Below are 72,089 nucleotides of genomic sequence, written 5' to 3'. Positions count from 1 at the left end.
TCACGACCCATATAATCATGATGATGTTATCACTCATCTAGAGCCAGACATCTTGGAATGTGAAGTCAAGTGGGCCTTAGAAAGCATCACTACATACGAATCTAGTGGAGGTGATGGAATTCCAGTTGAGCTGTTTAAAATCCTGAGAGATGACACTGTGAAGGTGCTGCACTCAATATGCCAGCAAATTTGGAAAACTCAGCAGTGGCCACAGGACTGGAAAAAGTCAGTTTTCATTCCAATTCCAAAGAAAGGAAATGCCAGTTTTCATTCCAATTCCAAAGAAAGGCAATGCCAAAGAATGCTCAAACTACCGCACAACTGCACTCATCTCACAAGCTAGTAAAGTAATGCTCAAAATTTTCCAAGCCAGGCTTCAGCAATACATGAACCTTGAACTCCCTGATATTCAAGCTGGTTTTAGAAAAGGCAGAGGAACTAGAGATCAAATTGCCAACATCTGCTGGATCATGGAAAAAGCAAGAGAGTTTCAGAAAAACATCTATTTCTGCTTCATTGACTATGCCAAAGCCTTTGATTGTGTATCATAATAAGCTGTGGAAAACTCTGAAAGAGATGGAAATACCAGACCACCTAACCTGCCTCTTGAGAAATCTGTATGCACGTCAGGAAGCAACAGTTAGAACTGGACATGGAACAACAGACCAGTTCCAAATAGGAAAAGGAGTACGTCAAGGCTGTATATTGTCACCCTGCGTATTTAACTTCTATGCAGAGTACATCATGAGAAACGCTGGACTGGAAGAAACACAAGCTGGAATCAAGATTGCCGGTAGAAATACCAATAAGCTCAGATATGCAGATGACACCACCCTTATGGCAGAAAGTGAAGAGGAGCTAAAAAGCCTCCTGATGAAAGTGAAAGAGAAGAGCAAAAAAGTTGGCCTAAAGCTCAACAATCAGAAAACAAAGATCATGGTATCTGGTCCCATCTCTTCATGGGAAATAGTTGGGGAAACAGTGGAAACAGTGTCAGATTTTATTTTGGGGGGGCTCCAAAATCACTGAGGATGGTGACTGCAGCCATAAAATTAAAAGACGCTTACTCCTTGGAAGAAAAGTTATGACCAACCTACATAGTATATTCAAAAGCAGAGACATTACTTTGCCAACTAAGGTCCATCTAGTCAAGGCTATGGTTTTTCTTGTGGTCATGTATGGATGTGAAAATTGGACTGTTGAAGAAGGCTGAGCGCCGAATAATTGATGCCTTTGAACTGTGGTGTTGGAGAAGACTCTTGAGAGTCCCTTGGACTGCAAGGAGATCCAACCAGTCCATTCTGAAGGATATCAACCCTGGGATTTCCTTGGAAAGAATGATGCTAAAGCTGAAGGTCTAGTTCTTAGGCCATCTCATGCAAAGGGTTGACTCATTGGAAAAGACTCTGACGCTGGGAGGGATTGGGGGCAGGAGGAGAAGGGGAAGATCGAGGATGAGATGGCTGGATGGCATCATGGACTCGATGGACGTGAGTCTGAGTGAACTCCGGGAGATGGTGATTGATATGGAGGCCTGGCATGCTGCGATTCATGGGGTCGCAAAGAGTCGGACATGACTGAGCGACTGAACTGAACTGAACTAGGCAAATTTTAAAGTATAGAGTGCTAATCATGGTGGGGGGAGGGGCTAATATGGATCTTTAGAGATACAAGAAGAAAAAGAACCAATATTTTTTCTATTATTTTAAGGGAAGGGGAAAAGTTATAGTCAAGACTTTCATGTAGAAGGGAAATTTTGTTTCCTTTTTAAAATCTCTCCAGGTACTCCTCATTCTGGAGAATTAGATAAAGGTCTATGTTTCAAAGTGTTTTCCTATTAAGACTCTTAGTACTTTTTCAGGGTTTTCATCAGTTGTACTTAAACATGCAGATCTATGTGCATATCTGCATGCTAAGTCACTTCAGTCCTGTCTTACTCTTTGCATCCCTGTTGACTATATAGCCTGCCAGACTCCTCTGTCCAGGGAATTTTCCAGGCAAGAATACTGGAAAGGGTTGCCATGCCCTCCTCCAGGATATAGATCTAGAGTTTTTAAACTGTCTTCCAGTAAGTGTATTGAGTAAAGTATTTTGAAATAGACATCGTAACTGTCACAAAATTGTCAGCAAACATTAACTCTAAAAAACAACTAGTAACTTTCAGTTCAGCTCAGTTCAGTCACTTAGTCGTGTCTGACTCCTTTCGACCCCGCAAATCGCATCACGCCAGGCCTCCCCATCCATCACCAATTCCCGGAGTTTACACAAACATATGTCCATTGAGTCTGTGATGCCATCCAGCCATCTCATCCTCTGTTGTCCCCTTCTCCTCCTGCGCCCAGTCGCTCTCAGCATCAGGGTCTTTTCCAATTAGTCAACTCTTCACATGAGGTGGCCAAAGTACTGAGTTTCAGCTTCAGCATCAGTCTTTCCAATGAACACCCAGCACTTGTCTCCTTTAGGACGGACTGGTTGGATCTCCTTGCAGTCCAAGGGACTCTCAAGAGTCTTCTCCAGCACCACAGTTCAAAAGCATCAATTCTTCGGTGTTCAGCTTTCTTCACAGTCCAACTCTCACATCCATACATGACCACAGGAAAAACCATAGCCTTGGCTAGATGGACCTTTGTTGGCAAAGTGATGTCTCTGCTTTTTAATATGTTACCTAGATTGGTCATAACTTTCCTTCCAAGGAGTAAGTGTCTTTGAAATTCATGGCTGCAGTCATCATCTACAGTAATTTTGGGGCCCAAAAAAATAAAGTCTGACACTGTTTCCACTGTTTCCCCATCTATTTGCCATGTAATGATGGGGACCAGATGCCATGATCTTAGTTTTCTGAATGTTGAGCTTTAAGCCAACTTTTTCATTCTCCTCTTTCACTTTCATCAAGAGGCTTTTTAGTTCCTCTTCACTTTCTTCTAGTAACTTTATAGCTCTCTTATGAAGGCTGCCTGCAATATTTTGGCATCAGGTGCTTTGAAGTTAAGGTTTTAAAGACTTTAGCATTTCATGATTTATAATAGAAGAATCCAAACAAGTTTAGCCATTTGTCTATGGTTTTTTTTTTTTTCCAAAATTTCCATTTGATTAAATGGGTATAATTGTCAGTCTAAAAGCCCTAGCTACCCAATGGCAGTGGTCAAATTAGAGAAAGTAAAAGTGAAAGTTCCTCAGTTGTGTCCTTCTCTTTGCGACCCCATATATTATATTGTCCATGGATTTCAACAAATTGCCTTTGCTTTTCAGACAACAAGTCCTTTTGATGCTCTCTGACTTTAAGTCATCCTCATCAAGGATGACTTACCCATAAATACTCTTTGAAAAAACATCACTTCCTAGCTTTGGAATGTGGATAGTAATATATATTATAATTTCCACCAAGAGACTGCTACCTGTACCTTTCATTCTTTCTTTATGTGTTACTGATTTTGATTCTTGGTACTAATCAAACAGCATTAGAAGATTGTAATTTGCAATGGGAAGGCAAATAGTCATTTCCCAGGGGAGATCAGTCATGGGAAAGTTCTAAAGACTCTTCACCTCCTACAGATCATCTGGAGCAGTGGAACCAGCTAGATGCCACATTCACCAATGGCTAGACTGTACATGTATGTAGTGCAGAAAATGTTTTATTAATGTCATTTACGTGACATTTTGTGCGAGTGTCAGGAACATAATCTGCATATTTCACATGGGAATGGAATTTGTCTTTACAAAAGAATGTGGATAACATATCCTCACTCATTTCTTTCTTTTCTATTACATTCTCATTTATTTTAATTTTTAGATATGCCAATTTATTTCAATAAAGACAGTATAATATAGTAAAGAATTATATAATCTGGCATCAGAAAGATTGGTGCAAAAGTTAGCTCCACCCCATGTTTAAGATGGGATCAAGTCTAATACGAAAAGAGTGAGGCATAAATGAGAATTCAGAGCAAGTGCTCAGTGTAGAACCTGGTAAGAAAAATGTTAGCTTTTACTATTAATTATATTTTAAATTGCATTCAAGTTGAGTTAACAAGGGCTGATGAATGGCATAGTCAGTATGAGTGAAACCTGTAGGACATACAGTCCCTTTATTCCTGATGACACAACACATTAACCCCATTGCTGCTCCCTGTGTCCCCTGTCCTGGTGTGCAGTGCGTGAGGAGGAACAGAAGATTTGGCAGTCAGAGGAAGCAGCAAGACAGAGGCATTCTTATCTGGTGAGAAGACCTAGGGGGGCCTGGTATTATACACTGAACTGGGTGGCAAGCTTTTCATGATTCCAGGGGTCCTTACCAATCTCATTATTTTGACTACAGCTATCTAATGATCATCTTTCCAGAGTTTGGCCTCAGTCCTCCATCAGAAATATTGTGATATCCTTGAAACTCAGCAGTGTGACTTCCATTCCTCAGCCTTCTACTCCCTGAGTCACCTCGGTTCTCTTGCTCCCTCCCATGGTGATGGATGTTGATGTCTGCCCTTTCTATTGGGCGGAGATTTGACTGGACTCCATCACAGCAAATAGCATGACAGTTCCTACATTTCCTCCAGCCCTCCTCTTCCAAATTGTTATCCCAGGGTATGGAAGTTACCAAGGGTAGAAACACCCAGAGCCTTGCTACTTAAGCAGAGAAAGAACTGACGTGAACCAAACCTAAAGAACTCAGCAGTACAAACATGAAATTAACAGAGAATTTCAGTAATAGTCTCAATTCTCTCACATGAGTAATAAGGCCTAGTATCATTTTCCTGTATGACCTTCAGAAAGTAATGAAATTGCTTTAAGCCCCACTTTCATTACCTGTCAGATAGCTTTATTACTTATTCATGGTCTTTTGAAAGATTACTATGAAATATTGAAAAATGAAAACATATAATAGATTCACAGAACTTGATTGCATGTCTTTTACATGTCATGCAGTAAGACAGTTTACACAAAGGGAGCCCATAAATTGGGAAAAAGAAAAAACGCACACACATAAATATTAGCTAGTACTTTTATCATTCATGCTTCTTTTATGAGTCAGTAGGATGTGGAAAAGTAGCATCTGTATGTTGAAATAGAATTTGAACTTAAATGCCAGGAAGACATATGGCCAAGTACAGGAGAAAATTCATCCACACCTACCAGTGTAGTCAGTGAGTTGGGCTGGCTGGATCGGGCCCACATGGATGCCTTATTGGATGCCACATAATTGTGGACACCTGCTTCCCTCTCTGCTGATACAGCCAGTTCTTGGTTCCAAGGAATTTCTAATGTTGTAAATTCCAGGGCACAAAACCCCTACAGTTTTCATAATGGGTTTCAGGCCTATTACTGGAAATAATTTTAAATTGTTTGAATTCATGGCAAAAGGGAGTTGCTTCTGTTTTTCATTAAGTTTCACTGAGCAGGTGCTGAGTCTTTAATGACTGCCAGCCTCTAAGTCATAGCTAAAAATAAAATGCTTGAATTCCTCCCAAACTTTAATAGTCACATTAATTAGAAGGTTAAAATGAGCACACATTTTATAATCTCTATCTTGCATCATTTAATTTAGATTTCAATGATAAAATTTTCCTATTCTGGTGGAATATTCAGTTTTCAGTTCAGCCACTCAGTGGTGTCTGACTCTTTGAGATCCCATGAATCACAGCATGCCAGGCCTCCCTGTCCATCACCAACTCCTGGAGTTCACTCAAACTCATGTCCATCGAGCCAGTGATGACATCCAGCCATCTCATCCTCTGTCGTCCCTTCCCCTCCTGCCCTCAATCCCTCCCAGCATCAGAGTCTTTTCCAATGAGTCAACTCTTCACATGAGGTGGCCAAAGTACTGGAGTTTCAGCTTTAGCATTAGTCCTTCCAGTGAACACCCAGGACTGATCTCCTTTAGAATGGACTGGTTGGATTTCCTTGCAGTCCAAGGGACTCTCAAGATCTTCTCCAGCACCACAGTTCAAAAGCATCGATTCTTCAGTGCTCAGCTTTCTTCACAGTCCAACTCTCAACATCCATACATGACTACTGGAAAAACCATAGCCTTGGGTAGACAGACCTTTGTTGGCAATGTCTCTGCTTTTGACTATGCCATTTAGGTTGGTCATAACTTTCCTTCCAAGGAGTAAGCATCTTTTAATTTCATGACTGCAATCACCATCTGCAGTGATTTTGGAGTCCAAAAAATAAAGTCTGGCACTGTTTCCACTGTTTCCCCATCTATTTCCCATGAAGTGATGGGACTAGTTGCCATGATCTTAGTTTTCTGAATGTTGAGCTTTAAACCAACTTTTGCACTCCTCTTTCACCTTCACCAAGAGCCTTTTTATTTCCTCTTCACTTGAGTAGACATAAAAGACTGGAAAAGAACCCAAATTTGTCTTTATTACATATGTGGTTGCAAAAAAAAAAAAAAACTGGGAACACAAGCTTTTTTTTTTTTTTTTTTTTTTAACTAAACCAAGATATGTTGAAAGGAAGACTGCTCTGCTGGGGAATGTTTGACACAGACACCTTTGTGCCTGGGAGATGGCAGGTAACTGGAAGACAAGTGACTTGCACTTCCAGATGATTCAAGGAGGGTAAAACTAAATGTTTCAAGCTGTTATTTGGTCTGTTTACTCATGTTTATATGAGGTTAACAACTCCCATAGCTGCCTTTCAGGCCCTCATTCCCAGGTGTCTTTTGTTGAACTGTTGGGCCCATTTGAATTACTTTATGAGGAATATTCAGGAAAAAGAGAGAGAATGGGATGATCAAGGGTGACTTGGGCTTCTCACAATCTGGGGGGAATTTTCTGTTGCCCTGTTCTTCCCTGCAGCTGTGGTGAAAAAAAGAAGAAAAAAATCTTATGATTTTTTAACTTGTGATGTCCATAATTTCTTCTAGGCTTGCTAGAAATTTTATGAGAATGAAGAACTTAGTCACTGAAAGATCTTCTTTGAGTTTGAAGGCTAGCAGGCTTATTTATTTACTTATTTTTAGAATTTTAGTGACACAACTATAAACTTCTCTAGACTAGGTGTACATATTTGAAGTGATGATGATGCTGGTGTTAGATAGATGAAAATGTCTCAGTTCTTAGGAAATCTCTGCTAAATCATGAAGATGTGAAGTGGAATGCTGTTCACGGCCTATTTTGAAATGTTTTAACAAAAATACAGTGATGTAATAAAGGAAAGGTGGCAAATTATTAAGATATTGTTGAACATAATTGTTTGGTAAATATGTTTTATATTTTGTTCTTATAATGTTTCTGTGTTTGTAAATTTTCATAATAAAATATTGAAAATAAAACCTTTTATGAAACAGCAACCCACTCCAGTATTCTTGCCTAGAGAATTCCATGGACAGAGGAGCCTTGGTGAGGCTACAGTCCATGGGGTCGCAAAGAGTTAGACATAATTGAGTGACTAACACTATATAACGGTAAGTTAAGACAATGGACAAACGAGAAATATTTGCTAAATGTATGTCATTTATAGGATTATTATCTTTAAAATATAAATCACTTATAAATCAATGGGGCTTCCCTGATAGCTCAGCAGGCAAAGAATTTGCCTGTAATGCAGAAGACACAGGAGACACAGGTTTGATCCCTGGGTCAGAAAGATTCTCTAGAGGAGGAAACGCAACCAACTTCAGTATTTTTGACTAAAAATTCCATGAACAGAGGAGCCTGGCAAGCTACACTCTAAAAGGTCACAAAAAGTCTACATAACACACACAAACCAGAGGATTGGTTTAATTAAACCAAGACTGGCTTAATCTTGTTGGGCTTCCCAGGTGGCACTATTGGTAAAGAATTTGCCTGCCAATAGAAATACTAGTTCGATCTTTGGGTTGGGTTGGGAAGATCCCCTGGAGGATAAAATGACAACCCACTTTAATATTCTTGCATGGAAAATCCCATAGACAGAGGAACCCAGTGGGCTACAGTCCTTGGGGATGCAAAAATCAGTCATGACTGAGCATGACCACAAATTACGAATATAATATTTACATATATATATGTTTCCTAAAATTCATCTGTACAAAATGTTCCCATGCAAGAGGAATGAGAATTTCCTTCCTGTTTTCCTTTTTCAAAATTATCTTTCTTCTATTTTCAAAGGAAAGGCATCTCTCTTTCCTTCTCAGGATCTTACTTTAATGTACTACCACTAAAAGGACAATAAGAATTGTCTTGTCAGTTTTAATGCATTAAGAGGTGCATTTCCAATAAATATTTTATTTTACTTTTAATAATTTTAATTAAAACTATAATACATTTTGTGTGATATTGTGATCTATAAGAAATACATATTTGATTATTCAGATGACCAAAATATATTTCTCATGCACATATTTAGCCTTTGTCTACTTTTCTTGTCTCACAGCTTCCAAAATCCTTGGCACTTCCTGAGCTATAAGAATAACAAAAATTTAATATTTGGTCTCTTGTCCTCAGCTCCCAGCATCACTTGAAAGTTATAAGATGAAATGGGCATCTTGTTATTTATAACAAGTCCCTTTCCATTACTACTGGATTTATGTTAATGAGGTGACTTTGAGAAAACACCTGAAGATGGTCACTGGTTGCCAGAGAAGCCAACCAAGAATAGAACGTTGAACCTTTCTGTCCCACCCTCTGACTTAGTAGGAGGGGAGAGCCACTGGAGGTTGAATCAGTTACCTATGGCCAATAATTTAATTTTTTCAGGGTTTGATTATTTTGCTGGAATAGCTCATAGAGTTCAGAGAAACATTTATTTACTAGATCATCATTTTGTGTGTGTGTGTGTGTTTTTTAACTCATTATTTATTTATTTATTTGGCTGCACTGGGTCTTAGCTGCAACACACAGGTTTTTGTGTGTGTGTGTGTGTGTGTTGTTTTTTTTTTCAGCATGTGGGAATCTGGTTCCCTGACCAGGGATCAAACCTGGGGCTCCTGCAGGGAACACAGTCTTAGTCACTGGACCACCAGGGAAGTCCCTATACCACTGTTTTATTTTAACTGGAAGTTTATAACTTAAGAATAGCCAAATAGAAGAGATGCGAAGGGCAACATATGAGGAAAGGACACTGAGTGTCCATGGTCTCTGGGTGCCCAGATTCCGACAAGCTGCAAATAAAGAACCCTTGTGTTGCAGCTAAGACCTAGTGAGGCAAATAAATAAATAAAAATGAATTTTAAAAAATGGTGATCTAGTAAATAAACGTTTCACTGAGTTCTATGAGCTACTCCAGCAAAATAATCAAACCTGAAGAATGGGGTCCCTGAAAACTGTAATTTATAGCTTTTCAGTCAGAAGCACAGGTGACAACCTGGACTTGTTCTGAGTCTAAAGAGGATGGAGGATGGGGGACATGCCAGGCTTTAGGACTGAACCCTTAACCTGTGTAATCTGATGCTCTCTCTGGGTAGAGGACATCTAAGAATTGCTTGATGGGGGCGGGGGGGAACTCCTTCACATGTAACTGTTGATAAAAATTCTTAGTTGGTTTTATCACTTGTGTATTATTAATACTGATTAGCAAACTCAGTGCAGAATAATATTTTTTAGATATTTATGAGCCTTATGACAAGAAAGCATTTTAAATATTAGTTGTTGCAGAAAATAATAGTGATTAATAAGAGTCAAAAATATATATTAAATTAGAATACCTTCTATATGGGGAAGGTAACTAGAAATATTATTTCAAGGAGGAAAATAATAATATAAATTATTATGTTCAAGAGGAGTCTTGTAATATATTCATAGACACAGAAAACAAGCTTATGGTTACCAAAGAGCAGAGGAGGAGGGGGGTAAATTGGAAGTTTGGGATTAATAGATACACACTACTGTATATGTGTATCCCACTGTGAAGCTCAGGGAACAATATTCAATATTTTGTAATAGCCTCTAATGGAACACATCTGTACACCAGAAACTAATACAACATTGTAGATAAACTATACTTCAATTTTTAAAAATATATATCTTGCAATATTTTTTAAATAGGTAATTCTGGATCAGATTTTTATGCTATTTTGATTTAAGAAATAAATATCCAAAGCCTTCAGGCTAAAGGATGATCACATGACTTTTCAAAGTCATATTGAAGCATTATCTAACAGGCTCACACATGAATCACCAAATCTTCTAAATCTGTGTACTTTTTTTGCTTTACTATTTACTGTTGATCACACTATTTTATTATTCTTTAGGGATATATGCTACATTGTAGAAAACTGATAACAATGCAAAGACTCTTGTCCAAGAGCATTGCAGATGAACTTTGTCCAGTAGAGGCATGAAAACTTTCTATTAAAAAGATAAGTCAAAGGTTACATTTGTATTGCCCTGTAGGATCTTAACCAGTTGTATAATTAATGTAACAATCTTATTTCATCATACTTTCTTTCAGAAACTATGAACTCTCTTTTTCCCCTATAACCATTTGAACCTGCTTTGCCATCCTTCTGGCTTCCTCATTAATCAGTTATATAAATCTTTGAAACATGCTCACTTTATATTTGTAAAAGGCATGGGAATTTTTAGTTAGTTTGTTTGTTTTAATTTAAGGTTTTTATAAATTTTAAAGGTCACTTTCCATTTACAGTTATTATTAAATATTGCCTATATTCCCCATGTTGTATAACATATTTTTGAGACTATCTTACACTCAATAGTTTGTGTCTCCTTCCTCACCCCTATATTACATGTCTGTCCCCATCACAGTAACCATGTTTGTTCTCTGTATCTGTGATCCTGCTTCTTTTCGTTATATCTGCGAATTCGTTGTACTTTTTAAGTTCCACATTTAAGAGATATCATCAGTACTTGTCTTTCTCTGTTTGGTTTATTTCACTTAGTATAATGCTTTCCAAGTCCATATATGTTTCTGCAAGTGGCAAAATTTCATTTTTTCTTATAGCTGAGTGATATTCCATTATATAAATATATATATACCCCACTTCTTTATACATTCATCAGTTGATGGACACCCAGGTTGCTTTCATATCATGGCAATGATAAGCAATAGTGTTATGGACAATGGGACAATACTTTAAAATTAGTTTTGTTTTTTTTTTTTTTTTCAGATGTATACCCAAGAGTGGAATTGCTGGATAATGTGGTAGTTCTTTTTTGTAAAAAAATTTTGAAGCCATCATAATGTTTTCCGTCACAGCCATATTAATTTACATTTCCATCAATACTATTGGAGGGTTCCCATTTCTCCACATCTTTACCAATATATGTAATTTTTGTCCTTTTTAATGACAGCCATTCTGCAAGATGTGAAGTGACAGCTCACTGTGGAGAGTCATATTTTTAATTTTTGTAAATTAAACTTGGACAGATTTCGATCTACCCTTTTAAGTTCAGTTCAGTTGCTCAGTTGTGTCCAACTCTTGCGACCCCATGGACTGCAGCATGCAAGTCTTCCTTGTCCATCACAAACTCCCAGAGCTTACTCAAACTCATAGCCATAGAGCCAGTGATGCCATCCGACTATCTCATCCAATGTCGCCTCTTTCTCCTCCTGCGTTGAATCTTTCCCAGCATCAGGGTCTTTGCCAATGAGTCAGTTGTTGGCATTAAATGGCCAGAGTATTGGACTTTCAGCTTCAGCATCAGTCCTTCCATGAATATTCAGGACTGATCTATTTTAGGATGGACTAGTTGGATCTCCTTGCAGTCCAAGGGACTCTACAGAGTTTTCTCCAATGCCACAGTTAGAAAGCATCAGTACTTCAGCGCTCAGCTTTCTTTATGGTCCCACTCTCACATCCATGCATGACTACTAGAAAAACCATAGCTTTCACCAGATGGACCATATTGGCAAAGTAATGTCTGCTTTTTAATATACTGTCAAGGATTGTCAGCTTTTCTTCCAAGGAACAAGAGTCTTTTAATTTCATGGCTGCAGTCAACAACTGCAGTGATTTTGAACACAAAAAATAAAGTCTCTCTGTCATCATTGTTTCCCAATCTATTTACCATGAAGTGATAGGACTGGATGCCATGATGTTAGCTTTCTCAATGTTGAGTTTTAAGCCAACTTTTTCACTCTCCTCTTTCACTTTCATCAAAAGACTCTTTAGTTCTTCTCTTTCTTCCATAATGGTCATGTCACCTGCTTATCTGAGGTTATTAGTATTTCTCCTGGCAATCTTGATTCCAGCTTGTGCTTTCATTCAGCCTGGCATTTCGCATGATGTGCTCTGCACAGAAGTTAAATAAGAGGGTGACAATACACAGCTTTGATGTACTCCTTTCCCAGTTTGGAACCAGTCTGTTTTTCCATGTCCAGTTCTAACTGTTGTTTCCTGATCTGCATACAGATTTCTCAGGAGGCAGGTATGATGGTCTGGTATTCCAATCTCTTTACGAATTTTACACGGTTTGTTGTGATCCACACAAAGGCTTTGGGTAGCCAATAAAGCAGACATAGATGTTTTTCTGGAACTCTCTTGTTATTTTAATGGTCCAGTGGATTCTGGCATTTGATCTATGGTTCCTCTGTTTTTTTTAAATCCAGCTTGAACATCTGGAAGTTCACAGTTCATGTAATGTTGAAGCCTGGCTTGGAGATTTTTGACCATCACTTTACTGGTGTGTGAGATGAGTACAATTTTGTGGTAGTTTAAACATTCTTTGTCAGTGCCTTTCTTTGGGACTGGAATGAAAACTGACCTTTTCCAGTTCTGTAGCTACTGCTGAGTTTTCCAAATTTGCTGGCATATTGAGAGCAGCACTTTCACAACATCATCTCTTAGGATTTGAAATAGCTCAACTGGAATTCCATCACCTCCACTAGCTTTGTTTGTAGTGATGCTTCCTAAAACCCACTAGACTTTGCATTCCAGGATGACTGGCTCTTGGTGAGTGATCACATCATTGTGTTTACCTGGGTCTTGCAGATCATTTTTGTATAGTTCTTCTGGATATTCTTGAAACCTCTTTCTTTTTTTTTCAATTTCTAGCTGTTTTATTTTTTTAATCAAGTTTTTGAAAGATAATTGCTTTACAAAATTTTGCTGTTTTCTCTCAAACCTCAACATAAATCAGCCACAGGTATAAATATATCCCCTCCCTTTTGAACCTCCCTCCCATCTCCCTCCCCATACCACCCCTTTAGGTTGAAACAGAGCCCCTGTTTGAGTTTCCTGAGCCAAACAGCAAATTTCCGTTGGTTATCTATTTTACATATGGTAATGCAAGTTTCCACGTTACTCTTTCCATACATTTCACTCTCTCCTCCCTTCTCCCCATGTCCATAAGTCTATTCTCTATGTCTGTTTCTACATTGTTGCCCTGTAAGTAAATTCTTCAGTACATTTTTCTAGATTCCGTACATATGTATTAGAATACAGTATTTATCTTTTTCTGACTCACTTCACTCTGTCTAGCCAAGGCTATGGTTTTTCCAGTGGTCATGTATGGATGTGAGAGTTGGACTGTGAAGAAAGCTGAGTGCCGAAGTATTGATGCTTTTGAACTGTAGTGATGGAGAAGACTCTTGAGAGTCCCTTGGACTGAAAGGAGATCCAATCAGTCCATTCTAAAGGAGATCAGCCATGGGATTTCTTTGGAAGGAATGATGCTAAAGTTGAAACTCCAGTACATTGGCCACCTCATGCAAAGAGTTGACGCATTGGAAAAGATTCTGATGCTGAGAGGGATTGGGGGCAGGAGGAGAAGGGGACGACAGAGGAAGAGATGGCTGGATGGCATCACTGCCTCGATGGACGTGGGTCTGAGTGAAGTCTGGGAGTTGGTAATGGACAGGGAGGCCTGGCATGCTGCGATTCATGGGGTCGCAAAGAGCCGGACACGACTGAGCGACTGAACTGAACTGAACTGAATATTGCATTGTGTATAGATACCACACTTGTTTATCCATTCATCTGTTGATGGGCATGTAGTTTGCTTCCATGTTTTAGCTATTGAAAATAGTGCTGCAGTGAACAGTGGGATACATGGGTCTCTTTCAATTTTGGTTTCCTCAGGGTATATGCCTAGGATGGGATTGCTGGGTCATGGTGGTTTTATTCCTAGTTTTTCGAGGAATCTCCATACCATCCTCCATAGTGGCTGTATCAATTTATATTCCCACCAACAGTGCAAGAGTGTTCCATTTTCTCCACAATCTTTCCAGCATTTATTGTGTGAGGACATTTTGACGAGGGCCATTTTGACTGGTGTGAGGTGATATCTCATTGTGGTTTCGATTTGCATTTCTCTAATAATGAACGATGTTGAGCATCTTTCATGTGTTTGTTAGCCATCTGTATGTCTCCTTTGGAGAAATGTCTGTTTAGGTCTTTTCCCCACTTTTTTTATTGGGTTGTTTGTTTTTCTGGTATTGAGTTGTATAAGCTGCTTGTATAATTTGGAAATCAATCCTTTGTCAGTTGTTTCATTTGCAATTATTTTCTCCCATTCTGAAGTTGTCTTTTCACCTTGCTTATAGTTTCCTTTGCTGTGCAACAGCTTGTAAGTTCAATCAGATCCTACTAGTTCACTTTTGTTTTTATTTCTATTACTCTAGGAGGTGGGTCAAAGAGGATCTTGCTTTGATTTATGTCATTGAGTGTTCTGCCTATATCTTCCTCTAAAAGTTTTATAGTTTCTGGTCTTACACTTAGGTCTTTAATCCATTTTGAATTTGTCTTTGTGTATGGTGTTAGGAAGTGTTCTAATTTCATTCTTTCACAAGTAGCTGTCCAGTTTTCCCAGCACCATTTACTCAAGAGGCTGTATTTGCCCCACTGCATATTCTGCCTCCTTTGTCAAAAATAAGGTACCCATAGGTGCATAGGTTTACTTCTCAGCTCTCTATCTTGTTCCAGCAGTCTATATTTCTGTTTTTGTGCCAGTACCATACTTTCTTGATGGCTGCAGCTTTGTAATATAACCTGAAGTCAGGAAGCTTGATTCCTCCAGCCCCATTCTTCTTTCTCAAGACTGATTTGGCTCTTCAGGTATTTTGTGTTTCCATATGAATTGTGAAATGTTTTGTTCTAGTTCTGTGAAAAATGCCATTGGTATTTTGATAGGGATTGCATTAAATCTGTAGATTGCATTTGGTAGTATAGTCATTTTCACAGTATTCCTTCTTTCTACCCAGGGACAAGGAATATCTCTCCATCCATATATGTCATCTTTGCTTTTCTTCATTAGTGCCTTATAATTTTCTGTGTACAGTTATTTTGTCTCCTTAGGTAAGTTTATTCCTAGATATTTAATTCTCTTTGCTGCAATGGTGAATGGGATTGGTTCCTTAATTGCTCTTTCTGATTTTTCATTTTTACTATATAGAAATTCAAGTGACTTCTGTGTATTGATATTGTATCCTGCAACTTTGCTAAATTCACTGATTCACTTCAGTTCAGTTCAGTTCAGTCGCTCAGTCGTGTCTAATTCTTTGCAACTCCATGAATCACAGCACGCCAGGCCGGCCTGTTCATCACCAGTAATTTGTTGATAATGTCTTCAAGGTTTTCTATGCACAGTATCATGTCATCTGCAAACAGTGAGAGCTTTACTCCTTCTTTTCTGACCTGGATTCCTTTCATTTCTTTTTCCTCTCTGATTGTTGTAGCTGGGACTTCCAGAACTATGCTGAATAATAGTGGTGAAAGTGGACACCCTTGTCTTGTTCCTGGTCTTAAGGGGAATTGCTTTCAGTTTTTCACCACTGAGAGTAATGTTTGTTGTAGGCTTATCATGTATGGCCTTTACTATGCTGAGGTAGGTTCCTTCTATGCTCATTTTTTGAAGAGTTTTAATCATAAATAGGTGCTGACTTTTGCCAAAGGCTTTTGCTACATCTATTGAGATGATCCTGTGGTTTTTATCTTTCAGTTTGTTAATATGGTGTATCACATCGATTGATTTTCATATATTGTAGAATCCTTGCATCCCTGGAATAAACCCAACTGGATCATGGTGTATGAGCTTTTAGAAATGTAGCTGAATCCTGTTTGCTAAAATTGTGTTTGGGATTTTTGAATCTATGTTCATCAGTGATATTGGCCTGCAGTTTTCTTTTTTGTGTGTTGTCTTTTCTGGTTTTGGTATCAGAGTGATGGTGGCCTCGTAGAATGAGTTTGGAAGTATTCCTTCCTCTGCAATTTTTGGAAAGAGTTTTAGAAGGATACACATTAGCTCTTCTCTAAATGTTTGACAGAATTCTCCTGTGAAGCCATCTCGTGCTGGGCTTTTGTTTCAGGGGAGTTGTTTCTTATCACCACTTCAATTTCAGTGCTTGTAATTGGGTTGTTCACAATTCCTATTTCTTCCTGTTTCAGTCTTGGAAAACTGAACTTTTCTACAAATCTGTCCATTTCGTCCAGGTTATCTATTGTATTGCCATATGGTTGTTTTTATAATCCTTTGTATTTCTGCATTGCCTGTTGTAACCTCTCCTTTTTCATTTCTAGTTTTGTTGATTTAATTCTTGTCTCTTTTTTTCTTGAGGAGTCTGGCTAGGTGTTTGTCAATTTTGTTTATCTTCTCAAAGAACCAGCTTTTCGTTTTATTAATCTTCCCTACTGCTTCTCCTTTCATTTCTTTTTCTTTTATTTCTGCTAGGCTATTTATGATTTCTTTCGTTCTACTAATTTTTTTTTTCTTCTTCTTTTTTAAGTTGCTTTAGGTACGCAGTTAGGTTGTCTGTTCGATGTTTAGCTTGTTTCTTGAGGTAAGATTGTATTGCTATAAACTTCCCCTTTAGAACTGGTTTTGCTGAATCCCATAGATTTTGAGTTGTCGTGTTTTCATTGTCATTTTTTTCTAAGATTCTTTTTTATTTCCCTTTTGATTTCTTCAGTAAACTGTTAGTTATTTAGAAACTTGTTGTTTAATCTCCATAGGTTTGTGTTTCTTACAGGTTTTTTTTTTTTCTTATATTTGATATCGAGTCTCATAGCACTGTGGTCAGAGAAGATGTTTGATACAATTTCAGTTTTCTTAAGTTTACTGAGGTTTGATTTGTGACCCAGGATATGGTATTCCTGGAAAATGTTCCATGTGCACTTGAGAAGAAGGTGTGTTCTTCTGAATTTGGATGGAATGTCCTATAGATATCAGTGAGATCCATCTCATCTAACATATCATTTAAGACTTGTGTTTCCTTATTAATTTTCTGTTTTGATGATCTGTCCATTGGTGCGAGTACAGTGTTAAAGTCTCCTACCATTATTGTGTTACTGTCAATTTCTCACTATGTGATACTCCCTAGGGTTAATTCTCTGGTAGCCTAGGGTCTTGGAGTCAGTCCTCCCACTCCAAAGGCTCAGGGTTTGATCTCTGGTTAGGAACAAAGATTTCAGAAGTGGTTTGCTATGGCATTAAAGGAGAGTAAAACAAATATCCAAAAACGAGAAACCAAAGATGAACCCCAGACAAATAGCAGTTGCAAAATTAGGCAAATAATAATTAAAATCATGGAATATGCGCATATACATATACACCCATGAGCAAAGTGAAAACAGTCCAACGAAAATAAAGTACAGTAGATTGATCTGGTGGACAAAGGAAATAAAAAGGTATATTTACTAGTTAAAAACAAAACTAACTTAAGCACAAACTGGAAAACAAAACTGAAACAGGGTGCCAAGTGGGGAATAAAGCATTGAAAACAAAACTAAGAAATATGTTGTGAGGAAAAGAAAGAAAGAAAGAATAGATATGCAAAGTTAAATAGAGGTAGATGAAGAAGATTCATATACATTAAAGATTAACTGCAAGGGAAAAAGTACAGTAGGAAAGGCAAAAGAAGGAATAAACGCAGAAAAAATATAATAGGTTTTAAAAAAGTAAAAATTAAAATTATACAAAAGAGTAAAGCAAATAGAATGGAAGAAGAAAGACAAAAGGGGGCGGGGGGAAAGAACACTCCATAAAACTGCAAAAGCCCAATGGAAAGGCAGAGGTTCATACCATAATATAACATAACTTTCTATTTTGAAAGTGTGGCTGAATATACACGTATACATATACACCTATAAGCAAAATCAAACAGTTAAACGAAAATTAAGTACAATAGATTAACCGGGCGAACACAGGACACCAATAATTATATCTGTACCAGCTGCCCTGGAAGGCTTGGATTTGCCCCTGTGAGGGCCAGGTGTGGAAATGGTGCAGCTGCTTGAGTCGCACGGTTTCTGGCAACACCAGGTTCTCAGGGGGCTTGGCGGCTAGGGTAGCAGGAAACATAGTGCTCTAGAAGGGCATGGCAACCAGTATTGGCCAATGCACTCTAGTATTCTTGCCTGGAGAACCCCCTCTCTGATAGAGAAGCCTGGCAGGCCACAGTCTTCAGGGCTCCAAAGAGTCAGACAGGACCGAAGCGACCCTGCACACATAAATATAAGACTTTTGTTATTTTTGCTGGTGGCAGCTCTGCGCCAATGAGAGTTGAGCGTGAAGTGGTGCAGCTGCTTGGCTTGCAGTGACCCTGGCAGCGCCAAGTGTTCAGGGACACAGACTGCCTCCACATAGGGAATTCTGGCCCTATCAGAGTCTTTTTTTTTTGAGCCTCTTGTAGCTGGCGATTAGAAGCCTCTTTGGCCAGTCTTTCTCTGTAGCTCCTCGCGTTCAGGCACTTAGAGGGATCCCTTGCCTGGGGTCCTACCCTTGTTGTTCGGCACGTCAGACACATAGAGGGGACCCCCCTGACTGGGGTCCTACTCTGCAGATCAGCACATCACGCACTTAAAGGGGCACCCTGTGTGGGATCCTACTCTGTAGTTCAGTGGATCAGGCACTTGATGGGCCCACCTCTCTATTGTTCAGCTGCTGATGCTGGCCTGTGGACAGAGAGAGGCTATGGTGATGGCGCCACCCCCTATGCATGACTTAGTAGTATGGCCTTGCTTCCCTGGCTTCCTGGCTTTCCTCCACAGGCATTTCCCACCCCAATCTCCCGAATCCCTAAACTCCAGCTCCCAGCCACTGCACCTTCCCTGAAACCCAGATTCCTGCCTCGCATATGTATGGCTGTGGCAAGGACTGTCTGATTCTCATTCCATTTAGGCTGCCGCAGATCTGCTCTTTCACTCTTAGCCTTAAATGTTTTTCCTCTGACTTAGATAATTGCCCCACTGAGATCATACCCCTGCTTCAGTTCCCCCAGCCACCAAGGCCAGGTCCAGTCCTACTAACCCTCCTGTTTTTCCCCTAGTACCTTTGTCCTACCAAGTTTTACATGGTTCTATATATTCTTTTCCACTTGTCAGGTCCTCCTGCCTGCTCTAAGCTGGTGTTCTGCATGCACTTCTGTGTCTGAAGGTATATTCCTGATGTATCCATGGAGAGAGACGGACTCCACATCCACCTACTCCTCCACCATCTTGTTCTCCCCTACAAAGTCTAGATTTTTTATTGACTATATTTGCTGTCACCACACTTACTCCCAACAAGCCCCAATAGCCACTTGAAGTATTAGTCCATGTCTCAAGTGATTTTTATTTTCTAACATTTTCTAGCTTAGTTTCTAAACTCTTTAGTGTGCAAAATTTAAACATAAAAGAAGAAAGAATAGTATAACAAATCTGTTTTTAACAATGATCAACTATTTTTAATTATACAAGCAATAGATGCTCTCTATAAACAAAACAAACCCTCAATGATGAAAAGAGCACTTAAAATTCCCCTATGCAGAGAGAGCGAATGATAACTACAGGATAATGCTACTTTTTTTTTTTTTTTTTTTCCTGTATGCATACATAAGATGGGAATTGTGCGTTTCTTGTTTTTTGTTGTCAAGGTGAGTCTATGCTGTACATGCTATTTTGGAAGCTTAGACAACCTTTAAGCCATTTCTTCGATATTCTTCTCACATTTTCAGTGGAATTCTTTATTTTGTCTAGGTCTAGGACATACTTAAATTAAAGAAAGTAGGGAAAACCACCAGAGCATTCAGGTATGACCTAAATCAAATCTCTTATGTTTATACAGTGGAAGTGACAAATAGACTCAAGGGAATAGATCTGATGGACAGAGTGCCTGAAGAACTCTGGAGGGAGGTTTGTGACATTGTACAGGAGGCAGTGATCAAGACCATCCCCAAGAAAAAGAAATACAAAAAAAGCAAAATGGTGGTCTTTTTTCGTAAGTAGCCTGTACAAATAGCTGAGAAAAGAAGTGAAACTAAAGGCAAAGGAGAAAAGGAAATCAAGATTCTACTCTGAATATAGAGTTCCAAAGAATAGCAATGAGAGATAAAAAAGCCTTCCTCAGTGATCTATGCAAAGAAATAGAGGACAACAATAGAATGGGAAAAGCTAGAGATCTCTTCAAGAAAATTAGAGATACCAAGGGAACATTTCATGCAAAGATGGGCATAAAGGACAGAAATAAATGACACAATAAAGGACAGAAATGGTGTGGACCTGACAGATGCAAAGATATTAAGAGAAAATAGCAAGACTACATAGAAGAATTATACAAAATTATCTTCATAACTCAGATAATCACGATGGTGTGATCACTCAACTAGAGCCAAGCATCCTGGAATGCAAACTCTAGCGGGCCTTAAGAAATGTTACTACAAACAAACCTAGTGGAGGTGATGGAATTCCAGTTGAGCTATTTCAAATCCTAAAAGTGCTGCACTAAATATGCCAGCAATATGGAAAACTCATCAGTGCTGCAGGATTGGAAAAGGTCAGTTTTTGTTCCAATCCCAAAGAAAGGCAATGTTAAACAATGCTCAAACTACCACACAATCGCATTCATCTCAGATGCTAGCAGAGTAATGTTCAAAATTCTCCAAATCAGGCTTCAACAGTACATGAACTGTGAACTTCCAGATGTTCAAGCTGGTTTTAGAAAAGGCAGAGGAACCAGAGATCAAATTGCCAATATCCACTGGATCACTTAAAGAGCAAGAGAGTTCCAGGAAAACATCTATTTCTGCTTTATTGACTACCCAAAGCCTTTGTGTGGATCACAGCAAACTGTGGAAAATTCTGAAAGAGATGGGAATACCAGACCATCTGACCTGCCTTCTGAGAAATCTGTCTGCAGGTCAAGACACAACAGTTAGAGATGGACATGGAACAACACACTGGTTCCAAATTGGGAAAGGAGTACATCAAGGTTGTATATTGTCACCCCGCTTATTTAACTTACATGCAGACCCCATCATGCAAAATGCCAGGATGGATGAAGCACAATCTGGAATCAAGATTGCCAGGAGAAATATCAGTAACCTCAGATATGCAGATAATACCACCCTTATGGCAGGATGTGAAGAAGAACTAAAGCGCCTCTTTATGAAAGTGAAAGAGCAGAGTGAAAAAGTTGGCTTAAAACTCAACATTCCGAGAACTAGGGTCATGGCATCTGGTCCCATCTCTTTATGGAAAATAGATGGGGAAACAATGGAAACAGTGACAGACTTTATTTTGGGGAGTTCCAAAATCACTGTAGATGGTGACTTCAGCCATGAAATTAAAAGACACTTGCTCCCTGGAAGAAAAGTTGTGACCGACCTAGACAGCATATTAAAGAGCAGAGGCATTAGTTCGCCAACAAAGGTCTGTTTAGTCGAAACTGGTTTTTCCAGTCCTCATGCATGGGTGTGAGAGATGGACTATAAAGTGCAGAAGAATCGATGCTTTTAAACTGTGGTGTTGGAGAAGACTCTGTAGAGTCCCCTGGACTGCAAGGAGATCCAGCCAGCCCATCCTAAAGGAAATCAGTCCTGAATATTCATTGGAAGGACTGATGTTGAAGATGAAACTCCAATACTTTGGCCATCTGATGTGAAGAACTGACTCATTGGAAAAGAGCCTGGTGCTGGGAAAGACTGAAGGTGGGACGGGAAGGGAATGACAGAAGATGAGATGATTTGGATGGTATCACTGACTCAGTGGACATAGGTTGAGTAAACTCCAAGAGTAGGTGGTAGAATGGGAAGCCTGGTGCGCTGCAGTCCATGCGGTCACCGAGTTGGACACAACTGAGCAACTGGACTAAACTGAACTTAACACCTAATGATTATCTATGCTTCATTCCTTACCTGTAGGTAGCACTGAAAACATTATTAAAAGAAATATGGTCTCCAAGATGGTGGAGGAGAAAGCCATCTCCTTAGTAATTCTGCTTTGCACTTTTCCTTCCACCCTATTTCACTGATATCAATCTTCCTGCATTCGATTTTTTTCAAAGAATGAGACTAAACAGGAATCAGAGAAACAGAGCGGAATTACAGCAGAAAACTTAAAGTGAGAAGGTTGGTCACATTTTTCAATTTTATTTTTAAGGTGAGATTTTCATGGAAAATAACATTGTGTTGTCCTCTGCTGTAATTAGGAGGAACCATTGAAATGTTAACCAGTCTTTTACCTCTCATGCTGAGATGTGATTTGCTGCTTAGGAAACTACTTTGAAAATTTCAACTTGTTTCCATGAGATTGTAATTCCAGCTCTACAACTTCCTTAAATGCGTTTAACTCAGTGTGGCTTTAGTGTTATATTTTACCAGGTGCAACAATGCTATATGGTAATTGAATTTGTGAAACAGATTTTCCTTAAAGTAAACAAATAGACTGCATTGAAATTCCTTAATATGCAAGTTCCCTCCCTTTGTCTTGCTCCCTCTCCTTCTTTGTCTTTTCCTGGTTTGGTGTTCCTACTTGGTACTTTTTTCTTTTCCTTTCAAAATGACTAGATTACCATAAACATGTGCCCCCCCCCCACACACACACACAGACACACAGACACACAGACACACCTATAACACTCATCCAGTTTTGTCTGCTACTGATTGGCTTCCTCCAAAAAGGACAAAGGGTCAGTTAGAGGAGCCATCCTTCAGTTTGCAGTGGAGATCCAGCAAAATTGCTAAAACTGGTAGAAGCAACTGCCCTTACAACTCTGCAGACAATTAAGTAATTGGATCCATATGTGTTGGCTTGCAAAATTTTTAAAATAAATTAGTGTGAGACTTTGCTTTCAGAAAGCAAAGGGACAAGAGTAAAAAGAGACACAGTTATCCCCCTAGTTTAGTTCTTGGTAAGTTAGTATTACATCTTCCACAGAGATTTGTGCTTATATTACAGAGTAAGTAGATGTCTTAAAGCAGTTCACAAGAAACTAATATCCTAACTTAAATTATTAAATGTCTCTGAGCACATATGTTGTAGCCACGTGTTCCGGGAAACAAGCTCACTCAGAAGGACAATGCAGATAGTGGAGTGCAGGGCAGAGTCTCCTCTTAGCCAAGGACCCTGACCAGTTTTTCTGAAAACTTTATATACCCTAAGTGTACGTGCCCAAACCCACCTCCCCAAGTTCCCTGAAACTAGTCTGAACAAAGGAAAAGAAAGATACAATCAAAGTTAACCCGTGATTCATATGCCTTAAGCCTAGGTAGTTAACAGTGGACAATTATCAATAAGACTGTGGTCATATCCCAATAAGCATAATAGCATTTATGATTCTATTCGGTTACACAGATAATTGGGGTATTCTTTCAGGCAACAGAGAGTCTAGCAATGAGCCTTGGGGTTCCATCCAGGGGGCCTGGTTTTCCAGTTGGTATGTCGTTTCCATAGATACTGGGCATATATCTCAGAGTCCACAGTCCGGCCCAAGATGGAGTCCTGCTTTCAAGATGGAGCCTGTTCTGTCTGTTTCCTCCTTCATTCCCCGCTCTTGATGCTCTTAACACATAGTATGGGCATCATTCTTAGGGATATACTGCACCCTGACTCTCCGACCTCCATTTTGGGAGAACGACATCAGCCTTTGGGTTGGTTACAAAGTTTATAATACACTGCGAAATAAGTGTTCACAAAGTAGACCTATCAGGGCAACTATAACAATGGTAAATATAGTTTTCCACCAATCACCCTTTACCCAAGATAGGACCAAAGTCCAAAAAGGAAAATTATCATCAGACATAACTTTTACCTGACCTTTCATGTCATCTAAGGTGGCTGATATATAGCCAGATAAATCAGGATTAAATACACAACATTCAACTTTAATTATAGCACAGGCCCGTCTTTGTACTGAAACTATGGTTAGTCTCAAGATGACACCAGCAAGTCCTTGTAGCCGCAGTTGATTGTAGAGCTTCATCTCTATTTCTTCTTTAAGATGATCTTGGTTTCACGGGGCCCAGTGGGGTCCTTTCCTGTGGTCTGCTCGGCGTCCTCCAGGTCTGCATGGTATGCTCTCCTCACCTTCGTGTGGTGGATCCAGGAAGTGACACCTGCAACTTTAACTGCATTCGGGCTGGTTAGAACAACAGTATATGGACCCTTCCAATCACACTAGGACCACAGCCTTGGTTGAACTCAATGAAACTAAGCTATGCCCGTGGGGAAACCCAAGATGGGCGGGTCATGGTGGAGAGGTCTGACAGAATGTGGTCCACTGGAGAAGGGAATGGCAAACCACTTCAGTATTCTTGCCTTGAGAACCCCATGAACAGTATGAAAAGGAAAAGTGATAGGATACTGAAAGAGGAACTCCCCAGGTCAGTAGGTGCCCAATATGCTATGGGAGATCAGTGGAGAAATAACTCCAGAAAGAATGAAGGGATGGAGCCAAAGCAAAAACAATACCCAGCTGTGGATGTGACTGGTGATAGAAACAAGGTCCGATGCTGTGAAGAGCAATATTGCATAGGAACCTGGAATGTCAGGCCCATGAACCAAGGCAAATTGGCAGAAGAAAACTTATGACCAACCTAGATAGCATATTCAAAAGCAGAGACATTACATCGCCGACTAAGGTCCGTCTAGTCATGGCTATGGTTTTTCCTGTGGTCATGTACGGATGTGAGAGTTGGACTGTGAAGAAGGCTGAGCGCCGAAGAATTGATTCTTTGGAACTGTGGTGTTGGAGAAGACTCTTGAGAGTCCCTTGGACTGCAAGGAAATCCAACCAGCCCATTCTGAAGGAGATCAGGGCTGGGGTTTCTTTGGAAGGAATGATGCTAAAGCTGAAACTCCAGTACTTTGGCCACCTCATGCGAAGAGTTGAGTCACTGGAAAAGACTCGGCTGCTGGGAGGGATTAGGGGCAGGAGGAGAAGGGGACAACAGAGGATGAGATGGCTGGATGGCATCACTGACTCGATGGACGTGAGTCTGAGTGAACTCTAGGAGTTGGTGATGGACAGGGAGGCCTGGTGTGCTGCGATATATGAGGTTGCAAAGAGTCGGACACCACTGAGTGACTGAACTGAATGTGGGGCCAAGGAGTCGTGTTTCCAGTCCTTGACCACACCTGATCCCCGGGCACAAATTTGTGAATCTGTTCCCCAAGGGGAATGGCACCCTTTCTTGTATAAACCTAGTTACCTGATTTATTACCTTACCAGGTTCTTCCATCTGCTGTGAAATCTCATCTCCCCTTACTTGAGGCAAATTTGTTGATACCTGTTTTATTTGGGGAGGGGGTCTCCCATATACAATTTTGTATGGAGAAGAGCCATGGGACTGTAGGGTCATCCTGAGTCTGAGCAGAGCTGTCAGAAACAAGTCCACCCAGGAACAGTCAGTCTCTAAGATCCACTTGGAGAGTGTCTCTTTAAGTGTCCGGTTGGTTCCTTCCACCATCCCAGAACTCTGGGGCCTATAAAGGGTATGTAATTTCCACTTGATGTTTAAAGTTTTGCTTACTTGTCACACTAAATCAGCTATGAAAGCCGGGCCATTGTCCGATCCAATGCTGGTAGGAAATCCAAATCTGGGGACTATCACCCTAAGCAGGCACCGGGCTACTTTTGATGCTCTTTCAGTCTGGGTAGGGAAAGCTTCTACCCATCCCGAGAACGTACATACTATGACCAGCAGGTAATGGTAGTGCTGGCGAGGTTTCATTTCAGTGAAGTCCAATTCCAGGTGTTCAAAGGGCAGCGTGCCTTTTACCTGAATCCCTGGAGGTTTCTGTCTGTGCTGAGAGGCAGCATTGACCTGTGAGCATGCAGTGCAGTTCTGAGATTTTGTCCTTTTGACAGCTGGAGGGCCTGGATTAGAGCATATAGTTCGGCCTGTTGAGTGGACCAGTGTGATATCAGAGAGCTAGCTTCAACGATGGTTTCTTCCATGACTACTGCGTATCCCAACAGCCATTGTCCTTGTTTCACCAGGCTGGTGCCATTGGTGTACAGGACCAAATCTGGGTCCGGGATTGGCTGGTCTCTCAAGTCAGGCCTGCTGGCATATTTCCTTGCAATCATGTGAGGGCCCACCTTCTCCCACAAGAAAGAGAGTGGCCAGATTCAGGGCCTGACAAGGCTCAGTAGTAATATGGGGGTTTTCACATAACAGTCCCTGGTATTGAGTAATCTGAGATGTTGACAGCCATTTATGGGGGTCCCCTCGCAGGAGAGTGTTGACCTCATGCAGGACTTTTATGAACAAATCTTGGCCCAAAGTCAGCTCAGTTGCCTCCCAGACCAGTAAGGCAACTGCAGCAACTGCCCATAAGCATCCCAGCCACCCAGTGTCAACACTGTCCAGCTGATTAGAGATAAGCCACTGCTCTGTCCCATGTCCCCATAATCTGGGACAACATTCCCATAGCCACCTTGTCCTTTTCAGTCACATAAAGAGTACATGGCTTAGCAAGGTCTGGCAGGCCCAAGGCGGGTGCTGACATAATTGTACCAGGTTTAAGTTTTGTTACCAGTGGGACTTGTTTTGCAAGCTTGAGGCGGGGCAGGGGGGTAGGGTGCGGGGGGCGGTGCGGAGATTGTCTTCCACCCAGACCTCAGGGAATTGTTGAGTTAACTCTCTTTCTTGACTGTTTAGCTGGTCTGGTTTCCTTGCCAGGAGACTATGCAACCTCCATTCATCTTGAGGGCTTACTGAGAGGAAGAGTAAGTAGGTGGTTGAGCCTGCTTGAACAGTGGGTCTTTCGTGGGGGGAAAGGTCACTTGTGCCCCCAATTTAGATAGCAAGTTTCTGCCTAACAAAGGTCCTGGGCATTCGGGGATGTATAAAATTTCATGAATCACTTGGTGTCCCACCATCTGACATTTTCAGGGTAGGCTAGAGACACAGAGGCTGCATTTATTACCATCTGAGACCCAGCAGCCTCTGGCTGGGTCTATTGGCATATAAAGTCTATAGGCCTCGCACTATCTTTCGCAGAACTCAGAGGGTGATTTGCTTTCCCTTTGAATCACTTTGGAGGGTTTTGCAGTACTCATAGCTTTTTGGGCCCCCCTCGTGAGACCTCATAAAATAGCCACCCAATATCTCCCCATGTGGTCCTTCTCTTCCTCTGTGTTACAGTCCCAATTGGGCCTCTCATCAGGGGTGGCTAGTTCTGCCCACCACTGAGGGTTTGCAGTACCCTCAGGTGCCATTTCTCTTAACCATTTTCTAGCCTCAGGATCCTGTGTCTTTCCTCAGTGCTGAAAAGGGAGACTAGTAGTTGGATTTTGTCATCCTATGTAGGGCGGTGGGTTGGAAAAATAGTCTCCATTAGCCTAATCATGGCTTGTGGCTCCCGCAAGTATGGTGGAGCGTGTCTCTGTCAGTTTAATATATCTGTAGAGGAAAATGGCTGGTAATAATAGGGGGCTGATGGTAGTGCCCCATGCGTCCTGAACTGGAGGCTGTTGTAGCTCTCTGAGGCGCATCTATAGTGGGGTTCTTTCCCCCGTTCCTTGGTGGAGCACAGCCTCTGTCTCATTGCTGTGTTTTCTTCCCCCTTCCCATCAGTACTCACCGGGAGAGGTGGAAACAATCTAGAAGGTCCAGCTGAGGTGGAATTCTGGGGGCATTGATCAGAGGTCTCCATTGCTGGGATTGGAGCCTGCCAAAACGGCGGCTCTACAAACTCCGGGAGAGCTGGTGGAAGAGTAGTGGCTGCTGCAGGAACTTCACCTGGCCCTGGATTGGGCATTAAGGCGGCCTCCGGTCCTGGTGGAGCACTGGGAGGCAGGTGCATCATTATCCAGTCTGGGGGAGTGGTCAGGTCATCCTCATCCAAATCCTGTAGAATTTACTTTTTTATCATCAGTCAATTTTTGTGCCATTAATACTTTTTTCCCTTTCCCTTCTGGATACAGAACCTTGTTCAAGTAGGAGGGTCTTGAGCTAACCCTAGCCATGAGTCAATATATGGATATTGATCCAGGTGTCCTGGCTCTCCTGTGACTACTGTATAGACAGACTGCTTCCACTATTTTTAAGTTCATGGTGTTATTTGGTGTCATCCTACTCCCACAGGGGCCATTTGACCTCACAGAGTATGTGGAGGTGGTTAGGCTTCATATTCACCCCATCAGTTCAGTTCAGTTCAGTTCAGTCACTCAGCCGTTTCTGACTATTTGCGACCCCATGAATCACAGCAAGCCAGGTCTTCCTGTCCATCACCAGTTCCTGGAGTTCACTCAGATTCACATCCATCGTGTCAGTGATGCCATCCAGCCATCTCATCCTCTGTCGTCCCCTCCTCCTCCATAGTCTCCTCGAAATCCCTTCTTTAAATTTTTAATCAGGCACACCAATACAGTTGCCTTAGATTCACTTTCCCCCATCTTGCTTACAATCTCAGACCTTCTTCTACTTTTTCTTTTCGTTCTGTCTACGAAGTTCTCAGTACCCTATGTACTTCTGATATTTTCACTCAATGACCCTTAAATTGTCATTCTGCTTCCTTCCTAATTGAGGTGAGAAGAGCCTTACCTTCCAGATCCCAGAGGGAGAAGGGGGATCTGCATGACTTCATCTGCCAGTCAGCACAGCCAAACCAGAATGTCATGTGGTCCAAGACTGTTTCTCCCCTAAGTTTTAAAGCCCATTCTGCCTTGGTGGGCTTGATCAGGTGCAGATGAAAATACAGATGGGGTAAATATCCCACGTCCCAGCCATCTCTGGAAAAGCCAATTCATACTCACTTCTGTATCCCCCTCCTTCTAGCCTGATAATTCTGAGAGGGTCAAGAATTTCATAGTAGATGAGACACCTCCTTGATGAGAGCAGAATATGAGCACACAAAAACCAAGTTTCTTCTCCTAAAAATCCCTTGGCAATTGCTTGGTAATAATTTTCCCCAAGACGGTGTGGACACCACCTCCTAAATGACCTTCACAAATTTCCTTCCTAAACCCTAACACGCTTGCCAACCTGTGTACCAAGCAAACATTTCCACCTGCCTAATCCAGGCTCCTGTGGGTCTGTGCCCCTTCTTATCCCTCCCAGGGGGGATGATCAGGCCCCCTCTTCCACCCTACTGAGTGGGTTCCTCCTCACCTGAGAGCTCAGTTCCCTTGCTGCTGTCCACTACCTGCTAAAGTGAAAGGTCCAGGCATTGAGAAGTAGAATCCTTCCAGAAGAGCGAGGCGCCTTCCTCCCTCTAGAAGACTTGATCCACAAGGCTTTGGAGTAGTCTTAAATGGGACTTGTCTCCTCAAAGTGAGGAGTTTCCCGGCCCATGCACCAAATGTTGTAGCCACACGTTCCAGGAAACAAACTCACTCAGAAGGACAATGCAGATAGTGGAGTGCAGTTCATTACATCAGCAGGCCCAAGGCAGAGTCTCCTCTTAGCCAAGGACCCTGACCAGTTTTTCTGAAAACTTTATATACCCTAAGTGTACGTGCCCAAACCCACCTCCCCAAATTCCCTGAAACTAGTCTAAACAAAGGAAAAGAAAGATACAATCAAAGTTAACCCGTGATTCATATGCCTTAAGCCTAGGTAGTTAACAGTGGACAATTATCAATAAGACTGTGGTCATATCCAAATAAGCATAATAGCATCTATGACTCTATTCAGTTACACAGATAATTGTGGTATTCTTTTAGACAACAGAGAGCCTAGCTACAAGGTTTGGGGTTCCATCCAGGGGGCCTGGTTTTCCAGTTGGTATGTCATTTCCATAGATACTCGGCATATAGCTCAAAGTCCACAGTCCGGCCCAAGATGGAGTCCTGCTTTCAAGATGGAGCCTGTTCTGTCTGTTTCCTCCTTCACATACATACATGCATACATGTTTTACTACTATAATCATTTTTTTATTTCTGAAAAATAATATTTGACCAGGAGTTCATCAGTCAGAAATCTAATATGATTTGTTCATTTGAAGACAAGATATGAATAAAACTTAAAATTCAAATAAAGTCTTATTACAAATATAAAATAATTTTCACTGTAAATATTAAGGAAAGCCCCACAAAATTAAACACATTAAAGGATTGTTTTAGACCTGCAGCTGTGGCGAGATAGCTAGCAACTCAGAAGAGGGACTCTGATGTCTCACTGTCTGAGTTCAAACATTTTATTGTTTCAATCCTGACCTTTATTTCTGTCCCTAGTAACATTCTGCAAGATATTATATCTCTTTCCCAGAGAATCCAGTCTGAGTTCTAGTTATGTACGCTTGGAAAACTGTTTCTCTATACCTAATTTGTAAAACAGAAATAAGTGGGTTGTTGTGAGAATTAAATTAGTTAATTCAAGTAAAAAGTTCTTACAATAATGTTTGGCACATAGAAGGTGATAGAGAGAAGCTTAATGGGATAGATACATTAAAGTTGTGTCTAGCAAGCACCATTATGGTGCATGTTTGTTCTCTCATTAACTTGTTTTGACCTTCTGAAAGCCTTTTAATGCCAGTTTTCTCTTTTGTATGAAGTAAGAGATTGAATTTCATTTCCAACATTCCAGTTCAGTTCAGTTGCTCAGTCGTGTCCGACTCTTTGTAACCCCCTGGACTGCAGCACACCAGGCTTCCCTGTCCATCACCAACTCTCAGAGCTTGCGCAAACTCATGTCCATTGAGTCAGTGATGGCATCCAACCATCTCATACCTTGTCGTCCCCAATAGCCATAGAATATTTATATTTCTAGGATCTTTATTGGACTTCAATAGTATATAAATTAGTTTGAATATTGTTGTGTGTGATATGGGCTTAACAAATCTGAAATAGTCACAATAATTGAGTGATCACAAACATTTCTAATTCAGGTGCCAAGTTTGGGGAATGGAGAGGTAGCACCATAATAAATAATAATAAAATTCTCCTTCCAGCTGGGTCAAGAGACATGACAGACAACTGTAAACAGGATCCTTGTCAAATAGCTTATGTGGGTATTCACTGTAGAAAAGAGAGAGTTGAAAATTCTTCTTGATTAGTTATTGGGAAGAGAATCAGGCAAAATGCAGCAATGCTAGAGACCTCACCAACCACCCTGGGATAACGTTAAATGGAGTGGATTCTCTGCAAAAGATAAATGAAATTTTGCAGGCTGTTACTAGGGAGTGAAATAAAGGTCAGGACTAAAAGGATGAAATGCTTGGAAATTGATCAACAAATTTTTCTGTACTTCATCAACTACACATCAATTAGTGTGTAACCTCTGAGAAGTCAACTTAAGACATGGATGCCTTGGGCTTACATTTTTCTTTCTTGTAAAATGCAACAAAATCCCTGAATATAACAACCATTCACTTCATCTTTATTAAATCAGTTAATGAACCCTCTAAAATTTCCAGCCAAAGGAAACTGAAGTAGAGCCAAACATTAGGGTTTCAGAGAACTTAGAATTTGTAAATTTAAAGACTAAATACTTCATATTTATAAAAAGAACTGATGAAATAACTTGATCAAAACCATATGACTTAGTGACAGGAGTTAGGACTAAAATTTCAATTATCTTAGCCTGACTCCCAAAATAATCCTATTCCCATCACACCAAATTATCTTCACTTTTGGTGATGAACAAAATCATCACAAGCCAAGATTCAAATATCAAGTTTCTGTTCTATCAGTTGAATGTTAAAATCTAGACCATTTGAGCTCTGTGGTTCAAAAGAGATTCAAAATTCCGATTCTCAAAATCTTAAATACACCTTAAAGTATACAAACAAAATTTATTAGCAGCTTTATATTATACATAGTTCACCCAATGAAAAACATCACTGTTGTCTTGGCATCATTTGGATTTATTCTGAAATTTCTTGAGACTATTTTTGACTAAAACAAACATATAAACAAGAAGGGGTGAGACGGTAAATCCAAAAAATGTCTCACTTGTTTCTTTTTTTAAAGAAAAATATTACTAATTGGGATTTTTCCTATGCAATTGACCGATTTTTACCTAATTTATTCTTCATTACAAAAACATATAAAGATCACCTATATAACTTTTTAACCTGCTGCAATGACAAAATTTTTCTTGATGCCATATGGTCAACAATTTTAACCCAGTAGCTTGAGTAACAATTGCCACAATGTAGTGGTGTCTGAATGTTCAACACATGTTGCTACCTCTATTATTTTTGTTCCAGATAAAAATGAATCTGCTGTGCTTAGCCACTCAGTTGTGTCTGACTCTTCCTGACCCAGGAATGGAAGCAGGATCTCCTGCATTGCAGGCGGATTCTTTACCAGCTGAGCTACCAGGGAAGCCCAATTGAGAGTTTAGAGCAAATAACTGTTCCCCCCTACCCCCCACCACAGTTTTTCAGGCATTTGAGGGCTAGGAAGATATGCATACTCTCAGTAGTGTGTGCCTTTTTGGAGTTATGGTTTCTTGTGAAAACATGTGTTTTGGCTCAGATATTAGCTTGATGCAGCATTTATGATTGGTGATGTTTTTCCAGCTAGCCACATGTAGCCAAGAAGATGCTAGAGAAATTTTTGAGGAGCATTGTACTGAATACATACTTTAGCACACTCAGTGTTTTAATTTTGTACATTTGATATCTCTAACATGTCTAATTCACCATTTCCTCTAAGTAGAAAGAATGTAAATTTTTGTCACACATGCTTTCAGAATCAATCAAATTTTTATTTGCTAGGTTTCTGTTTTCTACAACTTCTTTAATTAGTTTTATTCTTCAGCATTAATTTGGGACCCAAGAATAGCAGTAGATAATTAAGGGAGCCCTAGGAGAGCTAATACAGGAAATGAAAACTAAAAGGCATGGAGTTAGTGTAGACCCAGAAGTGGTCAAAAGGGAACTAAGGATCAAAAGCCAGAGGTAGGTCAGTGTACTGGTGTGAAATTCAGAGTCAGAAAGCAGAGAAATAGAAGGAAATGAGGCCACAGGCAGTTAAATAAAGTCAGAGCAAGACTGGGAATGGGAAATAACATCATCTACCTAAGCAATCAGGAATCAAAGAAGAAACACTCTTAGGAAGGGAGCTTCTAAATTAAGCAGTATTCTGTCTCCACCAGGATTAGTTTTAAATGTTCCCATCTATGGGCAGGAGCTTATCCCACCACAAAGAGAGAGATGGTTAACCAGAAATCAAGAGCAGATCCTGGTAATACTAACATCTACTTTCCTAGGATAGAGTGGAATTTTATTCAACAGAAAGTTAGATAATGAATATATAATAATGAAGATAACATAAAATTTCCTACAAGTTTTGGAGAATAGTTACAGAATATATCTTCCCAGATTTGAATGGCAACCTAATTTCTATCTTTGTCAAGGTCAAAATCCATAAATAGCTATCCTAGTATTTGATCTAATTCCTGATTTTCTCTTTTTCCCCCCTATTTATCTTTTCTAGAATTTTTTTCACATATTAATCTTCTTTATTCCTATAATCATTTCTGCTTCCCTAATAGCTCAGCTGGTGAAGAATCCACCTACAATTTAATTTCTGGTTTGGGAAGTTCCTCTGGAGAAGGGATAAGCTATCCACTCCAGTATTCTTGGGCTTTCCTAGTGGCTCAGATATTAAGGAATCCACCTGCAATACAGGAGACCTGGGTTTGATCTTTGGGTTTGGAAGACCTGGAGGAAGACATGGCAATCCACCCAAGTATTCTTGCCAGGAGAACCCCATGGGTAGAGGAGCCTGGCAGGCTACAGTCCATGGGGTCACAAAGAGTCAGACATGGACACGACTGAGTGACTAAACACATAATCACTTCTAGAGTCACTCTTGTTTTAAGTTCTCATTCTTTTTTTTTTTAATATCTCATGATTTCCAAATTCAAGTCAACATGAATTCAATATTTCTAGGCTCCAGAGAACACATCAAAAAGAGAAAGGGAAAGTCTCTCCACTCAGGGAGTTTTATTTCTGCAGGAGTCCATGTGTCCTCAAGAAACTGTCAGACCAGGATGTTGGATGGCACACAATGGAGGCACTAAGTGCTGTGGTTGTGAAAAGGCTATGATAACAGAGGACATTTTCCAGATTCCTAGAACAGAATTGAAATCATGTTTAGTTGGCAAGAATCAAGAAATGCTTATAGAGGAAATCTAGTGAATTTATAAGAAAATTAAATTAGATAAAGTTTAATGAGTAAACATTGAATTCAAGAGTAAGAACCATGCGTGATTCCTCATTTTATTCATATGTAGTACCTAGAGCCAGACTCTGGAATATGGCAATACTTTAAGGACACAACAAATATTTGTTGAACTGATCTTGAGTGATTGGATTAAACCCTGAACAACTAGTAGGATTTCAGTTAAGAAAAATTGGGATAAACAGAGCAAGTCTTTTCAAAGAAGAGAAACACATGGCATTAGCAAAAATAAATAAGAAAATATGAGCTGAGAGTAACCTAATTTGGATGGTTAAAAGTGTTTACAGAAAAAGCCTATTTGAGAGTTTAATGTTATTTTATACAAAACACTTTGGTTTCAGGATTCAGGTGAAAGTGTGAGCCCCATACTGAGGACAAGGTAGCATAGAGCACAACAACCAGGCAGACTCTGCTTTAAGATATCTGACAAAAGGGGACTGAATAAGAAGCAGCCCAGGAGAGAGGCTGCAAGCTGGAGAGCACACTATCGTAGGGAGAGAGCTACAGGAGCAAAAAGGGCATGTGAGTGGAGGCGAAGGTAAGACAGATGGGGTAGAACTGCAAGACAAACGGGTACAGGACCAAAAACAGGAGGAAAAAGCACTGAGCTGGGTGAAGACAGGCCTTACCTTGGCTTTGCCATCAGCTATTTAATTTCAGCAAGTCACTTCTCTGAGTTTGTTCTCTTGTCTGTAAAATGGAGATGAAGCTCATCATATTATCATGTCTAAATAAGACATTTGTGAAATACCTGACATATAGAGCATACCACCATACAAAATAAGTGTGTTTATATAGAATTATATACAGAATATATTTATTTATAGAAAATATGAATATTAAAAGTATATTGATTTCCTAGGGCTGCTATAACAAAGTACCACAAACTGCTAATTTAAAACAACAAAAACTGCATTATCTCATCAATCCAGGGGGCAGAAGGCTAAAATCAAGTGTTAGCAGGGTTGATTTTTTCTTAGACGATCAGAGATAGTCTTTCCTCTTTCTTAACTTCTGGTGGTTGCTGGCGATCTTGGGTATCTTGTGCTTGTAGCTGCCTAACTCCAACCTCCACCTCTGTTGTCATGTGGCATTCTCCCTGTTTGTCCTTGTATGTCCCCATGTTTCTCCTTTTCTCATAAGAATGCCACTCATTTTGGATTGAGGGCCCAGTCTACCCCACTATGGTTGGGAAGGTCCCTTGGAGGAAGATGTGGGAAAATTAACAAGATGGCACCAGTAAGGCTTTCTAGCCCCATGCTCTCACGCTCTCTCACCCCATGTCCTGTAAACAGTGACTCTGCACGGTTATGTAACAGCTGAGATCACTTATTGCACTGTGCAGGCCTATCAGGAGGTACTCATTTGCTCACAGGCTACTTGGTGCGGTTCTTCTGTATGAGCTTCACCATGAAAGCCCTGGCTACTGCTGCACTGGGGCTACACTGGAGCAACATCATGGTTATGTTATATGAGGTTATGTTTTGGCTGGTATGGCTATGTTATGGTTATGTTATGTCTGCTGCTATGGCTGCTGCACCAGTCAGGAGAGAATAAATGCATCTGCAGTTCCTACAGCTCCTCACATTTTCTTCCAGCCTCTCAGCTTGCATCTTGCCCACCATGGGTTCAGTGAACAGTGTGCACAGTGAGATACAGCAAGACAGTTGGCACTGTGAGCAAGATCAGCAAGAGAGAGGCCATGAAACCCACTCCAGTATTCTTGCCTGGAGAATTCCCATGGACAGAGAAGCTTGGTGGGCTACAATCCATGGGGTCACAAAGAATCAGATACTATTGAAACAACTTAGCATGCACACACTACCCCATTATGATCTCATCTTTTATTACATCTACAAAGAATCCATTTCCAAATAAGGTCACTTTCTCAGGTTCCAGGCTGAAATGAATCTGGGGAGGGCACTCTTGAACCCAGCATAAAAAGTATATTTTAAACATACCCATATTTTTCCAATAGCTTCAATAGGCTATTATTATAAGAACTAGAATTTGGCTCTTAGAATGGAGGAGAACCAAACGATTAACAGTCTAGGTAAGGGAATTTAAATTCCACCTATTCTTTCTGTTTATGTAGCCTTAGAGGCTGTACTCTCTTTAGTAGTTGCTCTTCTCAGCAGATCAACAGGGAGCTGAGTGTTTGGGGAGGACTAAGAACAGTAATCTGTACAATGTGCTTGGCACAGTACTGGCCCAAAGGGATGGTGCTCACCTATCCACTCTAAGACCAACTTGTGCAATGTATGTGTTTGTGGTGGGGATGGTGAGGTGGGGCACATGGAGGGGTCTGGTCTGCTCAAGTGAATGAGACGACTCACTGTTTCATCCAGCCACAGGTTAAATGAACTGCCTGCAGAGCCACTTGCACCTTTACAATTTACCCCTCTGCCACTAAGACTTCCCCAGGCTAGCTTGTTCAGTACAATCGTGAATGATTTGCACAGCTATTGACCCACATCCCACAGAAATGTTGGTCACTTATCACTGTTCCATGTCTAGCATTTCAGTTTGCCCATCAGTTTTATACATAATATTGAAGTGAAAGTGAAAATTGTTTCATCGTATCCTACTCTTTGAGACCCCATGGACTGTACAGTCCATGGAATTCTCCAGGCCAGAATGCTGGAGTGGGTAGCCATTCCCTTCGCTAGGGGATCTTCCCAACCCAAGGATCAAACCCAGGTCTCCCACAGTGCAGGCAGATTCTTTACCAGCTGAGCCACAAGGGAAGCCCAAGAATACTGGAGTGGGTAGCCTATCCCTTCTCCTGCTGATCTTCTCATCCCAGGAATCGAACAAAGGTCTCCTGCATTACAGGTGGATTCTTTGCCAACTGAGCTATGAGGGAAGCCTATGCATGATATTTTAATACTGTGAAAATCAACTGCTTCATCATCATCATCATCATCATCATTATCATCATCTTCTTCTTCTTCTTCTTCCTAAGTTATTTTTGGAAAGAATAATTTAAAATAGGCTTTGTAAATAGGTAATTATGTACATAAGTAATGCCTTAACTTTCATAAATGTGTAACACATTATCTTGCTAATCCTTTATAATTCTTTCAGATGGAAAACAAGGATTTTTATCTCAGTTTAAAAAAATGAGAATGTTGATGTTCAAACTGGTTACATGACTTAAATACAGCAGTTTGCTGTATCCTGACTAGTGGAATATCTTCCACAGTACTTGTTTATATCCTAGGAGTTAACTGTTGGTCACCTGGTAATGAAACATAAAAATTTCAATCAGTATACACAGTTTGTGGTAGTCACTATATTATCCATAAATAAGGCTGACTACTATATCTTTGAGTAGACCTAAGACTTGGCCTGAAGTTATATTGTCAAAATCTATATTGACCTGTTGCTCGATATAACACTTGAATTTATATTTGCTCGATTTAACACTCTTTTTCCAGCTTGCAGTTTTCCAGTCTGTTGTGCTGAGAAGCTTGGGGGGAAGGGGTGGAGAATCCAAACAATATCTTTGTTATTTATGAGGCAGTTTTATATCATGAATCCATACTCTTGTATTCAACTGATATTACAGAGTCATGTACAAATGCAGCACAGGTACATGGTGCCCTTTAACCCCATACTTTCAGTCTCCAGATGGGCAACTCCAGATGGGCAAATATTCTCAAAATGTTAAGAAAATGATTTTTAAAATTTCTGTATATTCTTGCTTGTTGTGGTAAAGAATCCACCTGCCAATGAGGAGGCGCAAGGGACACAATTTTGATCCCTGGGTTGGGAAGATCTCCTGAAGGAAGAAATGGTGACCCACCCCAGTATCCTTGCCTGGAGTATTCCATGGACAGAGGGAGCCTGGCGGGCTATAGTCCACAGGACCATGAAGAGTCGGACATGACTGAGTGACTGAGCACAAACATGCTTGTTGTGAAGTGCTTGCACAAGCAGGTAGGCAGGAATTCCTACAAACTGATGTTGAAAATAAGCAAATTATGCATTAATATCAAACTTCAGGAAACCCAAGGTTAAGTAGCAAGTGCCTGAATCTAGAAAAGTGAAATGCAACAAAATTCCTGGCAATTCATAATTTGCTTATGCTTTAATTTTGGTATTTGGGATCTACCTGTATTCAAGTGTATCTTCACTACCATTTCAGTTTGCTTTATCATAAGTACAGCCATTTTCATTTATAACAGCTGTATACAACAGGCAATAAATAAAACTACAGGTGATCTTGGAGCATGTGTGAAAAAGATGACAGGAGATGCTTTTGTCTTCTGAGCTCATTTATAATTACTATGTCTGAAATATATCAGCTACCATATGTAAATCTTAACAGAATCCAGATTTCATGAGTTTATGGCTTGCCTGAACTTCCTTTTTTATTTATTTTTTAAATTTTTATTTTTACTTTATTTTGCTTTACAATACTGTGTTTTTTTTTTAAAACCCTGGGTGTACTGCAGATGAAAACTATCTGCATTACTTTAGAAACTGCACTTTATAGACTAAAAAAAATTCTGATTTATTTCAGAAGATTCTAAATTCTAGGAATGTTTATTGATGTAAACCCACATAGATTAAGATATTTTGAGACTTGGGGTAAACAGTCACCACTTTGCAATAGGTTTGGAAAAGATAAAGTATTTTGGCACTTGATTTACCACAAAGCATTCGACCGTCTAAATTAGAGCTTCATAATGCTTTCTGAAAAGAAAAACCAACTTCCTGTCATTCCTCTGGGTTTCTGGATATGGCACCAATGTGCACAATGCAAAGTGTAAACAGATGTAAATAGTGAGGGAGGAGGCCAAGCCAGTGTGTTATTCCACACACTCCCCACAGCCTGATCACACTCAGACAGCCTCTCCCAAGGGCTGGCAGCTGACATTTCCACCCAAATCCTGGACTTTTGGCGTCACCAATATTTACTTATGGAAATAAAGGGGAGTGGCCTTGGCGGGAGAGGCGGGTGGAGGAGGGGTCTGGGGCCTAAGGGGCTCTGATTGCCTCACAGCACCAGAAACCTTGTCTGCTGTGATCATTAACCTTTCTGGAAAACGCAGCTAGCTGTTCTCTGAGGTCTGTCTTTAGAATGTGAGGAGAGCCACACAGATACCGCACAGACTATTCAGAGAGGGGTTCCCTTGTGAGCTTTAGCTCCACTGTGGAGTGGCAGAAAAATGAGATTTCACCGGTTCTTTCTTCTATTTGTCATGTTTATGATGAGTCTTCTACTTATTCATGGACAAAGAAAAGGTAGGACTTTTCCCATTTGTAACGGAGTAACTTGATTTCATATCTGTTTGTGTGAATGGGCTTCTGAGCCTGACTGTGTTTCTGTTGAAAATGGTCTGTGCTTGTTGTGGCAGGGAGTGCGGTGGGGATGGAGCGGGGGCGGGTAGGGTCGGTGGTTGAAGGGGGTTGGGAGTGAGTGTGTAGGAGTTCAGAAATATGTTTTCTATTCTGTTAGGTCTGTTATTTGGATATTTAAAAAAATAGCAAATGATGATAAATATCCTACCATTGCTTTTCTAAATTCAAAGAAAATCGATCCCAAAACTATCATAGTTACATTGTCCTTATAAGTAAAAAGAGTTGTTATTTCTAGATAGTTAGATGTGTCACTTTAAAAAGTGTCATTTTTTTATTATGCTTATAGAGCCAAAATAAAAAAGTCAAAAATCTGTATGGTCAGGATAATATTAAATTACTTGACACATTTTTCAAGGATTATATCTGTTCTGTTGTTCTTAATAGGAACTTAGTAAACAAAGTTATTTTAAAGTGTTTTTACTTCAAAACTAAACATCTAGGAGTTCAAAGCACTGGCAAGTTAAAAAAAATTAGTTTTTTTAAGGGAAAAAGCCAAGCCTAATTTAAATAGAGAGATAACATTTCTATCTAAATATGTTAGATTATTTCCTTGAAAGTATACTTATCCATTTACAACAGAAAATGGTGCATATAACTAAGTAAACATTCAGTTTCTGCCTTTTAGTTAACCAGAAGTTTGATCACTGAGATTAGTTCAAATGAGGTCTCCTGATCTGCCCTTTTTACGTAAATAAGAAAAATGTTTCAAATTAGCAACTCTGAAAGCAGATGATTCCTTCTTACTGTTTATAGCAATTGAATTGCTATTCAAACTGTTTCTCCTCTAAAATTACAGAACAACTTGGAAAATATTCTTGTGAAATATTTGTACTTAATTCACAACGTAAACTAAAAGGTCTAGGAGTATTTAGAAAGAAGTCATGTAGGAGGAGAATTTTACTATTAGGTCCCAGCATCAATATAAACTGTTAGGAATACTTGCCATGCATTTACATCCCATTCATTTTTTATATCACAATCATATCTGAACAGATAGCAGATAATCACAGTATAATTTGGATCTAGAATATTCCCTCACAATCTTCAGATTAAACAGCAACTAATTTTCTGTAAATGCTCTAATATTTTCCTCCCCCCCCCCCCAGCTAATTTGGCAATGAGAAGAAAATTGCACAGACACAACGGCCTTAAGAGGAGACGTATTCCTCTCCATTCACGAGTGCCCTTCCCCTGAGGTATTTCTGATGGAAAATGGTTTTGGCAATGTTTACATTTTGGCAATGTTCCAGGTCAGCTGTACCTGAGAATGTTTGTTCATATTTTGAATATGTGATAATGACTTTCTGTGATGTCCCTTGAAGTAATGCATACTATGGTTTGCATACTAACAGAGAAATGAAATGATATCTGGGAATTGCTCTAATAATTTGATGGGATAGATGAGGAAAATGTAGGAAAATCTTGATAACTATTGAATCTGAGTGATAGTTATATGAGGATTAATACTATTTTGTTTGTTTGAAAATTTACATAATTAAAAAATCAGGCACCAGAAGAATTTAATTAATAATAGATGTATCTGTAACTAGTGTTTTGAAAAAATCTGAATATATCCCTATGTTATTCAGAATAAGCACATTTCACATGAACACCATTCTAGGCTTGAAAATATTTGGACAAAATTTCCCAGCTCCACTAAATGAATGATGTATTAACCTCAATATTTAGTAGTATATTCTTCCTGAAAATGTTTATTTTTAGATATAAAATCAACTTAATGACATAGCAGTTTTCCAGCTTCGCTAATAGAATTAATATTGATGGTTGCATCCTTAAGGATATACTCTGAATAGAATTTTGTTCCTGATTTTACACCACCACCATCACCAGTAGTGTTGCTTGAATCAGTTAACTTGAAATATCGCCCAAGTTTAAATAACTTAATACAAAAATAAGAAATTGACATTCCATTGTAATTATTTTAAGCTTTCAATTCTAATGAAGTATATCTTCCTTTTAAAAAAGTCATAGAAATTTCCCTCAGCCTGGTTAACATAACAGAGGCAATTGCTAAATTAGTCTATTCTTTTGGCCTGTGGACTGGAGCATTTATGGCACTATTCATTCAGGGGAATAATAGTTGCTGTTCAGTTCAGTCGCTCAGTCGTGTCCAACTCTTTGCAACCCCATGGACTGCAGCACGCCAGGCCTTCCTGTCCATCACCAACTCCCAGAGCTTACTCAAACGCATCTCCATTGAGTGGGTGATGCCATCCAACCATCTCATTCTCTGTCGTCCCCTTCTTCTCCCACCTTCAGTCTTTCCTAGCATTATGATCTTTTCAAATGAGTCAGCTCTTCACATCAGGTGGCCAAAATACTGGAGTTCCGCTTCAACATCAGCCCTTCTAATGAATATTCAGGACTGATCTCCTTTAGGATGGCCTGGTTGGATCTCCTTGCAGTCCAAGGAACTCTCAAGAGTCTTCTCCAACACCACAGTTAAAAAGCATCAATTCTTTGGCCCTCAGCTTTCTTAATAGTCCAACTCTCACATCCATACATGACTACTGGAAAAACCACAGCCTTGACTAGACAGACCTTTGTTGGCAAAGTAATGTGTCTGCTTTTTAATATGCTGTCTAGGTTGGTCATAACTTTCCTTCAAAGGAGTAAGCATCTTTTAATTTCATGGCTGCAGTCACCATCTGCAGTGATTTTGGAGCCAAAAATAAATAAATAAATGGCTGCCGTAGCTGATATTTAATACATGCTTTTCAAACCAGTGAAAACCGTAGTAGAGCATTACATAAAGAAAGAGCAGTTCAGTAATAAGCATTTATCAAGAGGGCTGAGATAAAAAGCCAAATTCTCTACACCTGCATCTGGGATAAGTTACTCTTTACTATCAAAATATGAAAAATAAATTTGGGGGCAAAATCCAGAAAAATACAAGAGGAAGTTCTTGATCAGCCAATTATTAGAGACTAAAAGATGCTTTAAAAGTTCTTTTTTTTATATATTAAAAAATCCTTTGGTGTGTGTTGATAATGAATTTCAGTCTCAAATATATAATGGTAAAATCAGTGCTTAGAAGGAATGGAAGTTCAAGATTTTTCCAGGACTTTTTGAAGGTAACAAGAGGCATCTCGAAGTAGCCAGGAAATTCCTGCATTTTCAGGAAAAGATGCCTCACAAATGCAAACAAAAACCCTTTAGTCAGTCACAGGTTGTATTGGCTTTCTCCACAAACCACCTGCCTAAGAACTAGGGCTGTAAGTAAACAAGATAGAGTAGTGAAATTTGAACTGTCAAAGTTAAGGAAGATTTTGACCTGTAAACCAAATTTGTAAACCAAAGGGAAACTTAAGTTGAAAGCCATATAAAGCATTTAATAATGGCAATACTTTACAAAAGGCAGGTAATCCTTTTAAAGAACTGCTCAGGTTACAGCATTCATTTTCTTAGTGTTTAGGCTAGTCCTGCATTCCAGCTATAGTTCTTTGACGAATGTGTAAAAGTCACATTTTGGAATCCAGTGATAGTATAACAGCCAATGAAAGAGAAACATTAAGATAATTTCCCGGTGGGAAACTATTCAATATCCAGTGAACCATAATGGAAAATAATGTGAACAGGAATCTATATATATTCCTTATATATATGAATATATTCCTGAGTCACTTTGCTATACAGCAGAAATTAAAACATTATAAATCAACTATGCTTCAATAATTTTTTTGTAAAAAGAAAAAAGAAAAAAAAAAGATACTTTCCCAAGATCTTGCCAAACCAGTGCTCTAAGTGTTGTCTTCAGGTTTCATAGCCTGATTCTCACTATCCTGAATATTTGCATATTTTTCATATGTCTAGCAACCAAGATACTTTGACAGCTGTATAAAATGCCGTAAATATTTGTAGTGGAACTCTGAGGCTGAACTTTCCTTCATTTATCCACTTTGTTTTCTACAAGCTTTAGATAAAATCACCTGTCTTGACTTGATTTGGTTAGGGTTAAGGAAGATTGTAAAAGGACAGGTCACCTAAACAGTTGACTCTGAATTTTTAGAAATTAACCCTTTAGAGTGATTTAGACTTTCAGCTCGTTTGATGGGAAAGCCATGTTAACTTCACTCCATTTTTCCTTCTCCCAGAGTCTTTTTCAAAGATCCCCAGTGAGATTTCCTAATAGTTGAGCTAATTAAATAAAAAAATAATTAATATAGTTAATTAAATATAAATATTTAATTAAAGTAGTTACTTCAATATAAAATTTATTTTCTTGATACTCTTTTTTCTTAAAAATACTTTGGCAACACTTTCAGCTGTAAGTGAATTAGAGTGAAGGAAAGCAAAAGAAGGGTGTCAGGAAATCCAAATTCAAAGGTTGATGTGAAAGCTACAAAGTGAAAATGAGGTAGGGGCTTTGGACTCTCTTGATATCAACTTCCAACAGTGTCATCCTGCTATAGGCCTAATTTTATTGGTAGTATATGCTATCTACACATCCTGTTAACACATACTTTTTCTAGCTTTCTAATAATAATTATAATACATGTTCATGGTACAATATTTTTTTCTAATAGTCTGGAAGAATATCAAGTCAAAAGTAAAATACTTTCACACTCCCCTAAAGTCCATGCTCTTTTCTCAGAGGTAATGGCTATGAAAATAGTTTTGGTAAAGCTAAATTAACACATTAAAGGTAAATTAACACACTAATTTAAACTGAGACCCTTGATTGCCATCCAAATACAAGTGTTTATAGTTCTGTATTTTTAATAAAACAATTAATAAAACTGCTTTTTAATAAAACAATTTTATTGAATTGTAGTTGATTTACAATAGTATGTTTGTTTCAGGTGTATAGCCAAGCGATTCAGTTATAAATTTTTTTCAGATTCTTTTCCATTGTAGATTATTATAAGCTACTGGATATAGTTCCTCGTTGCTTATGTATCTTATGTATAGTAGTTGTTTCTGTTAACCCTCATTCTCCTCATTTTGTCCCCCATTTGTAACCATACATTTGTTTTCTATGTCTGTGAGTCTATCTTATATATATAGGTTCATTTGTATTATTTCATTCCACTACCACAGTGGGGCTTTTTATGCTTTCTCCACACCCAAACACTCTTGTGTGTGATCAACTTTGGTTCTGTCTGCCTTATTCTTAATGACTTAAAGTCACAGGCTTCTGATCAGCCATCCACCTCTACCAAATCTCTGCTCTGCCTCCAAACTCTTTCTGTCCTATTGTGGCCCTTCTCAGTTTTTGGCTTATCCAAAAGCCAACTTCTGCCTTTAATACGGAATCTCCATTTCAATGGAGCATTTTGTCTCTAACATTAGCAGGGCTCTCTGGAAATAACTCTACTTCCTTTTGGGTATCTCTCAATCCCATTCGGTTATATTTCAAACCTTTAATGACCTCTATCTAGTTCCCTTTAACTTTTTGAAATCCTTATCCAACTCACAGCAAGAGATAATTCCTCTTCCCAGAGAAAATGGAGATAATCAAGGTTCAAACTGGACCTGCCCTCAAACTACATGCATCTACATCTGTTTAATGTCCTCTGTTTTCCCTTCCTGGCATTTCATTAAGAGATTTCTCTCTTGGTTATGGGTAATCTCTCCATATCTCAGGAACCTTGATCCAACAATTACTCCCTTTCTTCCCCAGCAGATTCAATATGTTAAAACTGATCTATTTCATCTTTAAAAAAAAAAAAAGAAAGAAAGAAAGAAAAAAAAAAAAGGTGTGCCATTTATCCCATGGTGCTCTTTAGTGACCAACCCAGGTTCTTTTCTGCAGTCAGATTTCTTGAAAAAAGTGGTACTTCCTTTTTTCCCATTTAGTTTCAATGCACTGCTCCTGTAGCATTCTGGGAAAGGTCTCTAGTGACTTCCTTCTTCTTGAATCCAATGAATACATCAGCTGTCTCTGTGGGTCAAATAGTAGGATGAACTTTCCTTGGTTTCAATGATACCATACTCCTTTTTGACCATCTCTGGAATAAATCACTATGCTTTTCAGGACCTGCACAGGGTATCCAACTGCCTATATGGAGTCACCTCAGCTGCCCTGCAGAAACTTAAAGCCCAGGGCCATAGTAGATATATAGATATAAGCCACAGCTTCTGCACAGCTATTCCTATAACTCAGCTCTCTATTCCAATACCACTCATGTCATCAGGAAGGATTTCCCTGATGATCTTTTATGTAAAAAAGAAGTACCAAAATAAAATCTTAAAACAGTTTTTCACCCTACCCAAGATACTTCTGTTTTCCTTTTATTGGATAGTTTTTCTCCATAAAACCTAATGCCATGTGACATACATAACATATATTTACTTTGTTGTTTGATTAGTATCTTCCTCCCTTGTTGGAATGTAAGTTTCATGAGAACAGGAATTTGCTCCGGTCATAGATATATACCTGGTAACTGTCCTCAACTCTTCAGAAATATTTGATGAGTTATTGAATGAATAGCTAAAAATAGGTTCTTTAATTCTTCTCACTCAAATATTTCTCCTGTGTTCTCCAAATTGCCATGTATTAGGCACTGTGCTGTGAAATATACAACTTCTGAGCACAGTGCCCTAGTGTTCAGTTCTATGTGATTGCCCAGGCTTTCATTTCTACTTGATAACCTGCTTCCTCCTTTATCTCTATGACTATCTCAATGCCTCTTATAGCTCTCCAGCATGACCTCCACACCTGAAGTACTCACTCCAGCTTCCAGGTGTCTTTCTGGAAAGTCGTTTTTTATTTTATCATATGGTCTTTTTAACCTGTAATATCACACCTTGATTAAATGAGCTTGATTAAAGTGTTACACCTTGATTAAAATCCTTAACTGTCTGTAGCCTTCAGGAGGCTAAAGTGAGAACTTCCATAATTTAGCAAGCATCACTTTACAAAAGGTATCTTTCCAGGAGCACCTCTTCTCCCTTGTCCTCCCTCAAAGTGGGTAAGTGTTAAGAAGGGACTGCCTGAGTTCTAGCTCTGGCCACACAGCTCATCCCTTGTGAGCCTCCCTTCATTTTCAGGCCTGTAAAATTGAGCTAGTAAAGGCATGTACCTTATCATAACCATACCTACTACATAGTAAGTGTTAAACAGATAATAGCTAGAATTGTTACCATTACTTTAAAGTCAGTGCATTTTTCACGTCTTACTTTATAGCTACGCTTCTGTTCATTTATTCTTTTCCTTACTATCAAGTCATCCTTTGAGACACCTTCCCTGGTTTTGATACCTCCTACTGATTTTATTAAGTGCCCACTTTTTGCTCTCAGCACTATTTGTATACTTTTGTCAAAGTACTGGACTCACTGCATTGTAATAATGTGTTAACTGACTTGGCTCCTTCCCTCCCCCACCACCCCATGGTGGAAATTCTCTGAAGGCAGAGTGTGGGTATTCTGACTTTGTTAAATTAACATTTGTTAAGTGGGGCATAGTACAGAATAGTGAGCCTTATTTAAACAGCTGACCAGAGATATGTTGAAATAGAGAAGTTTATTACTTACAGGTCTGAAGGAAGCACCCAGCATGCCTCAAGGGGCCACGTGGGAAGGTAATTGGCAGAGTGCAGACAGAGAGAAGGACCATCATGCATGCATGTGGTGGTTTGCTTTGGATTCCTAGGCAATGAGTCAAATTGACCGATCAATTCAGAACAAGATTGGGGTTTTGGTCTGCCACAGTGGGTCTTATCTAAGAGGCACATAGGTAAACAGACCTTTGGGGCAGGGAGGGTGTTGGTCACAAGGGTTATTGGGAAGTCACCTCAGGAACTTCCATCTGCTTGTGACCTTTCACTGCTATCCAGGGCATGCACTTCATTCAGAGTCTGATACTGGTTTAAGGCCCCCACACAGAATGCATTCCTGGCAGCAATACCATGGGTCTAGCTTTGCTAGACTCTCAACATTCAGTTCAGTTCAGTCACACAGAGGTGTCCGACTCTTTGTGATCCCATGGACTATAGCACGTCAGGCTTCCCTGTCCATCACCAACTCCCAGAGCTTACTCAAACTCATGCTCGTTGAGTTGGTGATGCCACACAACCATCTCATCTTCTGTTGTCCCCTTCTCTTCCTGCCCTCAATCTTTCCCAGCATCAGGGTCTTTTCCAATGAGTCAGTTCTTTGCATCAGCATCAGGGTCTTTTCCAATGAGTCAGTTTTTTGCATCAGGTGGCCAAAGTATCAGAGTTTCAGCTTCAGCATCAGTCCATCCAATGAATATTCAGGACTGATTTCCTTTAGGGTGGTTGGATCTCCGTGCAGTCCAAGGGACTCTCAAGAATCTTCTCCAACACCACAGTTCAAAAGCATCAATTCCATGACCCTCAGCTTTCTTTATAGTCCAACTCTCACATCCTTACATGACTACTGGAAAAATCACAGCTTTGACTAGATGGAATTGTGTAGGCAAAGTAATATCTCTGCTTTTTAATATGCTGTCTAGGTTTGCCATAGCTTTTCTTCCCAGGAGCAAGTGTCTTTTAATTTCACAGCTGCAGTCACCATCTGCAATGATTTTGGAGCCCAAGAGAATAAAGTCTGTCACTGTTTCCATTGTTTCCCTATCTATTTGCCATGACATAAAGGGACTTGATGCCATGATCATAGTTTTTTGAATGTTGAGTTTTAAGCCAACTTTTTCACTCTGTTCTTTCACTTTTATCAAGATGCTCTTTAGTTCTTCACTTTCTGCTGTAATGGTAGTATCATCTGCATATCTAAGGTTACTGATATTTCTCCCAGCAATCTTGATTCCAGTTTGTGCTTCATCCTGCTTGGCTTTTCACATGATGTACTCTGCATATAAGTTAAATAAGCAGTGTGACAATATACAGCCTTGATTTACTCCTTTCCCTATTTGAAACCAGTCTGTTGTTCCATGTCAAGTTCTAACTGTTGCTTCTTGACCTGCATACAGATTTCTCAGGAGGCAGGTAAGATGGTCTGGTATTCCCATCTATTGAAGAATTTTCCATAGTTTCTTGTGGTCTACACAGTCAAAGGCTTTGGCATAACCAATAAAGCAGAAGTAGACATTTTTCTGGAATTCACTTGCTTTTTCTATGATCCAACAGATGTTGGCAATTTGATCTCTGCTTCCTCTGCCTTTTCTAAAACCAGCTGGAACATCTGGAAGTTCATGGCTCACATACTGTTGAAGCATGTCTTGGAGGATTTTGAACTTTACTTTGCCAGCGTATGAGATGAGTGCAGTTGTGCCGTAGTTTGATCATTCTTTGGTGTTGCCTTTCTTTGGGATTTGAATGAAAACTGACCTTTTCCAGTCCTGTGGCCACTGCTGAGTTTTTCAAATTTGCTGGCATATTGAGTGCATTACTTTAACAGTATCATCTTTTAGGATTTGAAATAGCTCAACTGGAATTCGATCACTTCCAGTAGCTTTGTTTGTAGCAATGCTTCCTAAGGCCCATTTGACTTTGCATTCCAAGATGTTTGGCTCTTGGTGTGATCACACCATTGGAATTATCTAGGCCATGAAGAACTTTTTTTTTTTTTTTTTTAATAGTTCTATGTTTTCTTGCCACCTCTTCTTAATATCTTCTGCTTCTGTTAGGTCCATACTGTTTCTGTCTTTTGTTGTTCCCATCTTTGCATGAAATGCCAAGCTGAACTTTTGCTTCCCTACATCTATGCTGTAAGTGTCTGCACTTCCAGGTATTGCTCCCTCATCTTACCAGGTTCAAACTCTGCCTCTCTCCCCCAGGATTCTCTTCCAACTCTATTTTCTGTATGAGGCTCACCCTGATCCAAATGGTTTAAATAATTTTCCACTCTCAACAATCACTATATTTTTACCAGTAGTTATTTAAAGGAATTTATCATATTCTACCTTATTTAATCAAATCATTAATACTGGAATATAAGCTCCTTGACAATAAGACTTGGCCGCTAACGTTTAGACTATAAACTTGCATAGTGTGGGAATAGCCTGAAGATACCTTTCAGTTCAGTTCAGTTCAGTCGCTCAGTCATGTCTGACTCTTTGCAACCCCATGAATCACAGTACTCCAGGCCTCCCTGTCCATCACCATCTCCCGGAGTTCACTCAGATTCGCATTCATCGAGTCAGTGATGCCATCCAGCCATCTCATCCTCGGTCATCCCCTTCTCCTCCCGCCCCCAATCCCTCCCAGCATTAAAGTCTTTTCCAATGAGTCAACTCTTCACATGAGGTGGCCAAAGTACTGGAGTTTCAGCTTTAGCATCATTCCATCCAAAGAAATCCCAGGGCTGATCTTTAGAATGGACTGGTTGGATTTCCTTGCAGTCCAAGGGACTCTCAAGAGTCTTCTCCAACACCACAGTTCAAAAGCATCAGTTCTTTGGTGTTCAGCTTTTTTCACAGTCCAACCCTCACATCCATACATGACTACTGGAAAAACTATAGCCTTGACTAGACGGACCTTAGTCAGCAAAGTAATGTCTCTGCTTTTGAATATGCTGTCTTAATTGGTCATAACTTTTATTCCAGGGAGTAAGCATCTTTTAATTTCAAGTATAGGGAATTCTTGCATGGAGTATAATATCTGTAGAATGTCCTGCACAAAACTAAATATAAAATAGAAAATTATTGTATTCTTAGTCATAGCCCAGTTGAAACTGTTTACCTCAGATTGGGGCTTGAATCCATGTGCTGGTACTTGAATCCAGCCTGGGACTCAAACCCATGTGGCCATGACTTGAACTTAGCCAAAACCCACAGCACCTCGTTTCCTTTATTAGGAAGCTCAGGTTCTTGATGTCTCATCACAGAAAGAATTCAGTGAGAGAAAAAGTGATAGATAAGAAGATTTATTCAGATTCAGAGAGAAGCAAACTCCACAGACCTCTGTGCCATTGTAGAGGACAAGTGCAGCTGAAAAATGTAGCATGTGGCATGTGGTTAGTTTGTATGGGCTGAGTAATTTAATATGCTAATGAACAAGAGGATTATTCCAACTATTTTGGGGAAGAGGTGGAGATTTCCAGGAATTGGGCTATCACCCATTCCTTGGTCTTTTGACAGTGTCTTGGGTCTGTCGTGGTGCCTCTGAATGTGTCATTTAGCTTGCTAGTTGAGAATCAAAGTCTAGTCAAAGTTGAATTGTCTGCCATCTTGGACCCCTTGATTCTAATCTGTTTATGTTGTGTCCTTGGGCTATGTCATTCTGCAGAAAGTTATGCCCTGTCCCTTTCCCTCCTGTTACACAGTGTCCAAGAATCATGTCAGAGAAAATCTTTAAAGTTCCTAATTTACTGATGATATCAAGGTCTTTTACAAAGACCCTGATGCCTTAATGATAATGCATACGATGTACTGAATTTATAAATATATAAAATGTAGTTATGTATGTTTATTATTATAATAAATGTTTATTCCTATATATGAAAAAATATATATGTATATATATGATAGACTAAAGCCTAATTTCAGAGTTTTCTTCACTTTGCAAACTGATTCCTCATTACAAAGACTGTAATAATTCTTTTTGCAGATATTTAGTTAAAGTAGCTATTATAGGGACTTCCTTGGTAGTCCAGTGGTTAAGACTGCACTTTTAATGCAAAGGGTGAGGGTTGCAACCCTGGTCAAGGAACGAGGACCCTACATGTCTCATGGTGCAGCCAAAAAATTAAAATGAAAAAAAAATAAATAGAGTACCTGTTCTCTATCATGTTCAGGAATCTAAAATGTCTTTGTAGCATAACTTTTTGTTCTGTTATTCAATTAGTGATATCAATTAAACTTTATTATTACATAGCAGTAATATATTTGAAAAATATACTGTTCTTAATAGCAAAAGAGTATTTAAGTGACTTGAGAAAAACAAAATCACTTTTAATTAACTTCTTCAACACATTTCACTTTTGGATGTATTCTGAAATTTTTAATTGTGTTGTATGTTATTAAATGCCACAGTTCTCTTGACATTATCATTAATATCAAAATGTTATATGAATTCTAAACTTTCTTGATCTTAAAATTATAAGCAGTTATCAATAGAAACTGCAGCCTGTCTTGCTGCAATCCTTGGGGTTGCAAAGAGTCAGACATGACTGAGTGACTGAACTGACTGACAGATCAAAAGAAATGTTCAAAATCTTTTCAGTGTATCTACAGTTCTTCAGAATATTGCTAATTTATAAATAAAACCCCTGATAATATTTTAATTATAAATTAAATCCTGTCACCATTCAAAATAAAATAACAATGTAAACCACATATCTTCTGCTTTACTTTGTTAAAATTCTATTAGAGAAGAAAAATAAGCAGAATATACAGTCTTTCCCAAGGGTTCCTCTACTGATTTCAGCCCTGCACACCTGTTGTCATATCCACAGCTTGGTCAGACACTGCCACTATTCCAACCTCATTCCAATGAAGCAATGACCATTGACTGGTCCCTTTCTTTTGCTAAGATTGTATAATTCATTATTTCCATAATTGCTGCCAGTATTACATGTTTTCCTGATGCTCTGTCTTCATCTCATTGTTTTGGAAGAATTCTGAAGTCTTCAGACAGACATATTATTGCTGTTGGAGAATACACAAGCAGTCAGATTGGAAATGCTTCAAATTCTTCATCCAGTCCCAAATTGTCTGGAAAAACCTGCATTTCTGTGGTCAACTTACTGCACTGCACTCCACAATAACTGTTTCCAACCTTTTCTACTCATTTTAAGTTTTAGACCATTATTTTAAAGAAGATGGCCTTGCCTCATATCATAGAGAAAAGGGAAGTCCGCACATGTCAGCTTCCAAGTATAAAACAAGACTCCCACCTAATCCAGTTCCCACTCTACCCACACCAACCCTCCTTTTCCTCTATGTGTCATGGAAGGTATTGCCTCCATCTATGCATGGATCCCTTTCCTTCTGACTTTCTCAGGAACCTAACTGGCAGACCATCTCAATGAGAATAAGAAAAAATTATTTATTTCGAACTTGCTATAGCAAGGGATTCAGCTACTGTTACTCTTTGTCTATTATGAATAATTCTGTTCTGGACATTCATGCACAAGTTTTTGTTTGTACATATGTTTTCAGGTCTTTTGGGTATATACCCAAGAGTGAGATTGCTGGATTATATAGTTTTTCTGTGTTTAACTTATAGAGGAACTGCCACAATGGTTGCAGCAATTTATATCCCTTACAGCATTATATAAGGGTTCCAATTTTTCTATATTCTTACCAATACTTGTTATTATAGCCATAGTAGTGGATGTTAAATGGTATCTTACAGTGATTTTGATTACATTTCTCTAATGACTAATCATATTGAGCATCTTTTCATGTACTCATTGACCATGTGTCTATCTTCTTTAGAGAACTGTCTATCCAAATTCTTTGCACTTTTTTTTTCAATTAACTTACTTGTCTTTTAATAGTTAAGATGTAAAGTTCAGTTCACTTGCTCAGTTGTGTCCAACTCAATGCATCACCATGGACTACAGCATGCCAGGCCACCTTGTCCATCACTATCTCCTGGAGCTTTCTCAAACTCCTGTCCATCGAGTCAGTGATACCTCTGTTGTCATCTGTCATCCTCTGTCATCCCCTTCTCCTCCTGCCTTCAATCTTTCCCAGCATCAGGGTCATTTCCAATGAGTCATTACTTCACATCATGTGGCCAAAGTAGCCTCAGCATCAGTCCTTCCAATGAATATTCAGTACTGATTTCTTTTAGGATTGAATGGCTTGATCTCCTACAGTCCAAGAGACTCTCAAGAGTCTTCTCCAATACCACAGTTCAAAAGCATCAATTCTTCGGCACTCAGCTTTCTTTATGGTCCAGCTTTCACATCCATACTTTTATATATTTGAATACATAGCCGTCATCAGATACATGATTTGAAAGTTAGTTTCTTCCATCCTATTATTTGTCCTTTCACTTTCTCAGTGTTGTCTTTTGAGCACAAAAGTTTTTAGTTTTGGTAAAGTTCAATTCGTCTCCCCCCCCCCCCTTTGGTTGCTTGTGCTTTATATGTTGTATTAAAAATACCATTGACTAATCCGAGGTCACAAATACTTTATATTTACATTTATATTTCCTTCCAAGAGTTTTATAGTTTTGTCTTTTATATTTATGACTGTAATATTTAGAGTTAAATTTTGTGTATGGTGTGAGGAAGGGGTTCAACTTCTTTTGCATGAGGATATCTAAATTCTCTAATACCATTTGTTGAAATTACTATTTTTCGCCCACTGAATTACCTTAGCACTACTGGCATTACTGTCAAAAATCTGTAGACCACAAATGTAAGAATTTATTTCTGGACTTTCAGTTCTGTTTCATTGATCTGTATGTCACTGCTTGAATTAATCCTATAAGAGTCCTATTGATTATTGTAATATTGTAGCATGTTTTCAATTCAGAATGCATGAGTCCTCCAATTCTGTAGTTATTCAAGGTTTTGTTGGTTATTCTAGTTCCCTTGAATTCCCATACAGATTTTAACATTAGCTTGTAGTTTCTGCAAAAAAGTCAGCTGTGACTTGGATAGCAGTATGTTTAATCTGGAGATCAATGTGAAAAGTATTGCCTTTTTTTTAAATTAATGAATTAGTTTTTGAACTATGTTGGCTATTTGTTGCTGCAGGTGAGCTTTCTCTAGTTATGATGAGTGAACTTCTCATTGCAGTGACTTCTCTTGAGGAGCATGAATTCTAGGTGTGCAGGCTTCAGTAGATGTGGCTTGCAGGCTCAGTTGTTGTGGCACAGGGCTTCGTTGTACCTATCATACGCTAAGTCACAACAACAACAACAGAAATCAATAATTTAAAAAGACTGAAATCATCAAGCAACTTTTCCAACCACAATGTTATGAGACAAGAAATCAACCACAAGTAAAAAAAAAAAAAAAAAAAAAAAAAAACAGCAAGAAACTATAATTGCCTTCTCTGATAAGCATATGTAGGCTAAATAATATATGACTAAGCAACCACTGTTTAGTAACTGTTGAAATCAAAGAGGAAATTTTAAAATTCCTTGAGACAGAGAAGGTGGAATTGTAATTATCCAAATTCTGTGGGACATAGCAAAAGCAGTTCAAAGAGGGAAGTTTATAGTGATACAAGCCTTCCTCAGAACCAAGAAAAATCTCAAGTAAACAATCTAACATTATACCTGAAGGATTTAGAATAAAATTGAAACCCAAAATTAGTTGAAAAAAAAATGAAGAATAAAAGTAGAATAAAGATTAGGGCAGAAATAAATGAAATAGAGACAAAAATTTTTAAATAAAAAAGATAAGTGAAACATATTTTTTTAATTAATAAACATTTAGCCAGACTCATAAGTAAAAAACAAAAAAATTAAAGAGGGCCCAAATAAATAAAATTAGAAATGAAAAGGGAGCAGATACAACCAACAGCACAGACAGAAATACAAAGACTCATAAGAAATTACTATGTACAATGATACTCCAATAAAATGAATAACGTGAAAGAAATGTATAAATACCTAGAAATGTACAGTCTCCTGAGACTAACTAAATAAGGAAAAATAGAAAACATGAACAAACTAATTACCAGTAATCAAATTTATCAGTAATCAAAAAACTCCTAACAAACAAAAGTCTAGGACCAGAGGCCTTCACAGGTAAATTCTACGCAACAGTTGAAGAAGAGTTAACACCTTTCTTCTCATAGTAATCTAAAAAAACTGAAGAAGGAACACTGAAAATCCTTCTATGAAGCCATTGTATCATCAGTTCAGTTCAGTTCAGTCGCTCAGTCGTGTCCGATTCTATGTGACCCCATGAATAGCAGCACGCCAGGCCTCCCTGTCCAGCACCAACTCCCGGAGCTCATTCAAACTCAGGTCCATCAAGTCGGTGATGCCATCCAGCCATCTCATCCTCTGTCATCCCCTTCTCCTCCTGCCCCAATCCCTCCCAGCAACAGAGTCTTTTCCAGTGAGTCAACTCTTCGTATGAAGTGGCCAAAGTATTGGAGTTTCAGCTTCAGCATCAGTCCTTCCAATGAACACCCAGGACTGATCTCCTTTAGGATGGACTGGTTGGATCTCCTTGCAGTCCAAGGGACTCTCAAGAGTCTTCTCCAACAAAGCATCAATTCTTCGGTGCTCAGCTTTTGTCACAGTCCAACTCTCACACCCATACATGACCACTGGAAAAACCATAGCCTTGACTAGACAGACCTTTGCTGGCAAAGTAATGTCTCTGCTTTTGAATATGCTATCTACGTAGGTCATAACTTTCCTTCCAAGGAGTAACTGTCTTTTAATTTCATGGCTGCAATCACCATCTGCAGTGATTTTGGAGCCCCCAAAAATAAAGTCTGACACTGTTTCCCCATCTATTTACTAAAGTCAGAAAAAGACTCCAAAAATAAAATAATTATAGGCCGGCCAATATCACTAATGCACATAGATGCAAAAGTTTGCAACATAATATTAGCAATCCAAATTCAACAGTCTATTAAAAGGATAACACATCATGATCAAGTGGGATTTATTACAGAGATGGTTCCATATCCACAAATAAATCAATATGATAGAACTGCATTAACATATTGAATAAAAAAATGTATGCCTTTCTCAATAGGTGGAGCAAGAGTTTTTGACAGTGCAGTGTCTATTTTCGATTAAAAGTTTCAAAAGAGTGGGAATAGGGAGAACATACCTAAGCATAATAAAGATCATATATGACAGAAGTAGAGCCAACATCATCCTTAACAGTGAAAAGCTGAAATCATTTCTTCCAAGATCAGGAACAAGAAATATTTGCCCACTCTTGCTAATGTAATCGAACATAGTATTAAAAGTACTTGCCACAACACTCAGGCAAGAAAAGGAAATAAAAGTATTCTAATTCAGAAAGAAATAAATGAAACTGTTACTGCTTGTGGATGAGATGATGCTATATATAGGTAGACCCCAGCCATTGTGGCACATGGGATGGGTTTTGTGGAAGAGAATTTTTCCATGGACTTCGAGTGGGCAGTTTCAAAATGATTCAAGTGCATTACATTTATTGTGCACTTTATTTCTATCATTATTATGTATAAAAATAAAGCTCCACCTCAGATAATCAGGAATTAAGTCCCAGAGGTTGGGGACCCATGCTATATGCAGAATTCTAAGGATATCATAAAAACTACTAGAACTCATCAATGAATTCAATAAAGTAGCAGAATACAAATTACACAGAAATCTATTGCATTTATACGGGTTAGTAGAAAGAGAAATTAAGGATACAATCCTATTTACAATTCCATCAAGAATGAAATACCTAGGAATAAATGCAAGTAAGGAGGTGAAATATATTCATAAAACTATTAGACATTGATAAAAAGTAAAGATTAATACAAATGAAAGATATACCATGTTCATGAACTGGAAGAATTAATATTGTTAAAGTTACCACATTACCTAAGGGAATCTACAGAGTCAATGCAATTCCCATCAAAATACCAATGACATTTTTCTCACGAATAATTCTAAAAATTCTATGGAAATGTGAGAAACCCTAAATAACCAAAACAATCTTGAGAAAGAAGAAAAAACTTTCAGATCATGGTCCCTGATTTCAAACTGTATTATGAAGACACAGTAATCAAAACAGTATACTACTGGCATAAAAACAGACACATAGACCAATAGAACTGAATACTGAGGCCAGAAATAAACTCATGCAAGGATGGCCAGTTAATCTACAATGAAGGAGGCAAGGGTCTACAATGGGGTAGAGAGTCACTTCAACAATTTAGGAGAACTGGACAGCTATATGCAAAAAAATATACTACTTTTTAAATATACTACAGTCAGAAAAAGGAATATACTAATCTCAAAAAAAAACCTACTTTTGACATCATATAAAAAATTAACTTAAGTGTAAAGCTTGAAACCATAAAATTCCTAGAAGAGAAAAATAGATGGTATGCTCTTTGACATCAGTCTAAGCAATATTTTTTTTTTGATCTGTCTCATGCAAATGCAGCAAAATGAAAAATAAACAAATGGGACCATATCAAACTAAAAAAAATTGCATATTGTAGGAAACTATCAACAAGTCGAAAATATAGCTGAGTCAATGGGGGAAGATATTTTTCAAAGGATAATGCAATAAGGGGTAATATTCAAAATATACAAAGAACTCATACAACTCAAAACAGACTGGTTCCAAATAGGAAAGGGAGTATGTCAAGGCTGTATATTGTCACCCTGCTTATTTAACTTATATGCAGAATACATCACGAGAAACACTGGGCTGGAGGAAGCACAAGCTGGAATCAAGATTGCAGCACAAGCTGGAATCAAGATTGCCAGGAGAAATATCAGTAACCTCAGATATGCATATGACACCACCTTTATGGCAGAAAGTGAAGAGAAACTAAAGATCCTCTTAATGAAAGTGAAAAAGGAGAGTGAAAAGTTGTCTTAAAGCTCAACATTCAGAAAACGAAGATCATGGCATCCGGCCCCATCATTTCATGGCAAATAGATGGGGAAACAGTGGAAACAGTGGCTGACTTTATTTTTGGGAGTTCCAAAATCACTGCAGATGGTGATTGCAGCCATGAAATTAAAAGACATTTACTCCTTGGAAGGAAAGTTATGACCAATCTAGACAGCATATTAAAAAGCTGAGACATTACTTTGCCAACAAAGGTCCATCTAGTCAAGGCTATGGTTTTTCAAGTAGTCATGTATGGATGTGAGAGTTGGATTATAAAGACAGCTGAGTGCAGAACAATTGATGCTTTTGAACTGTGGTATTGGAGAAGACTCTCCAGAGTCCCTTGGACTGCAAGGAGATCCAACCAGTCCATCCTAAAGGAGATCAGTCCTGGATATTCATTAGAAGGACTGATGTTGAAGCTGAAACTCCAATATTTTGGCTACCTGATGGGAAGAGCTGATTCATTTGAAAAGACCTTGATGTTGGGAAAGATTGAAGGCAGGAGAAGTGGATGACAGAGGATGAGATGGTTAAATGGCATCACTGACTCAATGGACATTAGTTTGGGTAAACTCTGGGAGTTGATGATAGACAGGGAGGCCTGGTGTGCTGCAGTTCATGGGGTCGCAAAGAGTCAAACACGACTGAGCAACTGAACTGAACTGAACTGAACATACAACTCAACATCAAAAACAAAGAAAGACAAAAATAACTTGATTAAAAAATAGGCAGAGGACCTGAATAGACATTTTTCAGAAGATATAGCCACCTACATATGAAATGATTCTCAACAGTCTCCAATCATCAGGAAAATGCAAATCCAAACCATAATGAAATTTTGCTCCTACGTGAAAATTAGTTATATTTTGCTCTACCATATATTTAAAATGGATTGCTTTTGTTGTCATTCAGTCACTCAGCTGTGTCTGACTCTTTTGTGACCCAATGGACTGTAGAATGCCAGGCTACTATCTCCTGGAATTTGCTCAAACTCAATCCCATTGAGTCAATGATGCCATCCAACCATCTCATCCTCTGTTGCCCCTTCTCTTCCTGCCCTCAATCTTTCCCAGCATCTGGATATTTTCAAATGAGTCAGCTTTTTGCATCATGTGGCCAAAGTATTTAAGCTTCAGCCTCAACATCAGTTGTTCCAATGAATATTCACGATTGATTTCCTTTAGGGTTGACTGGTTTGATCTCATTGCTATTCAAGGGACTCTGAAGAGTCTTCTCCAGCATCACAGTTCAAAAGCATCAATTCTTTGGTCCTCAGCCTTTTTTTTCATTGTCTAGTTCTCACATCTTTGATCCCTGGGTTGGGAAGATCCCCTGGAGAAAGGAATGGCTATCCACTCCAGTATTCTGGCTTGGAGAATTCCATAGACTGTCTAGACCATGGGATCGCAAAGAGTCAGGCACAACTGAGTGACTTTCACTTTCGCATCTGTACATGACTACTAGAAAAACAATAGCTTTGACTATATGTACTTTGTAGACAAAGTAATTTCTCTGTTTTTCTTCCAAGGAACAAGCATCTTTTAATTTCATGGCTGCAGACACCATCCACGGTTATTTTGGAGCCCAAGAAAATAAAATCTGTCACTGTTTCCATTGTTTCCCCATCTATTTGCAATGAAGTGATGGGACCAGATGCCATGATCTTCGTTTTCTGAATGTTGAGCTTTAAGACAACTTTTTCACTCTCTTTCACTTTCATCAAGAGGCTTTTTAGTTCCTCTTCACTTTCTGCCCTAAGGGTGGTGTCATCTGCATATGTGAGGTTATTGATATTTCTACCAGCAATCTTGATTCCAGCTTATGCTTCTTCCAGCCCAGCGTTTCTCATGATGTACTCTGCATACAAGTTAAATAAGCAGGGTGACAATATACAGCCTTGATGTACTACATTCTCTGTTTGCAACCAGTCTGTTGTTCCATGTCCAGTTCTAACTGTTGCTTTTTGATCTGCATATAGATTTCTCAGGAGGCAAGTAAGATCATCTTGTATTCCCATCTCCTGAAGAATTTTCCACAGTTTGTTGTGGTCTACACAGTCAAAAGCTTTAGCATAGTGAATGAAGCAGAAGTAGATGTTTATTTTTTCTGGTATTCTCTAGCTTTTTCTATGATCCAACAGATATTGACAATTTGATCTCTGGTTCCTCTGCCTTTTCTAAATCTAACTTGTCCATCTGGAAGTTCTCAGTTCACATACTGTTGAAACCTGACTTGAAGAATTTTGAGCATTGCTAGCATGTGAAATGAGTGCAATTGTGCAGTAGTTTGAACATTCTTGGACATTGCCCTTTTTTGAATTGGAATGAAAACTGACTTTTTCTAGTCCTGTGGCCATTGCTGAGTTTTCCAAATTTGCTGGCATTTTGAGTGCAGCACTTTAACAGCATCATCTTTTAGGATTTGAAATCGCTTTTTGACCTGCATACAGGTTTCCTAGGAGGCAGGTAAGGTGGCCTGGTATTCCCATCTCTTTAAGAATTTTTTCATAGTTTGTTGTGATCCACACAATCAAAGGCTTTAGTATAGTCAATGAAGCAGAAGTAGATGTTTTTCTTAAAATCGTTTGCTTTTTCTATGATCCAGTGGATGCTGGCAATTTGATCTCTGGTTCCTCTGCCTTTTCTAAATCCATTGCATTCTAAGTCTAATGCATTACTAATTACTAAGCAATAGTCTAATAGTACTAAGATTAGTACTATTCTAGTACTGAATTGTCTTATAGTACTAAGATTCCTCAGGACTATTTTAAAAAATTGAACTATATAAATAGAAAACCCAGAGATAAATCCATATACCTATGGACACCATATCTTTGACAAAGGAGGCAAGAATATACAATGGAGAAAAGACAAGTCTCTTTAACAAGTGGTGCTGGGAAAACTGGTCCACCACTTGTAAAAGAATGAAACTAGAACACTTTCTAATACCATAGACAAAAATAAATTCAAAATTGATTAAAGATCTAAATGTAAGACCAGAAACTATAAAACTTCTAGAGGAAAACATAGGCAAAATACTCTCTGACGTAAATCATAGCACGATCCTCTATGACCCACCTCCCAGAATAATAATAAAAGCAAAAATAAACAAATTGGACCTAATTAAACTTAAAAGCTTTTGCAGAACGAAGGAAACTAAAAGCAAGGTGAAAAGACAGCCTTCAGAATGGGAGAAAATAATAGCAAATGAAAAAACTGACAAAGAATTAATCTCAAAAATATACAAGCAACTCCTGCAGCCAAATTCCAGAAAAATAAGTGATACAAACAAAGCATAGGCCGAAGACCTAAACAGATGTTTCTCCAAAGAAGACATACAGATGGCTAACAAACACATGAAAAGATGCTCAACATCACTCATTATCAGAGAAATGCAAATCAAAACCACAATGAGGTACCATCTCACGTCGGTCAGAATGGCTGCTATCCAAAAGTCTACAAACAATAAATGGTATAGAGGGTGTGGAGAAAAGGGAACTCTCTTACACTGTTGATGGGAATGCAAACTAGTACAGCCACTATGGAGAACAGTGTGCAGATTCCTTAAAAAACTGGAAATAGAATCGTCATACAACCCAGCAATCCCACTTCTGGGCATACACACTGAGGAAACAAGAATTGAAAGAGACACGTGTACCCCAATGTTCATCACAACACTGTTTACAATAGCTAGGACATGGAAGCTACCTAGGTGTCCATTGGCAGACGAGTGGATAAGAAAGTGGTGGTACATATACTTGACTCCTTATCTCCACCTTGCCCTTCTCTGCTTCCCTGTCCTCACTGGTAATCACTAGTTTGGTCTCTTTATTCATGCGTTTGGTTTGTTGTTGTTATATTCACTAGTTTGTTGTATTTTTTAGGTTGTACATATAAGTGATATCATACAAAGAAAAGAAAGAAAAACACCAATACAATATACTAACACATATACATGGACTTTAGAAAGATGGCAATGATGACCCTGTATGCGAGACAGCAAAAGAGACACAGATGTGTAGAGTGGACTTTTGGACTCTGAGGGAGAGGGAGAGGGTGGGATGATTTGGGAGAATGGCATCGAAACATGTATACTATCATGTAAGAAACGAATCGCCAGTCTATGTCCGATGCAGGATACAGGATGCTTGGGGCTGGTGCATGGGGATGACCCAGAAAGATGTTATGGGGAGGGAGGTGGGAGGGGAGGTTCATGTTTGAGAACGCATGTACACCTGTGGTGGATTCATGTCAATGTATGGCAAAACCAATACAGTATTGTAAAGTAAAATAAAGTAAAAAAAAAAAAAAAAGACAAAGTGTTTGTCTTTTTTAGGGACAATTTTATTAGTTAGATAAAATACACCAAATTAAGATTTGGGTCCTGATATCTTTGATTTGATCAGTAACTTTCTTAGCAGGTGCAAGTATCAGGGTCAATATCCAAAATGATTTTAAAAATAGTTAAGACTACCAGTGTGGGTCACTGAGCAAAGAAGGTTTATTAGATGAAAAATAATTTAACATAAAACCCTCTTTAATAGCATAAATTCAGACCATTAAAGAAATACAATGCTGTATTTATATTGAAAGGTAAGTAAATATGAAGTTAATTTCAGCACCAAAAAACCCTAGTAACTTTTCATAATTAATTGGCTATAATAAGAAATTAAGAATGAGTACATTGGTTTGTTGGATAACAATTCTTATATGTTTCTTTCTCCTTTGCTTCCAAATATAGGTCTTCTCTATCTAACTTCACTGAGTCTGTCAGAAGAAGACTGAAGGAAAAGATACCCGCCCACATAATACTGTGATTGTTTAGAAGTTCCTCTATCAAAAGGAGTTGTTTGAAAGCACCTGGTAGTTTATTAGTTTCACCTGGATTCTCTTCTTCCTGGTTCTCTTGTAGGGAGAAAATAGCAAATTCAAATGCAATTCGAGTCTGAAGTATAGTTACTTGCTTGCAGAGCAAAATTATTTTATCTTTTTCTGCACATTGTTATTCTTACTCGGTTTAAGAAGAAAAACCATTTAATGTTTTAGAACTTTATAATAATAAAATATACACGTGTTTAAAATTGTTCTTTCCTAGTCTTATAAATTTTCAAAGGTATTAGAATTACTTTGTATATGTATGTTTTTTTTTTTAAATCCTAAATTTGAGATCAATTGCATTGACTATCTGGTTTTGCAGAATAAGGAGAAAATAATTAGTTAATTATTTATATAGAAACACTAAGAAATAAACTGTTAATTGCTGCCAGTTTTATATAATAGGCTTTAATGTTTACGAATGTAGTTTTTTACTTTGAATATAATATCCATTTAAACTTGTAAAAGAAAGTCTGAAATACTAATTGTAGTTCATTTTATATTACAACCAAAGTGTTCATTTCTGAACCTGTTCTTCAACATGTCATCATAAGAATCTGGTGTTTGTTTTATTTTTCTCTTAAAAGTTCTTTGCAATTTCTAACATTTTCAGAAGACAAAAAGAAAATTTATACAGTTTAATCAAGATGGCTAAGGAGATCAGAAGTAACTGTGCCACCTCAATTTACAGTCATGGGTAACTCAGTGAAGTGGAGCAGATAGAGAGTAGTGTAAGAAAGAAGAGTTGTAAATGTTAATCTCTTCTTTCTTGGTTCAGTCCTTTCTAAACTCTATGAAATCAGTGAAGGTTTTGGTCCTTTCATCATTTTCGCTCTCCTTTACAGAGCCAGTGATCACATGTCACATGTCCACAGTGTCCAGGGTGACCCCACCTCCCAGACCCAGTACCTGGGCTTACATGTCAAGTCTCCAGGGTTACCCTCTCCCAGACCTTGTACCTAGGGTCACATGTCCACAGTCTGCATGGTGTCACTCACCCCACCCTGAATATTGGTCACATGGCCACATTCTCAAGGGTGACACCCCTCCCAGACACTGTACCTGGATTCTAATGTCTGCAGTATCCAGGGTGACCCCCAAGCCCATATACATGGGATCACAGTCTCCAGGGTCAACCTTTTCCCAGACACTGCACTTTGGGTCACAAGTCCATAGTCCCCAGGGTGACTCCTCCCTCCCAGAACCTGTACCTGGGGTCACATATCCAAAATCTCCAGGGTGTCCCACATCCCAGGCCATGGCCTTGGGGTCATTTGTCCAGGTTCCAGGGTAAACCCATCTCCCAACCCTGTACCTGTGGTTGCACATCCACACTCCCTAAGGTGACCCCAGCTCTCAGACCCTGCACCTGGTTCTCACATCCAATCTCCAGGGTGACTCCCCTTCTCAGACCCTACACCTGGGGACACAGGTCCACAGACCCTAGGCTGAATCTCTCCCAGACCCTGTACCTGTGGTTACAAGTCCACGGTCTCCATGGTGACCCCCTCCCAGACACTGTACATGGTGTCACACATTCATGTCTCCAGGATGAGGAGCTGGCTTCACATATCCAACGTCTCCCACATGACCCACATCCAGTCCCTGTACATAGGGTCACATATCCACAGTCTCCAGGATGATGCCCCCTTTCTGGCCCTGCACCTGGGATCACATGGCCACAGTTGGCAGGGTGCCCCGTATCACCAAACCGTGCACCTGGAGTCATATGCCAATAGTCTCCAGAGTGAGCCCGCTCCCTAAACCCTGCACCCAGGGTCACACGTCCACAGTCTCCAGGGTGACCCCCCTCCCAGGCCTTTGACCTGATATCACACTTCCACAGGCTCCAGGGTGACCCCTCTCCCAGGCCTTTGACCTGAGATCACACTTCCACAGGCTCCAGGGTAAACTCATCCCAGACCATCCCCCTGAGGTCATATGTCCACAGTATCCTAGGCGGCACCCCTCACACAAAATGTTTCTGGGGTCACATGTCCACAGTTTCCAGGGCAACTCCCCCTCTCCCACCCTAGACCTGGGGTGACATGCCCATAGGCTCTAGGTTGAGCCCCCTCACCAGACCTTTTACCTCTGGTCACATGTGTACATTTTCCATGGTGACCACCGCTCCCAGACCCTGAACCTGGGGTCCCGTCAAAAATCTCAAGTGTGACACCCCGCAAGACCCTGTATCTGAGGTCACACATCCACCATCTCCAGGGTGACACCTTCCCAGAGCATGTTCTGAGGTCATATGTCTACAGTCCCCATTGTGATCTCTCCCAGGCACTGTATCAGGTGTCACACGTCCACCATCCTCAGGGTGACCAACGCCTCACAGACCCTTCACCTGAGGTTTCATCTTCAAAGTCTCCAGGGTAACAAACATCCCAGACACTGCATCTGGTCTCACATGTCCATGGTGTTCAGTGCCTACCTCACAAGAACTTGTACCTGGTGTAACTGGTCCACAATGTCTAGGTTACCACATCTCACTAGACCTTATAAGTGTGGTCACATGTCCATAGTCTCCAGGGTGCCCACTGCTCCCAGGCCCTGAATCTGAGGTCACAGGTCCAGTTTCCATGTTGACACCCCCAGATCCTGTAAATGGGGTCACACATCTACAGTCTTCACGGTGACCCCACCAAACCAGACCCTGAAACTGGAGTCACAAGTCCACAATGTCCCTGTTGACACCCTCCCAGACCCTGTACCTGCAGTCACATGTCTAGAGTCCCCAGGGTGACCTCTCCCAGGCACTGCACCTGGGGTCACTGTACCACAGTATGCAGGGTGACTTCCATCAGACCCTTCACCTGGGGTTACATTTCCACAGTACCCTGGGTGACACCTCTCCCCAGACCCTTTACCTGGGGTCACACGTGCACAGTCTTCACAGTGACCACCCACAAACCCTGTACCTCGGGTTAAAGGTCTGCAGTATCCAGGGTGACCCCCTCCAAGACCATATACATGGGGTCACATGTCCACAGTCTCCAGGGTCAGCCTCTACCCTAGACACTGCATTTTGGGTCACACGTCCATTTTCTCCAGGGAAAAAGCACCTCGCAGACCCAGCACCTGGGGTCACACTTTTGCAGTCTCTGGGGAGATGCCTCCCCAAAACTGCACCTGTGGTCACATTTCCACAGTATATAGAGTGGCACAGTCCCCCTTGACTATGTACCTGGAATCACAAGTATGGAATCTCCAGTGTGACACCCCTACCCAGGTCCTGCACCTGGTATCACATGTCTACAGTCTCCAGCATGACCTCCTTCACAGACCCTGCACCTTGGGTAACATATCCATTCTCTAAGTGACCTCACCTTCCAGATGATATACCTGAGGTCAGATGTCACAGTTTCCAGGGTGACTTCATTCCCCAGACCATGTATCTGGGATCACATTTCCAGTTTCCAGACTAAGCCCCCTCCCAGATCCTACACCTGGGGTCACATGTCCAGTCTCCATGGTGAACCCTTCCCAGAACCTATACCTGGGGAACATGTTCACAGTCTCCAGGGTGACCCACCTGCCAGACTCTGCACCTGGGGTCACGTGTCCATAGTCTCCACGGTGAGCCTCTCCCAACTCTGTACTCAGGGTTGGATGTCCACTAGCTCTAGGGTGACACCATCCCAGACCCTGGACTGAGGCCACATGTCTACATGCTGAAGCATGACCCCATCTCCCTGACCCTGCACCTGAGGTCACACTTAAGCAGTTTTCAGGGTGAACCACTCCTGACCCTGCACTTGGTGTCACATTTCTACAGTCCACTGGGTGACTTCATCCTCTTCATCATCTTCTACCTGGGGATACATGTGCTTAGTCCTCTTGGTGATCCCCCTCCCAGACCCTGTACCTGGGGTTGCATGTCCACTCTCTCCAGGGTGACCCTCTCCCAGACACTGCACCTTGGTATCATGTTCAATGTCTACAGGGTGACAAACCTTCTCAGGCACTTTACTTGGGGTCACATGTCCAGTCTCCTGGATGAGCCCACCTCCAGGCAAAGTAACTGAGGTCACATAACCACAGTGTACAGGGTGACACCACCTCCCAGACTCTGCACCTAGGGTCACACGTCCACATACTCCAAGGTTTGTCTTTGCCAGACCATGCATCTATGGTAACCTGTCAACAATCCCAAGAGTGACCTCACTTCCAATACCCTGACCAGAGGTCATATGTCCACAGTCTCCATGGTGACCCCCTCCCAGATCATATACATTGGGACACACATTCACACTTCGCAGGGTCAGCCTCTTCTCCAGACACTGCATTTTGTGTCTCATGCCCACAGTCCCCAGGGTGACTCCACATCCCAGAAACTGTACCTGAACTGCAGGCCCTGTATACACAGTCTCCAGGGAGACCCTACCTCACAGACCCTGCATCTGGGGTTTCACAGCCAAAGTCTCCAGGGTGAACCCACCTTCTAGACCCTACACCTGGGTCACAGTATCCAGAGTGACCCCCTCCTGGCCCTGAACCTGGAGTCACATTTCCACAGTGACCTGGGTGACACTCCACAGACACATCCACATTCTCCAGCATGATCCAACCCTCCCAGACCGAGCAACTAGGATCACATGTCCACACTCTAGGGTAACTCCACCTCCCAGACACTATACCTGGAGTCACACATCCAGAGTCTCCATGGTGATCCCTTCTCTGACCAGTCACCTGGGATCACACCACCACTATCTCCACGAAGAGCCCCCTCCCCAAACCCTGCACTTTTATTAGACATCCGCAGTCCCAGAGTGACCCCACCTCGCAGTATCTGTACCTGGGGTCACATATCCACAGTCTTCAGTGAGAGACCTCTCCCCAGAACCTGCACCTGGGGTCACATGTCCACAGTCTCTAGGGTGACCCCTTCAATGTACCTGCACCTGGGGTCACATGTCCACAGTCTCCTTGGTGACCACCTTCCCAGATCCATACTTAGGGTCACAATTTGAGTTTCCTCAGTAGCCTATCCTCTCAGACCCTATACTGGGGTTACTTGTCCACAGTCTCCATGGTAACAAACATCCCAGACCCTTCACCTGGCGTGACACGTCCACAGTCACCAGAGTGACCACCATTCCTAGACCCTATACCTGAGGTCACAAGTCCATAGTATCCAGGGTAACTCACTTTTCAGACCCTACACAATGGTCACATGTCCACACCTTACAGGGTAACACCCTCCCAGACTCTGTACCTGAGGTCACATGTCTTCAGTTCCCAGGGTGACCTCTCCCAGGCACTGTATTTGGGGTTACATGCCAACAGTCTCTGCTGTGATCATCTTCCCAGATCATTACCTGTGGTCACATGACCATAGTTTCCAGGGTGACACCCTTTCCAAGACCCTTTAGCTGGGTCACATGTCCACTGACTTCAGGGTGACCTCCCACCCAGATCTTGTACCTGTGGTCAAGTGTATTCAGTCTTCAGAGTGACACCCTCCCAGACCCTGTACCTGGAGGCACACTGCTAAAATATTCAGGTTAACTCACCTGCCCAGATTCTCCACCTGGTATCACATGTCCACAGTGTCCAGCATGACTTACCTCCCAGACCCAGGACCTGGGGTCACACTTCCCCAGTGTCTAGAGAGGCACCTGTCTGCAAACACTATACATGTAGTCACATGTACACAGTTTCCAGGGTGACCCCATCCACCAGACTGAACAACTAGGATCATGCGTCCACAGTCTCCAGGGTAACTCCACCTCCCAGACCCTATAACTGGAGTTGCACATCCATAGTCTCCATGGTGAACCCCTCTGAGACCATGCACCTGGGATCACCAACCACTGCCCCCAGATTTTCCCCTCTTATCCATGCACCTGGGGTCACATCTTCACAGTCTGTGGGGTGACCCCACACCCCAGACCCTGCACCTGGGGTAACATGTCCACAATTAGCTGGGTAACCCCAAGTCCTACACACTGTATCTGGATTCACAGGACCACAGTCTCTATGGTGACCCCCTCCCATACCATGCACCTTGGATTACACATCCACAGTCTGCAAGGAGAGCCCCCTCCACAAACCCTGTACTTTGAATCACTCATCCACAGTCCTCAGAGTGATCCCTTCTCCCAGACCCTGTACCTGGTGTCACATGTCTGCAGTCTCCAGGGTGATCCTGCCTTCAAGACCTGGTACTTGTGGTCACATGTGCACAGTTTCCAGGGTAACCCCCCCCCCAGACCCTGCACCTAGGGTCACATGTCCAGTCTCCTGTTAAACCCTCCCAGATGCTACACCTGGTGTCACATGTCCACAGTCTCCAGGGTGACAATTATCTCCAGATCCTGTACTTGGGGCCACACGTCCACATTCTCCAGTGTGATCCAACTTCCCTGACCAAGTACTGGAGTATCAGGACCACAGTCTCCAGGGTCACCAAACTTCCCAACCCTGCACCTGGGTTCTCACATCCACGGTCTCCAGGGTGAAACCCTCCCATGCCCTGCACCTGAGGGAACATGTCCACAATCTCCAGGGTGACCCTACCTCCCAGTCATGTACCTGGGGTCATTTGTCCACAGTCTCCTGGGTGAGAACCCTCCCCAGAATCTGCCAGGGGGTCACATGTCCACAGTCCCCAAGTGATCCCAACTCCCAGACCCTGTTCCTGGGGTCACATGTCCAGTCTCCAAGGTGACTCCAGTTCCCCAGACCTTGTACCTGAGGTCAGTGTCCACTCTTTCCAGGGACAACACACTTTGCATACCATACACCTGTGGTCACACCTTCACAGTCTCCATGGTGACCCCCCTCCACTTCTGTACCTGGATTACATTACCACAGTCTATAGGGTGAAACACCTCTCTGGACCATGTACCTGGAATCACACATCCAGAATCTCCAGGGTGAACCACTTCCAGAACCTGCACCTTGGGTAACATGTCGAGAGTCCAGGCTGACACCCCTCTCTAGACCCTGCACCTGGGGTCACATGGCCAGCCACAGTCTCTAGGGTGATGCAACATGCTAGACCCTCCACCTGGGGTCACAGGGCCACAGTATTCAGGGTGACACCCTCTCGACCCTGGACCGGGGGACACATTTCCACAGTGTCTAGTATGACACTCCTCCGCAAAAACTGTACCTGGGCTTACATATACAGAGTCTCCAGTGTGACCCTGCCCTCCAGACTGAGTAACAAGGATCACATGTTCACAGTCCAGGGTAATAACCATCTCCAAAAACTTATACATGGATTCATACGACCACAGTCTCCATGGTGACCTCCTCCCAGACCATGCACCTGGGATCACACGTCCACAGTGTCAGGGTGACCCCACCTCCAAGACACTACACTTGGGGTCACATGTCCATAGTCCTCAGGGTTTACTCAGACCCTGTACAGGGGGTTACATGTCCACAGTCTCCAAGGTGGCTCTATCCAGAACATGCACCCGGGGTAAACTATCAACAATCTCAAGAGTAACCCCACTTTTCAAACCCTGCATCTCAGGTCACATGTTCACAGTCTCCATGGTGACCCCCTCCCAGACCATGCACACTGGGACACATGTCCACACTTTCCAGGGTCAGTCTGTTTCCCAGACACTGCACTTTGTGTCTCACATGCACAGTACCCAGGGTGATCCCACATCCCAGAACCTGTACTAGGGGAGAAGCATACACAGTCTCCAGTGATATCCCACCTCACAGACCCTGCATCTGTGGTTGCACATCCAAAGACACCAGGGTGACCTCACCTTTTAGACCCTGCACCTGGGGTCATATGTCCACAGTATCCAGGGTGACCACCTCTCAACCCTGAACCTGGGGACACATTTTCACAGTGTCCTGGGTGACACCCCTCCACAGACCATATACCTAGGGTCACACATCCACAGTCTCCATGGTGACCCCCTCCCAGACCATTCACCTGGGATTATACGATCTCCTTATCCAGAAAGAGCCCTATTCCCAAACCCTGCACTTGTAGTCACATGTCCACAGTCCACAGCGTGACCTCACCTCCAACACCCAGTAACTGGGGTCACATGTCCACAGTCGCCAGGATGATCCCACCTTCCAGACCCTGCACCTGGAGTCACATGTATAGTCTCCTGGGTTACCCCCTCCCAAACCATATACATGTTGTCACAAGCCCACCGTCTCCTGAGTCAGCCTCTTACCCAGACACTGCACTTTGGGTCACACATCCACAGTCCCCCAAATGAACCCACCTCCCAGAACCTGTAACGGGGGACATGTATACTCAGTCTCCAGAGAGACCCCCACCTCACAGACCCAGCAGCCGGGGTACCACACCCAAAGTCCCCAGGGTGACAACACCTCCTATACCCTCCACATGGAGTCACGTGTCCACGGTTTCTTGGGTGACCTCCTTTTGACCCTGGACCTGGGGTCACATTTTCATAGTGCCTAGGGTGACACCCCTCTGCAGACACTGTACATGGGGTCACACATCCACAATCTCCAGGGTGACTGTGCCCCCTAGACCGAGCCACTAGGATCACATATCCACCTTACAGGGTTACCCCACCTCCTAGAGCCTAAACCTGGAGTCACACATCCATGGTCTCCATGGTGACTCCCTCATAGACTATGCACCTGGGATCATATGACCACTGTCTTCAGGTTGACTCACACCCAACCCTGCACCTGGGGTCACATTTCCAAAATCACTAGGATGACACTTCTCCCCAGATCCTGTACCTAGGGTCACACCTGAACAATCTCCACAGTGACCCCACATCCCAGACCCTGCACCTGGGGTCACATGTCCACAATCAGCAGTGTAACCCCAAGCCCTACACACTATATCTGGATTCACAGGTCCACAGTCTCTACGGTGACCCCATCCAATACCATGCACCTTGGATCACACGTCCACCGTTTGCAGGGAGAGAACCTTCCCCAAACTGTGCACGTTGAATCACACATCCACAGTCCTCAGGGGGACCATACCTTCCAGACCCTGTACCTAGGGTCACATGTACAGTCTCTGGGGGACACCACCTCACAGAACCTGCACTCGGGGTCACATGTCCACAGTGTCCAGTGTGAACCCCCCTCCCACACCCTGTACCTGAGACACATGTCCACAGTCTTTAGGGTGACCCCTCTCCCAGACCCTGTACCTGGGAAGAAATATCTTCAGCCTCCCAAGTGACACCCTCCCAGACCCTGTAACTGGGGTCCCACTTCC

General features: G+C 40.6%; 1 protein-coding gene across 1 annotated transcript; it reads left to right on the top strand.

Moving 5' to 3' along the window:
- Positions 39,195–63,163, top strand: APELA (apelin receptor early endogenous ligand). Its single transcript, XM_013977216.2, has 3 exons — positions 39,195–39,470; positions 40,694–40,783; positions 62,751–63,163. Exons 1-2 carry the CDS (start codon positions 39,395–39,397, stop codon positions 40,780–40,782), a joined length of 165 nt encoding a protein of 54 aa, XP_013832670.1. The 5' UTR covers positions 39,195–39,394; the 3' UTR covers position 40,783; positions 62,751–63,163.

The sequence above is a fragment of the Capra hircus genome, chromosome 6 (assembly GCF_001704415.2).
Source record: "Capra hircus breed San Clemente chromosome 6, ASM170441v1, whole genome shotgun sequence".
Lineage (NCBI taxonomy): Eukaryota > Metazoa > Chordata > Mammalia > Artiodactyla > Bovidae > Capra > Capra hircus.
The sequence above is the reverse complement of the archived record's forward strand: the minus strand, read 5'-3'. Positions and strand labels throughout refer to the sequence as shown.

Bases quoted from the DNA above. Each gene is read 5' to 3' on its own strand.
- APELA (XM_013977216.2), top strand. From the start codon at position 39,395: ATGAGATTTCACCGGTTCTTTCTTCTATTTGTCATGTTTATGATGAGT. The intron at 39,471-40,693 runs GTAGGACTTTTC...CCCCCCCCCCAG, and splicing joins TATTCATGGACAAAGAAAAG to CTAATTTGGCAATGAGAAGA.